Below are 54,636 nucleotides of genomic sequence, written 5' to 3' on the forward strand. Positions count from 1 at the left end.
GGCTAGTTTTTTGTATTTTTTAGTAGAGACGGGGTTTCACCGTGTTAGCCAGGATGGTCTCGATCTCCTGACCTCATGATCCGCCCGTCTCGGCCTCCCAAAGTGCTGGGATTAACAGGCTTGAGCCACCGCGCCCAGCCCTGATACTCCATCTCTCTCTCTCTCTCTTTCTCTGTCTCTGTCTCTCTCTCTGTCTCTCTCTCTCTCTCTCTATACATATATATATACACACACACATATATAAGTATGTTTATGGTCTGTTTCCCACAACTAGAGTATAAGCTCCATGAGGTCAGGACTTTGTTTTGTTTGGTGATGTACCTGCTGCCTGGTAGGCACTCCCAAATATTTGTTAAATTAATGACTGACAGGTGGATAGATAACCACTGACCCATACCAAAAAGGAGCACTTGCTTTTTGTTCGTTTTTGGTTTTGGGGTGGGGAAATATTTTTGGTTTGTTTGTTTGTTTTGACACAAACATAGCGAAACTCTGTCTCTACAAAAAATACAAAATTTAGCCTGGCGTGGTGGCACGCATTTGTAGTCTCAACTACTCGGGAGGCTGAGATGGGACAATCACTTGAGTTCAGGAGGTTGAGGCTGCACTGAACTGTGATTGTAACACTACACTCCAGCCTGGGTGACAGAGCAAGACTCTGTCTCAAAAACAACAATAACAAGCACAAAACAAAACAAAAACGAAAAAAAGAAACGTTTAGTGAACTTAGTTCTGAAACGCACACAATCAACTGATTCGGTGTCAAAGTCATCTTTAAATTCCACAATAATGGCTGCTTCATGAGCTGTATAATTATCTGAACAATGTTTCAAAAGCAGTAGAAACAACAAGGCAAAGGAGAGCAGTGCAAACTATCAACTTTACTACCCCTAGAATAATTCTCATCTTGTTTTCATTTTAACCTTTAATCTAGCCGAGAAGCACTATGCTCCATGGAAGCTGCCTAGCATTCTTTTTCTTTTTTTTTTCTTCCTTTTTTTTCTTTTTTTTAGATAGAGTTTCGCTCTACCGCCCCGGCTGGAGTACAGTGGCCGGATCTCAGCTCACTGCAAGCTCCGCCTCCCGGGTTTAGGCCATTCTCCTGCCTCAGCCTCCCGAGTAGCTGGGACTACAGGCGCCCGCCACCTCGCCCGGGCAGTTTTTTGTATTTTTTAGTAGAGACGGGGTTTCACCGTGTTAGCCAGGATGGTCTTGATCTCCTGACCTTGTGATCCACCTGTCTCAGCCTCCCAAAGTGCTGGGATTACAGGCTTGAGCCACCGCACCAAAAAGATACATTTTTCTGGCCAGGCACGGTGGCTCATGCCTGTAATCCTAGCACTTTAGGAGGCCCAGGCAGGCGGATCATTTGAGGCCAGGAGTCTGAGAACAGACTAGCCAACATGCCAAAAACCCGTCTCTACTAAAAATACAAAAATTGGCCAGGTATGGTGGCGCAAGCCTGATAGCTACTTGGGAGGCTGAGGCACGAGAATTATCGCTTGAACCCAGGAGGTGGAGGTTGCAGTGAGTCAACATCTCGGGAAAGAGATACATTTATCTGACCTCGTTTTTCCAAACAGAAACAAGGCCTTATGTACTTTTCTTTGACAACCCTCTCAGTTTGTCCAGACCTGGTTGGTTGATCGCTGGGGACTAGAATAAGATAAATTCTTTTTTAACTTCCCTTTGGCCAGAAGACCCCTCTTCCTGCAGGATTTCTCAAGTCCGTTCCATTGAGGGTTGCTGGCCCCTTCAACTTTCCTTCATCCAGGCTCCGAAACAGAGAGATTGCATAATTCCCCTGTAAGTTACAACTGTCACCATACAGGGCTGTTCAGGGTCATAACACAGTTCTCCACCTGCTTTCTAGGAGCTTACACTGTGGGTGGGGATACAAACATCTAGAGCCAAAGTCTGTCTGGCTCTTTCTACGTGTCTGTACCCCTTTTTGTAGGGGAGGCAGGAGGAGCAGTGTGTGCAACTTGCTTAGGCTTAGGGGTAAGGAGGGGGTGGAGCAGCCTAGGCTTGCCAGATGTGAATTTTGGGGTTTTTTGTGAGACAGCGTCTTGCTCTGTCACCCAGGCTGGAGCGTGGTGGCACGCTCTCAGCTCACTACAACCTCTGCCCAGTGGGTTCAAGTGATTCTCCTGCCTCAACCTCTCAAGTAGCTGGGATTACAGGCATGCACCACTATGCCTGGCTAATTTTTGTATTTTTAGTAGAGACGGGGTTTCACCACCTCTACTGGTCGAAACCAGGCTGGTCTTAAACTCCTGACTTCAGGTGATTCACCCTCCTTGGCCTCCCAAGATTACAGGCATGAGCCACTGCGCCTGGCCAGGAACTCAGTATTTAAGGGAAGAAAGCATGCAAGAGGAAAATAAAGCAGAAGGAGAGGCAGTGAGGCAAATGTTATTTGCTTTGTTTTGTTTTGTTTTTCTTTTTTTTTTTTGAGACGGAGTCTTGCTCTGCCGCCCAGGCTGGAGTGCAGTGGCCGGATCTCATCTCAGCTCACTGCAAGCTCCGCCTCCCGGGTTCACGCCATTCTCCTGCCTCAGCCTCCCGAGTAGCTGGGACTACAGGCGCCCGCCTCGTCGCCCGGCTAGTTTTCTGTATTTTTTAGTAGAGACGGGATTTCACCGTATTAGCCAGGATGGTCTCGATCTCCTGACCTCGTGATCCACCCATCTCGGCCTCCCAAAGTGCTGGGATTACAGGCTTGAGCCACCGCGCCCGGCCTGTTTTGTTTTTCTTGAGACAGGGTCTCACTCTGTCGCCAGGCTGGAGTGCAGTGGCGTGATCTCAGCTCACTGCAACCTCCACCTCCCAGGTTCAAGCAATTCTCGTGCCTCAGCCTCCCAAGTAGCTGGTACTACAGGTGCGTGCCACCACTCCCAGCTAATATTTTGTATTTTAGGTAGAGACGGAGTTTCACCGTGTTAGCCAGGACAGTCTCGATCTCCTGATCTCATGATCTGCCCACCTCAGCCTCCCAAAGTGCTGGGATTACAGGCGTGAGCCACTGCGCTCAGTCCAGCAAATGGTTATTTTACTTTCTTTTTTGAAATAGAGTCTCACTGTGTTGCCCAGGCTGGAGTCCAATGGGTCCATCTCAGCTCACTGCAATCTCCACCTCCCAGGCTCAAGCGATTCTCCCGCCTCAGTCTCCTGAGTAGCTGGGATTACAGGTGGGCACCACCACACCTGGCTAATTTTCATATTTTTAGTAGAGATGGGGTTTCACCATGTTGGCCAGGCTGGTCTTGAACTCCTGGCCTCAAGTGATGCACTCACCTCCCAAAGTGCTGGGATTACAGGCATGAGCCACCGCACCCTGCTGCAAATGGTTACTTTTTTGTGAGGTTCTCATTAGTGTTTGGTAAATCTACATTTTATGTAAGATACAATAAACATTTGAAAAGAGGGAGTGGAGGAAAAAGTCAATTATGCATCTGTCTCATGATAGGTGGAGGGATGATTCCTGGTCTCTTCCTTGTTCTATAATTGGGAAGATGAGCTTGTAATCAACATTGTCAGTATGAGATTTCACAGAACTCGGATTAGGGCTGGTTTATAGGGGGAGTGTTTATGCTGAAAGATTTAGAGGCTAATGAGGAATTTCCTGGCAAGCAATTTGTGAGGGAGACCATCTAGGGAGGTATATGCCCTTTGCCATTGTAGGAACCTGGCTTATGTATGAGGCTGTGACACAGGGTTGTGGAATTACAGCTATCTGGGAACAAAAAGGAAGGGAGTTTTGACTCAGTTCCCAAGCATAAATTTCTTCAGCATACCCCCACCATACCCAGCTAATTTTGTTTTCATTTTTTGTAGAAACAAGGTCTCACCATGTTGCCAAGGCCAGTCTCAAACTCCTGGGTTCAAGTGATCCTCCCACCTTGGCCTCCTAACGTGCTGGGATTACAGGTGTGAGTCACCATGCCTGGCCTTGTGGAGTTATTTTATTTATTTATTTATTTATTTATTTATTTATTTATTTATTTATTTATTTTATTTATTTTTGAGACGGAGTCTCACTCTATCTCGTCCAGGCTGGAGTGCAATGGTGCGATCTCAGCTCACTGCAGCCTCTCCCTCCCGGGTTCAAGCAATTCTTCTGCCTCAGTCTCCCGAGTAGCTGGGACTACAGGCACGTGCCACCACGTCCGGCTAATTTTTGTATTTTCAGTAGAGACAGGGTTTCACCATGTTGGCCTGGCTGGTCTCAAGCTCCTCACCTCAAGTGATTGGCCAACCTCGGCCTCCCAAAGTGCTGGGATTACAGGTGTGAGCCACTATGCCTGGCCTTGTGGGGTTATTTTCGAAAGTCCCTGAGACAGTCCCTATCTCAGACATGCAAGCATGAGCCCGTCTCCTTGGTGTTCTCATGGCTCCAATTTGTTTGGACTTGACAATGTGATTTTTGTCCTGGTATCTGCAACTTTCACAAGATGGAGCAACTCAACACCAGATTCCATCCCAAATTATTCCTTCATTCACTCAAAAAGTATCTAGGCACCAATTTGTCAGGCACCGTGTTGATCACAGGGGATACCATGATGAATAAGAGAAGGAACCACAGGCTCCTGAATGCGAGAGTGAGGCATGTGAAAAACAGACACGGAGAGCTGGGTGTGGTGGCTCATGCCTGTAATCCCAGTGCTTTGGGAGGCCAAGGATGGAGGATCGCTTCTGTCAGGGAGTTGGAGACCAGCCTGGACAACCTAGTGAGACTCCTGTCTCTATCAAAATAAAAAAATAATAATAAAATTAGCTGGGTGTGGTGGGGTGCACCTGTAGTCCCAGCTACTCGGGAGGCTGAAATGGGAGGATCACTTGAGCCCGAGAGTTTGAGGGTGCAGTGAGCTGATACCAGGCCACTGCACTCCAGCCTGGGCGATAGAGCGAGACCCTGTCTCAAACAAAACAAAACAAACCACCACCACCAGACATGAGGGCCAGTGCAGCTGTGGCCTGAAGATCAAGGGCTAGAAAAGTAGAGGCCAGACCGGGGCCAGATCAGGCAGGGCCTTGCAGGCTGTGGTTAGTTGTCTGGATTTTATTGTGAGGGAAATAACACGACATGTCATTCATTCAGCAACAGCCTGAAGAACTAGGAGTTATCACAATTTTACAGACGAGGACGATCAAATCGTTAATTTGTCAAAGGTCACCCGCAGGCGACAGGCAGGGACAGAGTCTGGGAAAACTCGCAGGCACCGAAGCCCAGAGGGCGTCGGGCTTCCCCGCACCGAGTGCCGCCCGCCGCGACCCGGGAACTGCCTCCTCCCCGGACTCCAAGCCCGCCGCTCGCCGCGGAGAAAGCGAACATGCGCTGCTCGCCTTACGGAAGCCGGGAAGGAAGGGGGCGGGGCCGAGGCTGGCGGGCGCGGGGAAAATGGCGGCGGCGGCGGCTGCAGCTACAAACGGGACCGGAGGGAGCAGCGGGATGGAGGTGGATGCAGCAGGTAACGGACCGTGCGCGGGCGGCTTCCGGAGACCTCCTTCAGGGGTGCGTTGAGGCCTCGCTGTGCTCCCGGGAGAAGGGAGGAGGGCGGAGCAGCAACATCTTTCCCTGGGATAAGTTGCGGGAGGAAAAGTGTGGCCCGGGCTCCGCCGTCCCCCACTGCCATCTCCAGGGAAGAACGTGGGGCCTGGACTCTCACCCTCTCTCTTTCCCTCCACCCTTAGTAGTTCCCAGCGTGATGGCCTCCGGAGTGACTGGGAGTGTTTCTGTCGCTCTCCATCCCCTTGTCATTCTCAACATCTCCGACCACTGGATCCGCATGCGCTCCCAGGAGGGGCGGCCTGTGCAGGGTGAGTGTTGAGCATAGGCTCCACTCTCCTTGCTCACCTCCCCCAGACAGTGGTCTTTTCCCCTTCCTTTACTGGAGCCAATTCCCCTCCCCCAAATCATCGTTTCCCCAATACTTGGTTCCCACTCATCTCAGACCCTTGGGTCATAGAAGTCTCTTTAACGTCACCTTTTCCATGTCATTCTCTTTCCCAGTGATTGGGGCTTTGATTGGCAAGCAGGAGGGCCGAAATATCGAGGTGATGAACTCCTTTGAGCTGCTGTCCCACACCATGGAAGAGAAGATTATCATTGATAAGGAATATTATTACACCAAGGAGGAGCAGTGTGAGAGTGGAATAGATGTGGGGAAGAGGAGTGGGAGTTAAAAAAAATGTACAAGGTGGGGAAGATGGAGAGGGTTGGAAAGAAACCCGAGAGGTGGCCAAGAACAGAGGAGAAAAAGTGAAGAGAGTAGCTGGAGAGATCTCAGAAAAAGAACACGTTCAGAGTTCTTTCTCAAAAAGAAAGTAAAGGATGAGAGAAGACAGGATAGAAGGGAGTAATTATTCTAAACTGAGCTAGGATTTGAGGAGGGAGGAGAACCTGGTGAAAATACACCAGGAGTTTCACATTGAGGAAGGATGGTTTAAAGAGTTACTATGTCAGGCCGGGTGCAGTGAGTCAGGCCTATAATCCCAGCACTTTGGGAGGCCGAGGCGGGCGGATAATGAGGTCAGGAGTTAGAGACCAGCCTGGCAAACATAGTGAAACCCCATCTCTACTAAAAATACAAAAATTAGCCTGGCATGGTGGTGCATGCCTGAAGTCCCAGCTACTTGGAAGGCTGAGGCAGAATTGCTTGAACCTAGGAGGCAGAGGTTGTGGTGAGCCAAGATCGTGCCACTGCACTCCAGCCTGGGCGACAGAACGAGAGTCTGTGTCAAAAAAAAAAAAAAAAAAAAGAATTACTGTGTGTTCTGGCCCCTTCCCCTCCAGTTAAACAGGTGTTCAAGGAGCTGGAGTTTCTGGGTTGGTATACCACAGGGGGGCCACCTGACCCCTCGGACATCCACGTCCATAAGCAGGTATACATGCTCACACCTGTGCATGCTGGGGCAGAGAATGGAGAATGAGGGGAAGGAGAAAGGTGGGGGTCACTGACTTCTGTGCATTGTCCTTCTCTTCCAGGTGTGTGAGATCATCGAGAGCCCCCTCTTTCTGAAGCTGAACCCTATGACCAAGCACACAGATGTGAGTAATACCCCATGCCTACTCTCGTGATTGTCACTGTTGCCTTTTACTGTGTGATACTCCTCTATTGGGGAATGCCAGGTGCCACTTACCGGCTGTGACTCTGGCTTAGTCATTTCATCTGCAAACTGTGAAGGGAGGTAATCCCTACTTCACTGGTTTCTTGGGAAGATGAGATGAGAGGAAATGGGTGAAAGCAGCTAGTCCAAATGTTGGCATATAGTATTCAGGTTTCTCCATCTCCTTCACAGCTTCCTGTCAGCGTTTTTGAGTCTGTCATCGATATAATCAATGGAGAGGTAATACCGTACCCTTCAACCCTCAGATCCTGCTCTTGGCCTCTTTCCTGCTTTTGATTCTCCCTTTGTGGGTTACCTTGCCCTGTAGGCCACAATGCTGTTTGCTGAGCTGACCTACACTCTGGCCACAGAGGAAGCGGAACGCATTGGTGTAGACCATGTAGCCCGAATGACAGCAACAGGCAGTGGAGAGAACTCCACTGGTAATGGAGGGGATTCCTTGGAAGTGGGGTTGGAAGGTGTGGCCACATCCTGTCTCAACCTCCTCCTGCTCTCGTCCCCTTGCAGTGGCCGAACACCTGATAGCACAGCACAGCGCCATCAAGATGCTGCACAGCCGCGTCAAGCTCATCTTGGAGTACGTCAAGGCCTCTGAAGCGGGTAGGACAGGGGCTTCCCTGGGCACTTCCCTGGCATTCTTCCTCTCCCTCCTGGGGAAGTGACAGCATCCAAACTAATGCAGCCTCTTTTTGTGCCTTTAGGAGAGGTCCCCTTTAATCATGAGATCCTGCGGGAGGCCTATGCTCTGTGTCACTGCCTCCCGGTGCTCAGCACAGACAAGTTCAAGACAGATTTTTATGATGTGAGTTTAAAACCTGGATGGGGAAATGGGGCTCATGCTGTCACTTTCACATGGAGGAGAGGGGACTGTTGTTTCCTGGGCATGCCACAAGGGATCCCCTGAGGAACTTGTCCTTTCTGTTCCCTCCCAGCAATGCAACGACGTGGGGCTCATGGCCTACCTCGGCACCATCACCAAAACGTGCAACACCATGAACCAGTTTGTGAACAAGTTCAACGTCCTCTACGATCGACAAGGCATCGGCAGGCGAATGCGCGGGCTCTTCTTCTGATGAGGGTACTTGAAGGGCTGATGGACAGGGGTCAGGCAACTGTCCCAAAGGGGAGGGCACTACACTTCATTGAGAGAAACCGCTGTCATTAATAATAAAGGGGAGCAGCCCCCGAGCACCCCTGCTGGTGGCTCTGTCCTCTCTTGTTAGGCACCACACTGGTTTGTCAACTTGGATGTTCATCAAAGTTCATTGTGAGCCTTGCTCACAAGCCCTTCTGATGCTTTTCAGTGAGGGAGGCACTGCCATTTCAAGTGACCCTGTGTCAGTCACATGGACTGTCATTAGCATCCAAGGCTGCCTGCTTCCACCTAAGCGATCTCTGTTCTACACTTTAATGTCACCCTTGACATCATCTTACATAGCCCAGCCCTATAAACGTGACAATTGACTACTTTCCCGAGCGAAATTAACTTTTCACACACGCAAAACAGAAGGGATAGTAAGCAGATTTTTATTAGAAACAAGTCCAAGCCTTGATCCTGTGGGCATTGTGAATTACCAGGAGGGAGTTTCTCAATGACCATTTACTACATATCTTGGAGAGGCAGCTAGGAAGTGGTCTAAAGGTTGGGACTGCTGTATGTGATCACTTGTGCCGATTTTCATCACCTGCTAACCAGAGCTTTAGAGTGAGAGTTGGGAACTAAGTAGTTAAGTAATGACCTACCTGTCTGCTAGAAAAGGGGAAAAACCAAGAGACACTGCATTTCATACTGGCGCCATATCCCCAGAGCCTGACCGGCACACAGGCAGTTTAAGACTAAATAAGGGAGTCGGGGGGCTCAAAAAGTGGAGCCCCAGCTCAAGTATCCCCAAACAGCAGGGACCACTTAGTCTTTGCCACATCCCCAGCATCTATACTGGGGCCTGGCAGGGAGATGCAGCTTACTCAATTTACTGAGCGGATGAAATAGGAGCATAAAAAGGAACAGGTAGGAATCTAAAAAACACACAATAGCCTGTTTTAATGAAAGGCCCAGGCCAGAAGGTGGCAAGCTACAAACACTTTATTAGCAGAAAGAATTAAGTGCAGCATAGGAGAAAGAGGGGCTCCTCCTTCCCCTCAAGGGCATCACTGCCCCTTCCCAAGGGGCGGGCCAGCAGGGACAAGAGGACCCCAGGCTTGCAAGCACACTGGAATCAGACAAAAGTGATCCGTGTCCGGGAAGCATTGACCTGCCAGACGTTGAGCTCCTCGTATTCATCCAGAGCCGCCTGGAACTGGGCGGGTGTAAAGCCACGAGATACGCAGCGCTGCTCTGCCTCAGAGAACCGGACGCTTCGGCCCCCTGAGACCAGTTCACGGACGGTGGCAAATATCACATCTGCTGGTCTCTGAGTCCTGAAGGAAATGAGTGGGTGTGTAAGGTCAGGGTACAAACAAGAATGCTCGACATCAACAGAGAACAATGATGGTCAGTGTTAGAATTGAGGCCAACCTCAGACACATGGACACAAAAGCCAAAGTGACTTAGCTTTGTCCTTCACTAAACCACTCACCTAGCTGTCTGCCCCTTGTCTCCCAGAAGAGAGTCCTTTGACATCTCCATTAGTCTGATGGCTTCATTCACATCTTCCTTCTCCACTACGTCCACCATTCGCAGACGCGCCTAAGGGGAAGGTAGGGGAGAGATGGGAACGGGAGGAGGGCAGTGGAACAAGGTCAGGGAACACCCTTGTTCTGGCTTTAAGGGTGGGCAGCCCATGGGTCACCTACTCACAAAACAGGAGAGGAGCCCCCACCCCCCCAGCATCCGCAGTGTTGGGCCGGCACTGTCAGACCGAGACAAGTGCAATGCCCAGGGCAGCGTCCAGCAATTGCCCAAGTCTCCGCCTCTCAACACTGGCCAGTCCCGGAGTTCAGCTGTCCTGTGAGGGAGACCAGACCCTTTTGAACTCCACTGGGCTCCCCAGCATGACAGATGGAGCTTGGGGAGCTCAGCCAAGACAACTGGCAGAGAGAACGTGTCCTGGGGGCTCGGGAAGTGCTAGCTCAGCAGTAGGTCGGTTAATCACACTACCTGCACGAACAGCACTTTGGAGCCCCCAGGACTGAGGTCCAAGACGGGAGGACAGAAAGGAAGGTCTGTAGCACAGGATCTAGGACACGGAGTGAAACAGATCCCAACCACCCACTCAGTGAAGGTTAACAAGTGGGGAAAAGGCCTTTCCCTCCACGGACGCTGTGCGTGCCCTGCTGGAGCAGCAAGTACCCACAGTGCGGTAGCACGGAGAGGACCACTATCTGCACTGTCAGCACTTTAGCCCCGGCAGGGCTGGAGCGGGAGGGAGTCGGCGATGAGAGCATGGTAAGGAGCTGCCCCTTTAAGGGTCAAAACAGATGGTCCTCCAGCAGTTCGGGCACTTACCAGAGCAGTGGAAAGGCGCAGGATAGCCAGCAGAGTCCGAGCAGAAGTATAGGTGGCATCCTTACTAGCCCAAGCCTCTCGCCTCATCTCCACATACGCTGCGGTGATGTAGTCAGCCAGAGACTCTGGCACCGTGGGCTGCTTCTCGCGGCACATGGCTATGTAACGCCTGTGGGGGAAGGTTCATGGGGAAGCAGAAGAGGGAGATGGGGAAGGGAGTGAATACGAGTCCATGTTGTTTTCTGCACCAGGGCTCCCCATTTAACATGGTCCCCTCCAGGAACTTTAAGTGGAAAAAACAAATTAGTGGGTTTTGCTTGGCTTGAATATCACTGATGGATTTCACCAAACATATAGCCCCTGAGTACCCTCCCAAGCTATTTCCTTTTTTTTTTTTTCTTTCGGGAAAACGGCCTTTGTAAGGGTAAGACAAATCCATCTGTCATTAAGAGATGATCCAGACCCCTCCTCTGAGTGCATGACATGGCAAAACAGATATATTTAAAAAGAATAGTTTACAGAATATTTAAAAGGGAGTTAAAACCTGAGGGAACACTGGAGGCTCGTGGAAAAATAGCGATAGAGGTTGAGTATCCAGAATGCCTGGGAGCAGGTGTTTTAGACTTCAGATTTTGGAGTATTTGCACGTACATAATGGGATAGCTTGGGGATGGGACTCCAGTCTAAACATGGAATTCACCCATATTTCATATACAACTGACACATATAACCTAAAGGCAATTTTATTAAAAATATTTTTGTGGGCCAGGTATAGTGGCTCATACCTGTAATCCCAGCACTTTGGGAGGCAGAGGCAGGCAGATCACTAGGTCAGGAGATTAAGACCATCCTGGCCAACATGGTGAAACCGCTCTCTACTAAAACACAAAAAATTAGCTAGGCATGATGGCACGCGCCTGTAATCCCGGCTATTCAGGAGGCTGAGGCAGGGGAATTGCTTGAACCTGGGAGGGAGAGGTTGCAGTGAGCTGAGATCACGTCACTACACTCCAGCCTGGCGACACAGCAAGACTTTGTCTCAAAAAAAAAAATTGTGTAGGAAAGTTTCCCATGTCCCTATTGTATGAAGTGTGGAATTTTCCACTTAAAAGCTGATCTCAGGCTCTGGTCATGTCCGAAGCGGGAAGTGGTGGTGTGAAAAACACACCCTAAGATTAAGCACTTCTTCAGGAGGCTCGCATGGCCCACCCAATGTTTGCCAGTCTGCACCCAGCTCTCCTACCTCATGAGCTTCATGTCCAGAGGTTCAAACTGGGAGGGGGGCTGCCGGCTGTGCTGGTGCACATAGGTGATGTGCTGGGCCAACCTGGATAGAGGGGAGGCCAGGAGGAACACCCTTTTTAGGGCTACACACCCATGTCCTCTTGGGTGTCCCTCCCTTAACTCCGCCACTTCCTTACAGTGTAGGAGGGACACGCTTTCCTGAAAATCCTCATCAGCATTTCAGCCCCAACCCACCATTTCCCTGAGAACCATGGACCAGCCCCTGTTGCAAGGGGGAGGCTCTGGGGTTTCCAGGAGCGCAGAATTTGTGATTCACCTCCCCTCCTCCCTATACATCATTACAGGGGACCTCTCTTTGGGTGCTGAGCTCCATTCACCGTAGGTCATTGTCTCGGTCAGGCCGGTCCTGAATCAGCCAGAGGAGGTCAAACCGGGAGAGCAGTGCCGCAGGCAGCTGTATGTTCTGCTCCAGGCTGCGGCGGGGGTTGTAGCGCCCATAGGCAGGGTTGGCGGCAGCCAGGATGGAGCAGCGGGCATTGAGTGTAGTGAGGATGCCGGCCTTGGCAATGGAGATGGTCTGCTGCTCCATGACCTCGTGGATGGCTGTGCGGTCGGCCTCGGCCATTTTGTCGAACTCATCAATGCAGCACACGCCCTGGTCAGCCAGCACCAGAGCCCCACCCTCTAAGGTCAGTTCTCCACTCACGGAGTCTCTCAGCACAGCTGCCGTAAGCCCCACTCCCGAGGAGCCCCGACCTGTTGTGTACTGGCCTGGAAGAGAAGAAATAAGGAACCGTAAGAGAGAAAGAACAAGAAAGGGAACAAAGAACAACAAATGGGCCAGGGAGGCAAGGCCTGCGCTGGGATCATTCCACTCCCTCCCCCAGGCCCTCTTGAGACGCCCGAGGATCTGTGGGGTGCTGGCAACGTGCCCCTTCCCCTCCCACCGTTTCTCTTCAGAGCACAACTGTGGCTCACTGAAACCTTGGCTCCTGGGCTCAAGCCATCCTCTGGCCTTAGCCTCCCAAGTAGCTGAGACTATAGGTACTCACTACCACAGCCAACTAATTTTTAAAACTTTTTAGTGAAGGCCAGGTGCAGTGGCTCACACCTGTAACCCCAGCACTTTGGGAGGTCGAAGCCAAGGCAGGCAGATCATGAGGTCAGGAGTTCGAGACCAGCCTGCCCAACATAGTAAAGCCCCATCTCTACTAAAAGTACAAAAATTAGCCAAGTGTGGTGGCACGCGTCTGTAGTCCCAACTACTCGGGAGACTGAGGAGGGAGGATCGCTTGAACCTGGGAGGCAGAGGTTGCAGTGAGCCGAGACCACGCCATTGCACTCCAGCCTAGATGACTGAGACTCCGTCTCAAAAAAAGAAAAACAAAAAAACACCCAAACAAAAAAACTTTTTAGTAGACCAGCCTGGTCTCAAACAATTCTTCTGCCTTAGCCTCTCAGAGCATTGGGGTTACAAGTGTGAGCCACCTATGCACCCCCACTTTTTGAATAAACACTGTGGCCCTATCTGTCACTATGTTCACCTCTCCCAAGGCCCAACTACTTACTGCGGGGGGCCAGCCGATCAATGTACGAGAGGAGTTGAGACTTGGCCACACCAGGATCCCCCATGAGACAGATGTTGATGTTGCCTGGAGGAAGGGAAGGCAGCCCTGGAATGACTCTTCTCCCAATTCTTGGACAACAACAGAGCAATTTTGAGTTCTGCCTCCCTCTAATACCCAGCATTACTTCTAAGCCCTGCCTGTGTCCACGAAGGCAAGATGTCCACTCTTATACTGTGACCTAAGAGACACTTGTCATCCTTTTTTCCTCCTAAATGACTTCATCCCCCCGAGCCTCTCCCTTCTTCTTTCTTACCCCGGATTTTCATGCCTCGAGGAGACTGGTCCACACCCCCCACTAGCAGGAGCAGCAGTGCCTTCTTCACATCTTCATGCCCATATATTTCTGGGGCGATTGAAGCTGCCAGCTTTTCGTAAAAATCCTCCTCTGTAGAGAAGTTAAGGTTGCATTTTTTGGGGGAAAAGGGGGCTAGGATGTAAGTGGAATTTCCTCTATCTCCCCGACCCTCACCTGCAATCTGCCTTAGTTCCTCCCTGCTGAGCTCTCCAGCCCCAGATTCATCATCCTCACTCTTGTTCATCTTCACAATCCGATGGGCTTCCAGGTAGGTTTCTGAGAGTAAACCCTTGGGCAAGAAAATGTGAGGATACAGATGCAATCCCTTCAACTTGCCCATCACTGGATTCCCTAACGATTTCTTGATAAATCCCTGGGTTCTGTTTGGGGTTTTGCTGCTCATTTTCTCTGTGCGCGTAAAATGAGTAGGTGAGGGAAAAGGGAACGATCCTCATGTCAAACTCTTTCTTACCTGTACCACCTGTCGGAACCCAGTGCGCAGGATTGGCAAGAAGATACCAGTGACACTGACGTGGTCTCCAGGCTGGGCAATCCTTGTGTTCTCTCCTTCTACCAGCACCGTGATACTACGAGGAATATTTCCCACGGGCACTTGATCACTCTAGGGGGAGGGAAAGGAACATAAGGCCAGGAGAAATGGACGAGGACCCAACCTTCTCTCCCTAGGCATCCCACTCAAAAGCTCCCAGGCTGCCTAGTCACAGACAAGCCCATAGGAGGGGTACTGAGTTTCCCCTTCTCAAGGCTCTCAGAAATTCTAGTTCCACCTCCCTCCTGCACTTCCCTCTTTTGTTCTTCTTTCTTCCTGCCACTCCACAAGTGATTACAGGATTCAAGTGGACTCCCAATCCACCTACCCAGGGCCACGTACCCCAAACTCACATGTTCTTGCATCTTCATCTCCTGGAATTTGATGAATTTGGAGCCCCGTGTCTGCAGATACAGCCGCCCTCCTGAGCGGTTGGTTTGGCACTCCTGGCTTGGGCACATGATCAGAGGCATGAAAGTTGGAGACTGGATCTAGGATGTGAGAACAGAAGCACCAAAAGGAAATCAGAAGGAAAAGAGCCCCATTGGGTTGGTCGGTTCCTTGAATCACGTTTTCTTTTCATGGCAGACATCTTGGAAGTGTCAAGAACCTTTTGAACTTAACTCTGGGTCAACAACAAACACCCAAGAAATAGGTAGAAAGACCATTACATACCCAAGAATAAAAGGCAAACACACAGGCAACTTTTACAACCAAAGAAAACGATAGGCATCACAGGATGAAATTAATCTCTACAAAACAACTAATGGTAAGTGCTTTCCCGCTCCTTGCTCCACACGTACCGGCTGGTAGGTCTCTGCCCCACACTGGTCACAAGTGTAAGTGGCCACCACCATCTTGGGTTTGACTTCAGAGACACGAGTGACGATTCCACGCACAGTCACCAATTTCCCCACAGAGTCAGCCCGCACTTCCCGGATCACACGAGGCTTGTTGCTGCTTGGGCCTTGAAAATACAGCTCACTAAGGGGAGAAAACAATCACAAACAAGATCCTGGAGAACCAATCCCTACATCCTTCCCAACAGAGACCACTCACAATCTGCGCATGAGTTCAGCAGGGTACTGGTTCTGGGGGCTTCGGGCTGTTCCAGGGTCCCGACTCCGCTGCTCCATCATCAGCCGATGCTCAATGTAAACGTCCAGAACATCTTTATTTACCACCTAAAGGAAAACAAAATAAACAAATAAATAAATGAGCAACAGCATAGGGAAAAGAGAGCGCAGAGAACACCAGACAGAAGTGCCCCTTCTTTCTGCCTGCTCAGAAAACATCAGTATCTGAGCGGCCTCACTACAGAAGCTTAAATGCCTTGCCCTTTGTTTGCCATTGTTCTCTGGCCACTCACTTCCCTCTCCTTGTACTGAGGCAGCAGCTCTTGTACGGAATCGGCAAAGAGCTTTGCGTAGCGCCTGGCATTCTCACAAATTGAGTCCACCAACTCTGGGTCATCCTCCGCTACGTCGTCCAGGTCCACATACAGAGCCACTTGTTCCCGATGAGCCAGCCGAACCTCAGGTGAGGAAGAGACAGAAACACCTCAGAGCCACATTCACCTTGTGCACCAGTGTTCATATGTGAAAATACATCACTGAGAACTCAGCACAGGCTCTGGGCATCCACAGGGGAGAACACAGCGCCACTTAGAGCGATATTCGCTTCTCAGCCCCCCAAACCCTCTAATTGTTATATCTTTAATAAAACAAGCCAAACTACTTCTTATGGCTCCTTAAGCACCCCACTTCCCCATTCCCTTTACCCAATCTTATACTTACCAACTGGTTCCCATACTTGAACTGCTTCTTCCCAAGTTCATTATCCTGGTAGAACTCTTGTAAGAACTTCTTCACCTTTTCTGTAAGGTGAAACGTAAAATCATACCACATAAACTTTAAGACACATCACTGCCCATCCCTCTGATAGAAATCTAAGATACCCATTTTCGCCTAAAACACAGCCTATGAACTAATAATATGAACATTTAAATAAACCTACCGAATTCTCCCCAAAGTGGGCATAATTCTTTTGCACAGTCTGTTTTAACCAGCGAAGAATAAAGAGCCCGTGGCAGTGCACAGTGCGAGCCAACATCTATTCCCCAGGGGAATTCCTGTCCCTACTTTAGTTTAAAATCCTAGCGCCGTTCCCCATTGACCTCCCACACTCCGGCCTCAAGGTTCTCTGCTTTCTTTCTACCCCCATGATCCCCTGCCTTCTTTGGGTCCCCCGAGTCCCTTATCTCGCCGAGACCTCCGCCACCAGGGAAGTCCCGCACGCCACCACCGCTCCCGCCAGCGCTTCCGCTCTTAGTAAACAAAGAAGCACATGGGCCCGGATTCCAAACCGCTTCACAGCCCGGGATTCCTCCGCCCGAGGCGGGAGCCAGTCCAGCCATTGGCTAGCACGCCCAGGGCCACCGCGATCCCAGCCCACTGCCGCCTTTCCCGGGCCCGAGCGAAGCTCCCGGAACCCAGGCACGCCCCCCCGGGTCGCAGCTCTCTCCGAGGCCGCCGCGCGGAAGGACACTGTTTACACGACACTCCCTCTACCGCGTCGCGCCACTTCCGCCCGGCTCCACTTCCGCTCGGAGGGCGGCCTCAAACGGCCAATCCCGGCACGCAGCGGCCCCGGCCTGCCCGCCTCCGGGGCCTCCGCGCGCCTCGGGGAGGCGGCGGGAACCTGGGAATGCCCAAAAGCGCGCAGGGAAGCGGGTCCGGGGTCTAGAGCCCTTAGAGTCTCCTGAGGTCCTGGGCGCGATTTTTTCCTGTGCAGCCCCCAGCCGGGTAGCGTCCCCCAAGCCCCACAACCCCACGACTGTAACACCTTTCCCAAGTGGGATTACTACCTTTTCTTCAACGTCGATGCCCCCCGCGCGCCTCCCAGACCCCGTGGGCCTTTGCCAGGCCGCAACCCGACCCTGCCTCTGGCGTCGCGCACCCCAGAACCCGCCGACCCCGGTCCTCGAAGACCTCAGCTCACATCAACAGGTGTTCCCCGGGAGGGTCCCAGCGCAGGACGCCCTCCCAGGCTTGTAGACCCGTACCTTTCTCTAGCGCGTAGTCCTTCAGTGCCATCGCTGCCAAGGCCCGTGCGGCAGCTCTTGGCGGGCTCAGAGGTCTTGCTCCTGGGGAAGCTGAGAATGTCCGCGCGGTGGACTGTGGCTGGCCAACCGAAATTGGCGCGAAACGTCGCCCCCCACGTGACCAGCGCCACTGCGTGCGGGCCAATCGAAAAAGCCGGCCCTTTCTCCCTCCCGCTAGTCGCTAGGGCGGGCCTCGAATGAGTGACGGGGAGGCGGTGCGGGAGTCGGAAGGGAATCTCCGGGCGGGGTGGGGCGGGCGCCGGGTTTCCCGCGGTCCAAGCTGGCGCGGGCGGAGAGAATCGCTCTTAAAGGGCCAGCGCACGCGCGTTCTTTTGTTCCGGGGCCTCAGGGCGGGGCAGGCCCAACTTTCGCCGTCTTCTTGTCTGCTCTCCAGGACGGCCATGATTTCCCAGTTCTTCATTCTGTCCTCCAAGGGGGACCCCCTCATCTACAAAGACTGTATCCTAGACCCTCGGGGCTGGGAAGGGGCGGAGGGACCGGGCGGGAGGGGCGCCCAGGGCCAGCCCGTGTCGCAGGATCCTTCACTGAGTCCTTCCACCCGCCAGTCCGCGGGGACAGTGGCGGCAGGGATGTGGCCGAGCTCTTCTACCGGAAGCTGACGGGACTGCCAGGAGACGAGTCCCCGGTTGTCATGGTAACCACTGGCGGGAGGCGCGTGAGGAGCGGGGTCCGGGTGGGCCGGGTGGGCGCCGGCTCCCTCCCAGGACTGGTTCCATGGTAGCTTCCACTTGGGGGGTGTATTTCTCCAAATAAAACTAACGAGAGGCCCGGCGCAGTGGCTCACGCCTGTAATCCCAATACTTTGGGAGGCCGAGGAGGGCGGATCACCTGAGGTCAGGAGTTCGAAACCAGCCTGACCAACATGGTGAAACTCCGCATCTACTAAAAATGCGAAAAAAAATTTAGCTGGGCGTGGTGGCGGGCGCCTGTAATCCCATCTACTCGGGAAGCTGAGGCAGGAGAGTCGCTTGAACCGAGGAGGCGGAGGTTGCAGTGAGCCGAGATCCGGACACCGCACCCAGCCTGGGAAATGGGGGTGGGGAAAAAAAAAAAACGTCCAGCAACACACCAGGCCCAGCTCCTTGCGTGACTCCATTATCAGCGACTCGAGGTAGTTACTGTTATTAACCCCGTTTCCACATTGGGAAGCTGGGCTCAGGGATCTGTCATGTATCTCCCAAAGTCACTGCTGACTAGTAAGAGGCATTGGGATCCAAGCTCAGGTTTCCTGGGTTCTGATCACTCCACCTCCCTTTTCCTAACGCCTCTTTTCCCTGCCTGTATTTCAGCATCATGATGGCCGTCATTTCATTCACATCAGACACAGTGGCCTGTATTTGGTGGTCACGACTTCAGAAAACATTTCTCCCTTCAGCCTCCTAGAACTGCTCTCCAGGTGAGGAGGGTTGGGCTGGGCACCTGCTAGCTGGCAGGGGTCTGAGAAGAGGAGGAAATACACGCTTCAAGTGTTTCCTCAGGTTGGCCACTCTTCTGGGCGATTACTGTGGCTCCCTGGGCGAGGGGACCATCTCCCGCAATGTGGCTCTGGTCTACGAACTCCTGGATGAAGTGCTGGTGAGAATCAATGATCCCCTTCTGTGGCCCCCGCCTAATTTCCCTGGAGATACATCTGCTCTTCTACTGTGGGATACTGTGGTTAGGAGGCCAAGTCTATTTTTTTTTCCTTTTAGAGATCATCTTGTTCTGTTGCCCAGGCTGGAGTGCAGTGGTGCAATTATAGCTCACTGCAGCCTGGAACTCCTGGCCTCAAGCTATCCTCCTGCCCCAGCCTCCTCCCCTGTGTTCAGCTAATTGTTTATTTTTTGTAGAGACGCGAGTCTCGCTGTGTTGCCCAGGCTGGTCTTGAACTCATGGTCTCAAACCATTCTCCTATGTCTCAGCCTTCCAAAGACCTGGGAGTACAAGAGTGAGCCACTATGCCTGGCCCCACGCCCCCTTTTTACGCCTTCCCTCCACTGACCACTCAGACTGTCCTTCCTTTACCACTAGGATTATGGCTATGTACAGACCACATCCACAGAGATGCTGAGGAATTTCATCCAGACGGAAGCTGTGGTCAGCAAGCCCTTCAGCCTCTTTGACCTCAGCAGCGTTGGCTTGGTCAGTAGAGGGAAAGAGGAGGGTGAGGAAGGAGAAGAGGGGTTGGCTGTGGTTGTCAGACCTGATGATTGATTGCTTTGGATGCTTTACAGTTTGGGGCTGAGACACAACAGAGCAAAGTGGCCCCCAGCAGTGCAGCCAGCCGCCCTGTCCTGTCCAGTCGCTCTGACCAGGTAAGGGAGGAATCCATGGGGTCAGACCCTCTGGTTTTGCTCTGGGACCCTGGAGTCCAAGATCTTAGGTTGGGCGCAGTGGCTCATGCCTGTAATCCTAGCACTTTGGGAGGCCGAGGTGGGTGGATCACCTGATGCCAGGAGTTCGAGAGCAGCCTGGCCAACATGGTAAAACCCCGTCTCTACTAAAAATGCAAAAAAAAAGAAAAAAAAAAGATCGGCCAGGCGCCGTAGCTCAAGCCTGTAATCCCAGTACTTTGGGAGGCCAATATGGGCAGATCATGAGGTCAGGAGATCGAGACCATCCTGGCTAACATGGTGAAACCCCATCTCTACTAAAAAATACAAAAAGCTAGCCGGGCGAGGTGGCGGGCGCCTGTAGTCCCAGCTACTCGGGAGGCTGAGGCAGGAGAATGGCGTAAACCCGGGAGGCAGAGCTTGCAGTGAGCTAGATCCGGCCACTGCACTCCAGCCCGGGCGACAGAGCGAGACTCTGTCTCAAAAAAAAAAAAAAAAAGATCTTGGCACATCTCCCACCTCCCCTAGATGTGGGTATCCCTTCCATCACCCATGTCCCCACCCTAGAGCTGTAGCTTTGACTGTCCTTTCCTTTCTCCCTGTCTGTCCATTTCAGAACATAGGCTATTCTGCTTCCAACCATCCAAATCCTCTCTCTTACTATTCTGCTTCCAACCATCCAAATCCTTTCTCTTTCTCAGAGCCAAAAGAATGAAGTTTTTTTGGATGTGGTCGAGAGATTGTCTGTACTGATAGCATCTAATGTAAGTTTGAGCTCCCAAACCTGGAGCTGAGGACAAATGGGACTTGAGAAACATGGTGGGGTGGTTAAGACTCCCAGCAACGGCCACACAGCGGCTCATGCTTGTAATCCCAGTACTTTGGGAGGCCAAGATGGAAGAATTACTTGGGGCCAGGAGTTTGAAACCAGCCTGGGCAACATAGCCAGACCCCGTCTCTACAAAAAATACAAATAAACAAGTTACCCAGGCATGGTGGTGTACACCTGCTGTCCCAGCTACTTTGGAAGCTAATGCAGGAAGATCACTTAAGCCTAGAAGGTTCAGGCTGCAGTGAGCCGAGATTGAGCCACTGCACTCTAGCCTGGGTGACAGAGCAAGACCCTATCTCTTTAAAAAAACAAAACAAAAAAAAAGGCAGGGCACGGTGGCTCATGCCTGTAATCCTAGTACTTTGGCAGGCCGAGGTGGGTGGATCACTTAAGGTTAGGAGTTTGAGACTAGCCTGGCCAACATGGTGAAACTCCATCTCTACTAAAAATACAAAAATTAGCCACGCATGGTGGCAGACATCTGTAATCCCAGCTACTTGTGAGGCTGAGGCAGGAGACTCTCTTGACCCTGGGAGGTGGAGGTTGCAGTGAGCCGAGATCACACCGCTGCCAGCCTGGGCGACAGAGCGAGACTCTGTCTTCAAAAAAAAAAAAAAAAAAACTCTAACCTTGATCCCCCTGCCTCTCAGGGCTCCCTGCTGAAGGTGGATGTGCAGGGAGAGATTCGGCTCAAGAGTTTCCTTCCCAGCGGCTCTGGTAAGGCCTCTGCAGGCGAGACCCAGGGTTGGGGTTAGGGCAGGTTCCTTGGTGTCTTAAACCGTGGAATTTGCTGAGCTCCCCTGATGTTGTCTTCTCCAACAGAGATGCGCATTGGCTTGACGGAAGAGTTTTGTGTGGGGAAGTCAGAGCTGAGAGGTGAGGAGAAAGTGGGTCTTTCTCCCCTTGGAGTAGGTCATTGCTGGAGAGTTCATGGAGAGAAGTCAGAGATGGAGCCTCCCCCCTTCTTGCTTCTTCCCCAAAACATGGGTCAGGAGAGAAGTCTCTTTTTTTCCAGGTTATGGGCCAGGAATCCGGGTCGATGAAGTCTCGTTTCACAGCTCTGTGAATCTGGACGAGTTTGAGTCTCATCGAATCCTCCGCTTGCAACCACCTCAGGGCGAGGTCAGGGTTGGGGTGGCCTCATAAATTCCATCCACCATGGGGAAGGGGGCAGTGGGGGCATGAGACCAAACTAACCTTGTTGCTCTCTGGTCTCTCAGCTGACTGTGATGCGGTACCAACTCTCCGATGACCTCCCCTCACCGCTCCCCTTCCGGCTCTTCCCCTCTGTGCAGTGGGACCGAGGCTCAGGCCGGTGAGACCATTTCCTGGGTTCTAGAACTACCTTGGAACCCAAGCCAAGACCTGTATGTTCCCAAGACTCCCTGCAGAGTGGGGGTGGTGGTAGTGGTGATGGAGTGCAAATTGGAAAAAGGCTTGGGCTGGGCGTGGTGGCTCACACCTGTAATCCTAGCACTTTGGGAGGCTGAGGCGGGAGGATCACTTGAGCCCAGGAGCTCCAGACCAGCTTGGGCAACATAGCGAGACCCTGTCACTCTGAGAAAAAAAGGGAAAAAGCTTTGGCTAATGGAGTTGGGCTGGACTTCAGCCCTTTTCTCTCTTGGGGGTACAGCCCATACCCACACAGCCCCGCATGGAGGCCCCTAGTGAGGAATGGTGAGATGCCAGTAGGCGATGGCCTGAGTCATGGTGTTTTACCCTCTCATCCAGGCTCCAGGTTTATCTGAAGTTGCGATGCGACCTGCCCTCAAAGAGGTAAGAGTGAGGCTGGTGCCTGGCCGAGTTCAGCTCTGTGGGACAGGAAACAGGGCCAGGGCATCTGCTACTTCTCCCTTCAGATGCAGCTGCCAGCCTCAGAATCCAGTTAAGGTAGAGGCTGTAGCATTTGGGAAGGTGGGGGACACCTGTGCTGAAATCCTGTTGTGACATTGAAGAGGAACAGGACAAGGGACCATGCCTTCCTGGGGCTGACTTTGTTCCTGTCTCCTCTGTAGCCAAGCCCTCAATGTCAGGCTGCACCTCCCCCTGCCTCGAGGGGTGGTCAGGTGAGTGTGTGCACCCACCACGGGGAGATTCCTGGGGAGAGACTGAGCTCAGCACGACGGGCCTGCCCCAAGAAGGCTCCAAGCCCAGCACCTTCCCTCTCCAAACTCCAGCCTGTCTCAGGAGCTGAGCAGCCCAGAGCAGAAGGCTGAGCTGGCGGAGGGAGCCCTTCGCTGGGACCTGCCTCGGGTGCAAGGAGGCTCTCAACTCTCGGGCCTTTTCCAGGTATTCGCCGTGGACCCCCAGCCCCTCTCCTCCCACCGTCATTTAACGGCCACCCCACCCTCCCGAAGCAGTGCTGCCTCGTCCACCCAGCGTGCTCAGCTTTCTGCCCTCTTTCCTCCCCCTGCCTCTGCCCCTCACAGATGGACGTCCCAGGGCCCCCAGGACCTCCCAGCCATGGGCTCTCTACCTCGGCCCCTCCTCTGGGTCTGGGCCCCGCCAGTCTCTCCTTTGAGCTTCCCCGGCACACGTGCTCCGGCCTCCAGGTTCGATTCCTCAGGCTGGCCTTCAGGCCATGTGGTAATGCCAACCCCCACAAGTGGGTGCGACACCTAAGCCACAGCGATGCCTACGTCATTCGGATCTGAGGCTCCCCAAATGAGGACATGGCAGCCAAGGCGGCAGTTTGTCCCACAGAAGGACAGTCTTTTTCTTTTCCAGCCTCCTGGTCTTGGGACTCTCAATCTGGGCAGGAAGAGTCCTCAGTCCCAAGAGACCAGGAGCGGGCAGTGGGCCCAGCCTTTCTGTGGTATCTGATGCAGGAAGGACTGCAGTGGATCGGAACTTACAAACCAAACTTTTATTCTGAGGAACTGACTGTACAATATCTAAAAAGAAAGTGACATGAAGGAAGCAATCTACAACCTCCTTCCGTTTAGTATGCATGCACGTGTGTACATGTCTGCATGTGTGGGAATCCGGGGGCTGGCAGGTGGAGCATCACGGAGCAGGCTGAGGGGAGCCAGAGTTGGGGGGCTGGGAGCCATTCGCTTTTGGAGTCCCTGGAGCTGGAGGGGGACTGTCCCCAGCTTCCTGCTTCCCCCCGCAGAGGGCACTGCTGCTGAGTGGGGAGGGGGACGATGCTGGTGGAGGAACTGGAGAAGGATGGGAAACGGGGCCTCCTTTGCCCTCCCCTGTTGGGGGAAGTGAGACCACGATATACTTCTGGACACTCCCGGGACCAGAGGGAGCAGTGCTGGGGGGTGCGGTGGTGGCGGTGGAGACCAGCTTGACGATGGGCTGCACACTGGGGACGGTGGTGGTGACAGGCGAGGTGGTGGTAGAACCTGAGCCAGGGGCCGAGGTGCTGAGGGACAGGACCTGGATAGAAAGGAAAAGCGGGTCCGCTTGCCCTGTGCCCTCCCTGCCCCTCAGAGGCCTGGCAGGGAGCACTTCACTTGCTCCCTGCCTGAACAAGTTGTTCCTGTAGTTGACCCCGTAGACAGCTATGGCTGGAGACCTTGCTCATGCAGGGCAGCTACTGCCCTGCAGGACCATGGTGGGTGCCTCTTTCAGCTCCTGACTTTGGGCCCAGAGAGGACTGTGCTCTACTCCTGGGCCTCCCCAGGGTGCTCTGAGGCAACCTGGGCCGTCCGGATGCTCCCTGTCCCACACAGCTCTGCATACCTGCTGGGTGGATGGGGCGCTGGAGGACGACGACATTACAATAAACTTGGTTGGAGGAGGGGAAGGCTGTGGTGGGGCAGCTGCTCGTGCAGACACCAGTGTCTGGACAGGAAGTGCGATGGAGCCAGGAACCTTCAGCAAGCCAGGGGTGCGAGGGCCAGGCTGCGGGGCCTGCGAGAGGGTCAGCGTGGGCCGGGGCTGTGGGGAGAAGAGGAAAGGGGACGTGGCAGCATCTACTAAGAAGAGTCTGAAGGGAGAGGCCTGGGCTCCCCTTGCTCTTCCTCAGTGGCTCTCACTGGGGCTGGGGCATCCTCACTCAGGGCCTGGTTGCCCTGAGACTGCTGACTCGGGGCCCACGTGGCTGTGTGAATGCCCATCCCACACTGGGGTCCTCCTCTGCTTCCTATTCCTCCTCCCCACGCGGCCACAGACCTGTGTGATGGTCAGAGTGGTCCTGTTGACCTGCTGAGCCTGCAGAGCAGCCTGGGCCCGAGCCTTGACCACATGGGAGCAGAGGAGAGGCCCAAGGGACCCGAATTCTGCCCGGTAGGCATCCTGATTGTCAGGCGGTGGGCGCAGCTTTGCCAGAACAGGGGCACAGTGTTTCTGCGGACAGAAAAACCAGGTAGAGGGAGGGCTGGTGACACTCTGAGAAGAGCCTTGGGAATGCAATAAAAAAGGACATTCCTTATCATCTCAGTGCCTCTGATGGAGGCTAAACTATGCTGAGCTGTTAGTGTGTATACAGAACACTGTGGGCTTTCTCAAAACAAAAGATGGGCATGGGGCCAGGTGTGGCATCTCACGCCTGTATCCCAGCACTTGGGAGGCTGAGGCGGGCGGATCACTTGTGCTCAAGAGTGTGAGACTAGCCTGGCTCGAATGGAGAAACCTTGTCTCCACTAAAAATACAAAAACTAGCCAGGCATGGTGGCACGCACCTATAGTCCCAGCTACCAGGGAGGCTGAGGTACTAGAATGCTTGAACCCAGGTGGTGGAGGTTGAAGTGAGCAGAGGTTGCATCACTGCACTCCAGCTTGGGTGACAGAGTGAGACTCAGAAGAAAAAAAAAGAATGGCTGGGCGTGGTGGTTCATGCCTGTAATCCCAGCACTTTGGGAGACTGAGGCTGGCAGACCACCTGAAGTCAGGAGTTCGAGACCAGCCTGGCCAACATGATGAAACCCTGTCTCTACTAAAAATACAAAAAATTAGCCAGGCATGGTGGCACATGCCTGTGGTCCCAGCTACTCGGGAGGCTGAGGCACAAGAATCGCTTGAACCTGAGAGGCAGAGGTTGCAGTGAGCCTGAGATCGTGCCACTGCACTCCAGCCTGGGTTACAGGGTGAGACTCCCATCTCAAAAAAGAGAAAAAAAAAATGAAAACATGGGCACTAACATGTGAATGAACTTGCTAAATACTGTGGCAGAACAGTTAATCAAGAGGGCATTTGCCTTGTACAGAGAAGACCACACAGTAACACAGGAGCATTGGGGAAGGATGGTCCAAATGCCAAAGGCTGAGCATGTGAGCCCTTCTTTCTTTTTGGGGGAGTGGTGGTCTCCCTCTGTAACCCGGGCTGGAGTGCAGTGGCACGATCATAGCTCACTGCAGCCTTGAACTCCTGGGTTCAAGCAATGCTCCCACCTTGGCCTCTCTAGTAGTTGGGACCACAGGCACACGTCGCCACTCCCAGCTTTTTGTTTTTTGTAGGCGGGGTCTCGCTACATTGCCCAGGCTGGCCTCACTCCTAGGCTCCCAGAGTCCTGGGATTACAGGCAGAAGCTGTCACGCCCAGCCCCCTTATTTCTTTTTTTTCTTTTTTTTGGAGATGCAGTCTTGCGCTGTCGCCCAGGCTAAAGTGTAGTGGCGCGATCTCCGCTCCGCCCCCCAGGTTCATGCCATTCTCCTGTCTCAGCCTCCTGAGTAGCTAGGAAAAGAGGCACCCACCACCTCGCCCAGCTAATTTTTTGTATTTTTAGTAGAGACGGGGTTTCACCGTGTTAGCCAGGATGGTCTCGAACTCCTGACCTCGTGATCCGCCCGCCTCTGCCTCCCAAAGTGCTGGGATTATAGGCATGAGCCACCATGCCCAGCCAGACCCCTTATTTTTTACTCAGCCTGAGTCTCAGTCTTTCCATCTGAAAAATAGTATCAGACTCTGCAGTATGTTCTGAAAACAGGAGGCAAAGAAGGGAGTAGGTGAATACAATACACCATATGCTTGCTAAACGCCACCTGTCTCTCGGGGGGGTCGGGGGCGCAGATGCAAGGACGGGCTTCGGTTACCAGCAGAAGGCTCTGCACGTGGTCTGCTCCAATCCGGTCAATGTTGCTCAACACAGGGCCATCCAGAACACTGCGGATCCGCTCCCCTTCCTGCTGCAGCCGGGGCAGAATCAGAGTCTTGATAACCTGTTGGAAGGGAAAGGGAGAAGCCAAAGCCAGAGGGTCACCAGGGTCTCCCAGATGGGGGCACAGTGCCCTCTATAACCTCATGACTGCGTCCCCTCCCCCATTTCTTCCTCCCAGAGGCCTAACATCGTGTCCCAGCTCAGCCAAGCCTGCGATGGAGCCATAACGAGTCGTCCAGGGCGTCTTCTCGTCCACCCAGCTCTGTAAGGGGAAGGAAATAAACTAAGATGAAGGGGTCTAAAAGGATGATTGATAGGGACCCATGTCTTTCATAGACACTTTCCTTGTAAATCATTAAGACATGACAGTGAGGCCAGGCGCCGGTGGCTCACACCTGTAATCCCAGTACTTTGGGAGGCTGAGGCAGGCGGATCACCTGAGGTCAGGAGTTCGACACCAGCCTAGTCAACATGGTGAAACCCTGTCCCTACTAAAAACACAAAAATTAGCCAGTTGTGGCCAGGCGCAGTGGCTCACACCTGTAATCCTGGCACTTTGGGAGGCCGAGGCAGGCAGATCACCTGAGGTCGGGAGTTCTAGACCAGCCTGACCAACATGGAGAAACCCCGTCTCTACTAAAAATACAAAATTAGCTGGGTGTGGTGGCACATGCCTGTAATCCCAGCTACTCAGGAGGCTGAGGCAAGAGAATCGTTGGAACCCAGGAGGTGGAGGTTGCAGTGAGCCGAGATCAGATCATTGCACTCCAGCCTGGACAACAAGAGCAAAACTCCGTCTCAAAAAATAAATAAATAAATTAGCCAGTTATGGCTGCAGGCACCTGTAATCCCAAGTACTCAGGAGGCTGAGGCAGGAGAATTGCTTGAACCCAGGAGGCAGAGGGTGCCGTGAGCAGAGATCGCACCACTGCACTCCAGCCTGGGCAAGAGTGAGACTCCATCTCAAAAAAAAAAAAGGCATTACAGACAAGCCTGAAGACCCTTAGACCCCCACAAGTTCCAGTCCCTCTTCTCTCTGCCCTTGTTTCCAGTGTGACTTCCCCCAACCAGAGGTGGCCAGTGATGAAACAAATGGTGCTCAAGTTTCCCTGGCTCACCTTGGTGAAGGTCTTGGTGATCCGGGACTGGATGTTGTTAGTGGTTGTGCTAAAATGCTTGCAGATCTGGGCCACCAGGCGGGCAGCAAAGTCTCGGAGTGCCCAGTGATTGTCCACATCTGGTCGCAGGCACAGCTGTCTGCTCACGATGCAGGTCATCACAGCCGGAATCAGCTCATGGACCTGAGGGAGAAGGGCGGGGCAGCTCATTCTGGTTTTGTTTGTTTGAGACAGTCTCACTGTGTCACCCAGGCTGGTGTGCAGGGGCACAATCATGGCTCACTGCAGCTTCAATCATCCAGGCTCAAGCAATCCTCCCATCTCAGCTTCCCAGGTAGCTGGGACCACAGGCATGCACCACCATGCCTGGCTAATTTTGTTTTTGTTATTTTTTTTTGTAGAAACAGTAGTCCTACTACTATCCTCAGGCTGTCCTCAAACTCCTGAGCTCAAGCGATCCTCCCACCTCGGCCTCCAAAGTTGCTGGGATTCCAAGTGTGAGCCACCGCTGACCACTGACTTCCTGTTGGTGGCAGCAGGGTCCCTAGTCCCTGGAAGGGAAGGTGGGTGGGACCACTCACGTATTTTTCTAGATAGAGCGTGGGGTTGTCCATCAGCGCCTTCACCATACGCATCAGGTAGATGAGTAGGGCCAGGTTGTTCTGAACCACATTCACACGGACCTGCGGGAGGGAGGAGTGCTGGGCATGGGGCAGGGAGACCCTCACAGGAGCTTCCGCTGCCGTCCCTGCACGGTGGAACCTCATGCTCTCACCCCCTCCGAGATGAAGGTACTGAACCGTGGCAGCATCTGATACAGCCCGGGGTCCGTGGCAATGCTTTGCAGTGCTTCCTGTGGGAGGAGGGAAGCCAGTCAGGTGGGGGTAGGATGTGGGGAACAATTCATAGGACCCCCAGGACGAGGAGTCTCAGGGCCAGGGCAGGCTGGTGGGGCCCTCACCGCCCTCTTGGCCTCGCAGGAGCCCACACAGGCCTCGGTGATCTCCTTGTAGTAGAGCTGCTGCTCCACAGACAACTCATGGATGCTCCGCGGCTTCAGTCGCAAGGGGGCCCCCTCCAGCAAGGGCGGTGCCTTCTTCTCTTTCCCTGTGTGATTGGAGAGGTGGGTCTGACAAAGAAAGCTCCAGAAAAAAGACTCAGGAGACCTGGCTTCTTCTTAGGCTTCCCCATCCTTTCTGGGGCTCTCTGGCCCTGACCTCAGCCACTTCACACATGGCCACATGGAGGCTTGGCATGGTGGTTCACACCTGTAATCCCAGCACTTTGGGAGGCCAAGGCGGGTGGATCACATGAGGGTGAGTTTGAGACCAGCCTGGCCTACATAGCAAAAATCTCTACTAAAAAAAACTACAAAAATTAGTTGGGCGTGGTGGTGGGCACCTGTAATCCCAGCTACTCAGGAGGCTGAGGCAGGAGAATCGCTTGAACCCAGGAGGTAGAGGCTGCAGTGAGCTGAGATTGTGCCACTACACTCCGGCCTGGGTGACAGAGTGAAACTCTGTCTCAAAAACAAAAAAGGAGCCGGGCGTGGTAGCTCAAGCCTGTAATCCCAGCACTTTGGGAGGCCGAGACAGGTGGATCACGAGGTCAGGAGATTGAGACCATCCTGGCTAACACGGTGAAACCCCGTCTCTACTAAAAAATACAAAAAAACTAGCTGGGCAAGGTGGCGGGTGCCTGTAGTCCCAGCTACTCAGGAGGCTGAGGCAGGAGAATGGCCTAAACATGGGAGGCGGAGCTTGCAGTGAGCTGAGATCCAGCCATTGTACCCCTGCCCGGGCGCCAGGGCGAGCCTCCCTCACTCCGTCACAAAAAAAAAAAAGAGGAAACAAAACAAATGGCCACGTGGCTTTGGGCAAGAGTCCAGAGAGGCCTGGCCTAGGACTGACCTTTGCCGTCGGCTGCGGTGGCCCCTTGACCTTTGCCCTTCAGGGGTCCGTCTTCCTCTTGGCCTGGCTTGGCTGACTTCAGGGGTTCTGTGGCTTCGGCCTTCTGTTGCTCTTTGGGAGCTGGTGGGAAAGCAGGCACAGCAGGAGGCGTGACGAGAGTAGCAGGAAAAGTAAAGAGAGGAGGCTGGATGTGGTGGCTCACGCCTGTAATCCCAGCACTTTGGGAGGCCAGGGCGGGTGGATCACCTCAGGTGAGAAGTTCGAGACCAGCCTGGCCAACATGGTGAAACCTCATCTCTTCTAAAATTACAAAAAAATAGCTGGGCGTGGTGGTGTGTGCCCGTAGCCCCAGCTACTCAGGAGGCTGAGACACAACAATCGCGTGAACCCAGGAGGCAGAGGTTGCAGTGAGCCGAGATTGTGCCACTGTACTCCAGCACTCCTGCACTCCAGCACTCCTGCACTCCAGCACAGGCAACAGAGTGAGACTCCATCTCAAAAAAAAAAGGAAAGGAGGGTGAAAGGGACCCAGAGACCCAGAGGGTGGGGCATGGAGGTTACCTGGGGGCGGGTTCTCGGGGATAGCTGGCTGGCAGCCCTCGATGCTCAGCCAATGAGCTGCAAGGAAGGCAGGTGTCAAGGTGAATTGCCGCGCATGGACACTGGGGAGTTGTTCCATGCTATCGAAGCATGTTTCCACTCCTGCTCCCCTGGCAACTCCCCAGGGATCTCACACTGAGCTTTTCTTCTATTGTGAGGCTACTCACACCCACACGCATCTGTCCTCTCCCTCCTCCCTGCCACCCTGCTTTCCCCTCCCCCAACCTTTGAGGCAGACGTCCAGGGGCACCCGGGGCAGAGGGGTATTGATGATGTCGCTCAGATCAACCTCCTTCTCCTCGTAGAAGTAAAGCTCCCGGCCCCCACCAGAGGCGAAGCGGAAAGGAATGAACTCCTGGGCGTGGAAGCCATAGAGTGGCTGTGGCAGAAGAGAGGGGCACGGGTGAGAAGGGAGCCGGAGGAGACCTGGCTGAAGGATGGCGCCTCACCCTGACCCCATCGCCCTGTCCCCATCACCCGCCCCCTGCCTGTCTCCCCAAATCACCTCGACATTCTTTAGCTTCAAGGCGTAGTCAATGTCACTGGTGGTAAGCTTCTGCCGCTTCCCCATGTGCATGAACTTCAAGGCATCCTGGGGTGGGTGACAGAATAGACATCAGCCCAAAATCCTAAGGACGGGGCCCCGGGCGACATCCTGGACCCAATGTGGAGCTGGACAGAAGGGCTGGGTCACCTGTGCGATTTCTTTGATGCGGTAGCTGACCTCATCCGTCAGCAGCTGGCAGGTCTCCTCCTGAATCTGGGCGATGCCCATGGATTCAGCCACCACCTTCATGGATTCCGAGGGCAGCACAGTGTTGCTAAGCTTCAGCTTCTTCTCCTCAGCCATTCTGGAGTCCCTCTTCTCCCTGGAAGGATGAAACCCCCGGTGGAGAGACGGAGACCCTGGTAGAGGAATGGGGCAGGCAGAAGAAAAAGAAATGTGAGGCCAGGTGCGGTGGCTCAAGCCTGTAATCCCAGCACTTTGGGAGGCCGAGACAGGCGGATCACAAGGTCAGGAGATCGAGACCATCCTGGCTAACATGGTAAAACCCCGTCTCTACTAAAAATAACAAAAAATTAGCCAAGTGTGGTGGCGGGCGCCTACAGTCCCAGCTACTCGGAAGGCTGAGGCAGGAGAATGGCATGAACCCGGGAGGCGGAGTTTGCAGTAAGCTGAGATCCGGCCACTGCACTCCAGCCTGGGCGACAGAGCGATACTCCGTCTCAAAAAAAAAAAAAAAGAAATGTGAGACACGGGGAGGGGGCCAATAAAGGGAGGACAGTGGGGAGGGGGGAGGAACTCAGGGTGTCTTCTGTCCATCCCCACATGAGTCAGCCCTGAGGTATAACAGAGAAAGATAGAAATCTGGGCTGGTGCCAGGTGCCGTGGCCCACACCTGTAATCCCACCAGCACTTTGGGAGGCCAAGGCGGGCGGATCACTTGAGGTCAGGAATTCAAGACCAGCCTGGCCGACATGGAGAAACCCCATCACTACTAAAAATACAAAAATTACCAGGGCGTGGTAGTGCACACCTGTAATCCTAGCTACTAGAGAGGCTAAGGCAGGAGAATCACTTGAACCCAGAGGGCAGAGATTGCAGTGAACCAAGATCATGCCACTGCACTCCAGCCAGGGTGACTCCGTCTCAAAAAAAAAAAAAAACTCTGGACTGGGCCTAGTGGCTCATGCCTGTAATTCCAACACTTTGGGAGCCCGAGGTAGAAGGATCACTTGAGCCCAGTAGTTCACAACCAGCCTGGACAACACAGCAAGACCCCATCTGTACAAAAAATACAAAAATTAGTTGGGTATGCAGGCACACGGCTATAGTTCTAGCTACTTAGGAGGCAGACATAGGAAGACTGATAGAGCCCAGGAACTCCCAGGCTCAAGCAATCCTCACACCTCAGCCTCCCAAGTAGCTGTGACTATAGGTGTGTACCACTGTGCACAGCCAATTTTTTGCGGGGGCAGAGACAGAGTCTCACTATGTTGCCCAGTCTGGTCTTGAATTGCTGGGTTCACACAATCCTCCTGCTTCGGCCTCCCAAAGTGTTGGAATTACAGCCCTGAGCCAGCAGGCCCAGCCCAGATTTCTGTCTTTTTCTGTTACACCTCAGGGCTTCAATCCCAGCATTTTGAAGTCTTGGGCTCAAGCAATCCTCCAGCGTTGGCCTCCCAGACTGTTGGAATTAAAGGCGTGAGTCGAACTACCTGGCCCAGGCTCAGCTTTCCTTATCTTCACAGTAATGCCATCCATCCAGACACTTGTTCTTTATCTGAGCCTTCACAACAAATCCACCAGGTAGGCCAGGTGTGGTGGCTCACGCCTGTAATCCCAGCACTTTGGGAGGCCAAAGTGGGTGGATCACTTGAGGTCAAGAGTTTGAGACCAGCCTGAGCAACATGGTAAACCCGTCTCTACTAAAAATAGAAAAATTAGCTGGGCATAGTGGCGTGTGCCTGTAATCCCAGCTACTTGGGAGGCTAAGGCAGGAGAATCACTTGAACCTGGAGGGTAGATGTTGCAGTGAGTTGAGATTGTCCAGCCTTGGCGACAGAGAGACTCCATCTCAAAAAAAAAAGATTAAAAAAAAATCCAACTGGGCACGGTGGCTCACGCCTGTAATCCCAGCACTTTGGGAGGCCGAGAAGGGTGGATCATGAGGTCAAGAGATCGAGACCATCCTGGCCAACATGGTGAAATCCTATTTCTACTAAAAATACAAAAAATTAGCTGGGCATGGTGGCACACGCCTGTAGTACCAGCTACTCAGGAGGCTGAGGCAGGAGAATCGCTTGAACCTGGGAAGCGGAGGTTGCAGTGAGCCAAGATGGTGCCACTGCACTCCAGCCTGGCAACAGAGCGAGACTGTCTCAAAAATCAATCAATCAATGAATCCACCAGGTAGTCCAACCTGACTCCCCTGCTCCTACTGCTTGGCCCAGGTCACCATCATCTATCCACTGGGTAACTCCAAAAGCCTAACAATGTCTCCAGGTGTCTACCCTTGCCTCTCTCTACATCTATTCCTAATGTTGCAGCCAAAATGCTTCCGTCAAACTGTAAAGCAGATTGTCATTTCTTTGCTCAAACCCTCATAATGGCGCTCCACTTGCCATAGAGTAAAATCCAAAATCCTTATCATGGCCAGGTGCAGTGGTTCAGCTCATGCCTGTAATCTCTGCACTTTGGGAGGGTGAGGTGGGAAGACTGCTTAGGCTTAGAAATTCCTGACCAGCCTAGGCAACATAACAAAACCCTGTCTCAGGCCAGGCACAGTGGCTCACGCCTGTAATCCTAGCATTTTGGGAGACCAAGGCAGGCGGATCACTTGAGGTCAGGAGTTCAAGACCAGCCTGGCCAACCTGGTGAAACCCTATCTCTACTAAAAATACAAAAATTAGATGGGCGGGCACCTGTAATTGCAGCTAGTCGGGAGGCTGAGGCAGGAGAATCACTCGAACCAGGAGGCGGAGGTTGCAGTGAGCAAAGATCTGTGTCACTGCACTTCAGCCTGGGCGACAAAGCAAGACTCCTTCTCAAAAAAAAAAAAAGACAAAATCCTTATAATGTCCTACAAAGCCCTTCAAAATTTGCCTTCTCCCCATTATATCTCTGATTGTTCTTCCTTCCTTCTTCCACTTTGATCCAGACACATATTCCTTCTGGCTGCTCCTTAAACTTGCCAAGCATGCACTTGCTTAATAGCTTTTGCTCCATTCCCTCTGCCTGGAATGTTCTTCCCAAATGTCTAATTGGCTGCCTACCCTGACCACCCTATTTAACTCTGCACTCTGCCCTCAGAGTGGGGGCAGCCCCCTTCTTCTTTTCCGTAGCATTTAACATCTTCTGGGCCTGGCGCAGTGGCTCACGCCTGTAATCCCAACACTTTGGGAGGCTGAGGCAGGCAGATCATGAAGTCAAGAGATCGAGACCATCCTGGCCAACATGGTTAAACCCTGTATCTACTGAAAATACAAAAATTAGCCAGGCATGGTGGCGTGCGCCTGTAGTCCCAGACACTCGGGAGGCTGAGGCAGGAGAATCACTTGAACCTGGGAGGCAGAGGTTGCAGTGAGCAGAGGTTGTACCACTGCACTCCAGCCTGGCAACAGAGCGAGATTCTGTCTCTGTCCACCATGTAAACAGGGCTCTTCTTTATTTATTTATTTTTTTTGAGATAGAATATCACTCTTGTTGTCCAGGCTGGAGTGCAATGGTGCGATCTTCGCTTGCTGCAACCTCCACCTCCCAGGTTCAAGCAATTCTCCTCCTGTCTCAGCCTCCCGAGTAGCTGGGATTACAGGCATGCACCACCACACCTGGCTAATTTTTGTATTTTTAGTAGAGCCGGGGTTTCACCATGTTGCTCAGGCTGGTCTTGAACTCCTGACCTCAGGTGATCCGCCCACCTTGGCCTCCCAAAGTGCTGGGATTACAGGCGTGAGTCACTGTGCCTGGCCGACAGAGCTCTTTATGATGTTCACTGATGTATTCTAGGAGCCCTGGGACATCATAAATATTTGTGAAGTAAATGAATTAGTTGTAAGGCTTAGAGATGTTGGTGCTCAGTAAATACTTGGTATCACTGTTATTAATAGGTCATAGGCCCAAGCTTTGAGCCTACACTGTAGCTAAAAGCAAAGTGGAGCCAGGTGCAGTGGCTCACGCCTGTAATTTGGGAGGCCAAGGCGGAAAGATCACCTGGGGTCAGGAGTTCGAGACCACCCTGGCCAACATGGTGAAACTTTGTTTGTCTTTTTGTAAAAACACAAAAATTAACCAGACATAGTGGTGGGCGCCTGTAGTCCCAGCTACTTGAGAGGCTGCGGTGGGAGAATCACTTGAACCCAGGAGGTGGAGGTTGCAGTGAACCGAGATCGTGCCACTGCACTCCAGCCTGGGCGACAGAGGGAGACTCCGTCTAAAAAAAAAAAAAAAAAAGCAAATTGGAGCCAAGAGAGGTAGCTCACCCCAGTAATCCCAGCACTTTGGGAGGCAGAGGTGGGGGGATCGTTTGAGGCCAGAAGTTTGAAACAGACTGGTCAACATGTGAGACCCCCATTTCTGCAAAAATTAAAAAATGAGACGGGCGTGGTGGGGTGAACCGGTCATCCCAGCTACTTAGGCGGCTGAGGCAGGAGGATCGCTTGAACTACTGAGGAGTTGGAGGCTGCAGTGAGCCAAGATGGTGCCACTGCACAACAGCCTGGACAACAGACGGGTACCCTGTCTCAAAAAAAAAAAAAAATAAGTGGCACACTTGGAGCTGGACATTAGGAAGATTAACATCAATACTGTTCAGGAGTAGCACAAGTAGGGTGGGGCCGTGCTGGAAGGATGGGAAGAGGGAGGCCGAAAAAGAAATTGGTTCTTTTCAAACCATCCCTGAGCTCTTTCCCCACTTTTATAAGTCTTATCTATAGGGAACACAATTATTCGAGACATACTCTGTGCCTGGCGCCGGGTTTACAAGAGGCGGTCTTGTCCCACTTCCCTGGCGAACTCCTACGAATCCTTCAATACCCGGCGGTACCCTCTGCCAGTAAAGGCTCATAAAACACGCTACAGTCACAGGATCTCCTCAGATCAGTGGAGGCTGCAGGAAGGCGTCCCAGGGGAGGGTTAACTTGAGCGAGATCCCAGTAGAGAAGCAGGTCGAAGATCCCCGGGCAGCGCGAAATGAGGCTCAGAGAGCCCACCCCATCTCCTGCAACATCTCTCCAATGCAGGCACACACACGGGGTCCCCACGAGCACAGACACACAACCAACCGTCCTCTTTCCAGTCCCCACAAGGGACCTTCAAAGGGTCTCCTCCCGGGTACCACTCAGACCCGCCCCCGCCAGCCGAGAGCGGGCAGCAGGAAAACTCTAGCCGCCGCCGAGACGCCGCTCACCCGGCGCTCGGCGCCATCTTGGCCCCGCCCCCTCCTGGAAGCAGGTCCTGGCAGAACCGAAGAGCAAGTCACTGCCCCTTCCACGTGCCAGAATAAGTCCTCTAGGCTTACAGAATGAAATTATATTTTAAAAATTTGTTTCTACATCTACATATAAGGACCACTCCCTCTTGGTGTAATTAGTGTAATGTATTCCTTCACTACCCGGCTGCCAGGACCTTCAAGAGGCGCCACAAAACGGAGGCAGGGAAACCCGGAGCAACCAGGCCGCACCCCTGTTGGGCTGATCTTGCGCATGCGCCGACCTTGCCAGGCTGGATTTAAGGTTGCCGCCAGCCGCTGGGAATTTAAAGGACCCACACTGCCTCTCCGAAGTTGGTTTGAAGGCAAGCGGTGGTTGTTTGTGGACGGCGCTTTGTCATGGGACCTGTGCGACTGGGAATATTGCTTTTCCTTTTGGCCGTGCACGGGGCTTGGGCTGGGATGCCGAAGGAGGAGGACGATGACACAGAACGCTTGCCCAGCAAATGCGAAGGTATTTGAAGGGGGTAGCCCCTGTGGGCATCGCCCGGCCACACCTCCTTCTTCTAGGCCGGACATCCTGGACTGTATTGGGTGGGTCACCCGACCTCCTTGAAGGCTTGAGGGAGGTTCTGGTGGAGCTTGGCCGAATTTGGATGGGGTCAAGGAAGCGAACGTGTAGTGCCACCTCAAAGCTGCATCCAGAGAGCGCCTGCATTTTTTTGGCTGGCTTGGACACCCCCGCCAATGGATTGTGGGAATTGTAGTTCAGGGACCATCGGCCCTGGACTGCCAACTTGTAGAGCATCTTCAGTGCGTGTTTCCCTCATGCCACCAGACCTTAATCTGCAGAGACTGCAGGAGCCGGGTGTGAGGCTCAGGCCTTGTGGACATCCGCTGCCCTACCCTAGCATAGACGCTCCCAAATTACAGGCCCCACGCCCCCCTGAGGGGGTTTGAGGGTGAGTAACTCAGCCTTTGAAGCTCATAAACAAAAGGAGGCCGCACAAGTAGGAGAGGTTCCCCATCCGGTGAGACTTTGCAGACGGTGCGCACTATATGGATTTTTCAGCAAGCAGCACCTTCCACAGCTGCACTAGTTTGGGGCCCATTTGAGAAAGGGGACTGGCCCTGATGCCCTAGTTTGCTGCCCTCCTGGCTTTACGTTTCTTCCCTGGATTCTTTTTCTCTTCGCTTCATCCCCCCAAAACTGTATTTCAGTATCATGAAAGGCAGTCATGATAGTCTTATGACTTGGTCCTCATCTCTGTCTCCTTTCACCTCCGTGTCCCGCTCTTCTCCCCTGACTTGTCAATCTTTTAAAACAGACTTAATCACCTAATTGTATCAGTCCTTGTTTTAACACCTCTGCAGGCCTTCTATTGGAATACAGCCCACAGGCCTGGGCACAGTGGCTCACATCTGTAAACCCAGCACTTTGGAAGGCCAAGGTGGGAGGATCACTTGAGCCCATGAGTTCAGGCCCAGCTTCACCATATCTTGTCATCCTTGGTTTATCTGTCCCAACTACACTGACAGAGACCTGTAGATAGAGATAATAGGTTTTATTGCTGTCTATTATATTGTTAGTATGCATACAGAAGGAGCTCAATAAATAACTGCAGGATAACAGTGAATACTTATACAGTACTCACTATGTGCCAGCCTTTATATGTTGATTTATTTAATCCTCATCACACTCCTGTCAGGGTCATACTATTATCCCATTGTATTTATTATATATATGTATTTTTTTTTCTTTTGAGACAGAGTCTCATGCTGTTGCCCAGGCTGGAGTGCAGTGGTGCAATCTCAGCTCACTGCAACCTCCGCCTCCCAGGTTTAAGCGATTCTCCTGCCTCAGCCTCCCAAGTAGCTGGGATTACAGGCGCCCACCACCATGCCCAGCTAATTTTTGTAGTTTTAGTAGAGACAAGGTATCACCATGTTGGCCAGGATGGTCTCAATCTCTTGGCCTCATGATCCACCTGCCTCGGCCTCCCAAAGTGTTGGAATTACAGGCATGAGTCACCACACCGGCCTATTTATTTTTAATATATTTTACTTTTTTTGAGATGGAGTCTTCCTTTGTTGCCTGGGCTGGAGTGCAGTGGTGGGATCTCAGCTCACTGCAACCTCCACCTCCTGGGTTCAAGTGATTCTCCTGCCTCAACCTCCTGACTAGCTATTACAGGTGTGCACCACCACACCTGGCTAGTTTTTGTATTTTTAGTAGAGATGGAGTTTCACCATGTTGGCCAGGCTGGTCTCGAACTCCTCAAGTGATCCGCCCATCTCAGCCTCCCAAAGTGCTGGGATTACAGGCGTGAGCCACTGCTCCTGGCCTATTATCCCATTTTAAAGATGAAGAAACCAAGGCACAGCAAGCAGGAAGATTGCCATACAGCTGCTAAATGGCTGAGCCAGGATTCCAATCCAGCCAGTCTGGCTCCAGAGTCTGCACTTGTATGCTCTGCTGCCTCAGGTCATCTGCAGAATGAATGGCTGGTGTGTTTGTCTGTCTTTCACCTCCCCTGGACATTTCTCCTCCCCACCAGTGTGTAAGCTGCTGAGCACAGAGCTACAGGGGGAGCTGAGTCGCACTGGTCGATCTCGAGAGGTGCTGGAGCTGGGGCAGGTGCTGGACACAGGCAAGAGGAAGAGACATGTGCCTTACAGCGTTTCGTGAGTCCTTCGTGCTCCTCCCCTTTCCAACCCCCAAGGGAGCTCTGGGAGTTCCTACAGCATCCAGGGAATCTTTGTTTCCTCTCTTTCCACAGAGAGACAAGGCTGGAAGAGGCCCTAGAGAATTTATGTGAGCGGATCCTGGACTACAGTGTTCACGCTGAGCGCAAGGGCTCACTGAGATATGCCAAGGTCAGACCCTTCCCCAGGGCAGGACCCCACGTCTCAGAAACAAAGATCTGTATTCCCTGAGGTCCTCCAGAGGTTATCTGCCCATCATTTCACCATCATGGGACTCATCTGTGAATCTCCAGCAGTTGACAAAACTGAAATGGCAGAAAGGGGAAGGCAGGGGAGGGGTGGGGTGGTGGGCTGGGCTGATGCCAAATTCTTAATCTCTCAGGGTCAGAGTCAGACCATGGCAACACTGAAAGGCCTAGTGCAGAAGGGGGTGAAGGTGGATCTGGGGATCCCTCTGGAGCTGTGGGATGAGCCCAGCGTGGAGGTCACATACCTCAAGAAGCAGGTAGGATCAGATACTGCACCATCCAGGGAGGCGAGAAGGGAACCTGAGAGGGGAGCTAGGTTCTAGGGTTCGACTGTAGGGGGCATCTACCCCAAGCATGGGGAATGGGGCAGAGTGAGGACTGTGCCATTGATTAAAGTGGGGCCCGGACCGGTGGGGCATGGTGGCTCGGCTCACACCTGTAATCCCAGCAATTTAGGAGGCTGAGGCAGGTGGATCACCTGAGGTCAGAAGTTCGAGACCAGCCTGGCCAATGTGGTGAAACCCCATCTTTAATAAAAACACAAAAAGTAGCCGGGCGTGGTGGTGCACGCCTGTGATCCCAGCTGCTCGGGAGGCTGAGGCAGGAGAATTACTTGAACCCAGGAGGTGGAGGTTGCAGTGAGCCGAGATCACACCATTGCACTCCAGTCTGGGCGATGGAGCAACACTCCATCTCAAAACAAACAAACAAAAGAAGAAATCATAATGAGCCGGGTGAAATGGCTCATAACTGTAATGTTAGCACTTTGCAAGTCCGAGGGAGAAGGAGTGCTTCAGGCCAGAGTTCAAGACCAGCTTGTGCAACATAACAGACCCATCTCTACAAATAATAATAATTTTAAAGAATTTTTTTTTTTTTCCGAGACAGAGTTTCGCTCTTATTGCCCAGGCTGGAGTGCAATGGCACCATCTAAGCTCACCGCAACCTCCGCCTCCCGGGTTCAAGCAATTCTCCTGCTTCAGCCTCCTGAGTAGCTGGGATTACAGGCGCCTGCCACCACACCCGGCTAACTTTTTGTAATTTTAGTAGAGACAGGGTTTCATCATGTTGGCCAGGCTGGTCTTGAGCTCCTGATCTCTGGCGATTCGCCTGCCTTGGCCTCCCAAAGTGCTGGGATTACAGGCGTGAGCCATTGGGCCCTGCCTTAAGGAAAATTTTTAAAAAGTAATAATGGGCCGCGTGCAATGGCTGACATACGTAATTCCAGCACTTTGGGAAGCAAAGGCAGGCGGATCACAACATCAGGCATTGAAGACCATCCAGGCCAACATAGTGAAACCCCGTCTCTACTAAAAATACAAAAATCAGCCGGGCGTGGTGGCGTGCATCTGTAGTGCCAGCTACTCGGGAGGCTGAGGCAGGAGAATTGCTTGAACCTGGGAGATGGAGGTTGCAGTGAGCTGAGATCCCACCACTGCAGTCCAGCCTGGGTGACAGAGCGAGACTTCATCTCAAAAAAAAAAAAAAAAAAAAAGGTTGCTAATGATATCCACCATCACTTATCAAGCACCTACTGTGTCCCAGACTCTGGATCACATACTTTGCATCTGCAGCCTCATTTTACCCTCAACAACCTGATGTGGTAGGTGCAATTACTGTACATATTTTACAGCCAAGGAGCTAAAACTCAAGAGTTTAATAACCTACTTGGCAGAGTAGGTGCTGGTAAATGTTTGTTGAATGAATGAGGATCGCACATCTAGTAGGCCAAGCTTAGCTTCCTGGCTACCTGCCTCTCCAAAATCAGTCAGGTTGAGGAGGGAGAGAAGACAGGAGGGATCCCAAATTCCTCCAGAGCAGATACTCTTCTGGCCCTTCTACTTAACCAGTGTGAGACCATGCTGGAGGAGTTTGAAGACGTTGTGGGAGACTGGTACTTCCACCATCAGGAGCAGCCCCTACAAAATTTTCTCTGTGAAGGTCATGTGCTCCCAGCTGCTGAAACTGGTAAGCGTGGGGATTGAACTCCTTGCCAAGCCATAGCCTCCCCTGCTTCCAGGACTAATATCTAAATTGTTTTCTGTCATCCAATCTAGCATGTCTACAGGAAACTTGGACTGGAAAGGAGATCACAGATGGGGAAGAGAAAACAGAAGGGGAGGAAGAGCAGGAGGAGGAGGAGGAAGAGGAAGAAGAGGAAGGGGGAGACAAGATGACCAAGACAGGGGGCCACCCCAAACTTGACCGAGAAGATCTTTGACCCTTGCCTTTGAGCCCCCAAGAGGGCAAGGGATCATGGAGAGCCCTCTGAAGTCTGCCCTCTCCCTGCTCCACAGCTTTCAGGGTGTGTTTGTGAGTGACTCCACCCAAGCTTGTAGCTGCTCTCTCCCATCTAACCTCAAGCAAGATCCTGGTGAAACAGCATGGCATCGCTTGCAGGGTGGAGAGTGGGGGTGGAGGTCCTGCTCCTACAGATGAACTCCATCCAGCTCCTTAATTGGCAGGTGTATGTGCTGACAGTACTGAAAGCTTTCCTCTTTAACTGATCCCCACCCCCACCCAGAGGTCAGCAGTGGCACTGGAGCTGTGTGTGGGCTTTGGGAAAGTCACTTAGCTCCTTAAGGTCTGTTTTTAGACCCTTCCAAGGAAGAGGCCAGAACGGACATTCTCTGCGATCTATATACACTGCCTGCATCCAGAAGGCTACACACCAGCAAACCGTGAAGGAGAATGGGACACTGGGTCATGGCCTAGAGTTGCTGGTAAGGTCGGTGGGGTAGATACTTGGTCTACTTCAGATCAATGTCACCGAGAGCTCACCATATAGTTTCATAGGTGCTAAATTTTCTATATTGCTATTAAACTTTTTTCTTTTTTTCTAAAAACTAGCTGGGCCCAAAGTTTCAAACAACAGCAGGGCACACATAGCTAGCTGGTGGATGAGGCGGCATCCAGAATGGCCACTGTCTTGTTAAGCTGAAGCTGCAGCTTCAGCAACATAGTGAAACCCCACCTCTATACACACACACACACAAATTAAGAAGACTGCAGGGCTGGTGGTGCAGCACCTGTAGTCCCAGTTACTACAGAGGTGGAGATGGGAGGATCACTTGAGTCCAAAAGATCAAGACCAGCCTGAAGGCTGGTCGAGGTGACTCACACCTGTTATCCCAGCACTTTGGGAGGCCGAAGCAGGCGATTCACCTGAGGTTAGGAGTTCGAGAGCAGCCTGGCCAACAATAGAGAAATCTCGTCTCTACTAAAAATACAAAAATTGGCCAGGCATGGTGGTGGGCGCCTGTAATCCCAGTTACTCGGGAGGCTGAGACAGGAGAATCGCTTGAACCCAGGAGGCGGAGGTTGCAGTGAGCTGAGATCGCACCACTGCACTCCAGCCTGGGTGACAGGGTAAGACTCCATCTCAAAAAAAAAAAAATTAGAGGGGCGTGCACGCCTGTATTCCCAGCACTTCGGGAGGCCGAAGCAGGAGGATCGCTAGAACCCAGGGGTTCAAGGCTAGGGAGAGCTATGATGGTGTCCCTACACTCTAGCCTGGGCGACAGGGAGAGACTTTGTCTCAAAAGAAAAAAAGACCAGGCGCAGTGGCTCACACCCGTAATCCTAGCACTTTAGGAGACCAAGGCTGGAGGATCGCTGGAGCCCAGGAGCTCCAGACCAGTCCCGGCAACAGAACTAGACCCTGTCTCTACAAAAAAAAAAGAAAAAATGGAAACCTTAGCTGGGCTTGGTGGTGCGCGCCTGTGGTCCAAATACTCGTGGGGGGGAGCTGAGGCGGCAGGATCACATGAGCCTAGAAGGTCGAGGCTGCAGTGAGGTCTGATCGCGCCACTGCACTCCAGCCTGGACAACTGAGCATGACCCTTCCTCAGAGCTAATGGCGCTTCATAATTCTGCAGTCCATGTAAGCTTCTGGGATCGCGGGGCGGAGAACCGCCAGGAGGCTGGAGTTCAAATGGCCTCCTGTGGCAGACGGTAAAGGCGCCGGAACTACAGCTACCTCCGCGGCGCCGTTTCGGCCGCCATATCTGGGTGCAGGGGAACTCGCAGAGGACAAACTCCCACGCGCGTTTTCGATTTCTGCGCTTTCCTCGAGTGAGGCAAGACTTAGCAGAGGCCCAAGGTAGAGCGCGGCTAGGATTCGATAGAGGGGAATACAAAGGATAACCTTAGAGGGTGACGGGCGAGGACGTACGTACCGCTAGAGTAACTGGGCAGGGGCCGAGGACACCGAGGGAGGGGCGGGCCCAAGTGTGAGGGGAGGCTGGGCGATACCATCTTGGGCAGGGGTCGAGGGTGATACCAACTTAATGGGAGGCGGGGTAGCAGAGAACCGAGGCTTAGTGGCAGTGGCGGGGCCGGGCTCGGGTCGGGGATCGCAGAGGGATAGGACGGTCGCCCACTGCTCCACTTCCTTTCTCCCCAACCCGTCCCTCCCTGCCAGGAGCAGCCTCATGCGGACCGAGCCATTGCGCGGGGCGTCCCCTCTGCTGGTGCCCGGCAACCCCTACTCCGTGGTGGTTCTGCTGCAGGGCTACGCGGAGCCCGAGAGGGTGGGTGACACCGTGCGCGCCGACGGCTCCGTAACCCTGGTCCTACCCCAGACCCGGGGTCCGGCCTCCAGCCACCGAAAGTCCCCGCGCGGTAGTGGCGGCGCAGAGGCCGCCCTGGAGGAGGCGGCCCGTGGCCCCATCCTGGTGGACACCGGGGGCCCCTGGGCTCGGGAGGCGCTGCTGAGGGCGCTGGCGGGGCAGGGCGTGGCCCCGGGAGACGTGACGCTGGTGGTGGGGACCCATGGGCACTCGGATCACATCGGGAACTTGGGGCTGTTCCCAGGCGCGGCTCTGCTGGTCTCCCACGACTTCTGCCTCCCCGGAGGCCGCTACCTGCCCCACGGGCTGGGTGAGGGGCAGCCCCTGCGCCTGGGCCCGGGGCTCGAGGTGTGGGCCACGCCGGGCCACGGGGGCCAGCGCGACGTGAGCGTGGTGGTGGCCGGCACGGCTCTGGGCACCGTAGTGGTGGCGGGGGATGTGTTTGAGCGAGATGGGGACGAGGATTCGTGGCAGGCGCTGAGTGAAGACCCCGCAGCCCAGGAGCGGAGCCGAAAGAGAGTCCTGGTCGTTGCCGACGTGGTCGTACCTGGTCACGGGCCCCCCTTTCGAGTGCTCAGGGAAGCCTCGCAGACCGAGACGGAGGGTGGAGGGAACAGCCAGCAGGAGCTGGTGGCTGGAGACGAGGAGCCCGCCCTGCACTGATCAGCCTGGAGAGGAACTGGACTCTTGTAAGCCCTAACAGCGAAGAGTTGCTGGAGACAAAGTCAGAGCAGTCAAGGGTGGGAGCTTCCAGCCCTTCCAGGAGGCTAGTTTTCCAGTGAGGACAGAGTGCACCTGACACTGCCATCACATCGTCAGTATCACTGCCTATCTCTGCCACCAAACTAAGATCAAAGGACGGGCTCAGCTCCCTGTGCATTCTCCCTGGGCCTCAGTAAAATGGGAGAAGGTTCCTGGGAGGTGTCTCCAAAATAAAAATGGAAACTGCATTGAAAATCATAGTGCCCTAATGTAAATGTGAAGCATTGATGGTGATAATCGTGCAAACATGGTAATCTGCAACTGCAGCAGGGGCATACTTTGGCCAGTTGCCCCTTTCTTATAGGATGGAGGTTGCTGAGAGAAGGTGCAGGGCATAGAGATGATCCCTTAGTCACCTGACTTACATATATGTTCATATTTTTTTGTCACACAGGCTGGAGTGCAGTGGTACAATCATAGCTCACTGCAGCCTCCAGCTCAAGCCATCCTTCTGCCTCAGACTCCCAAGTAGCTGGGACTACAGGCAAGTGCCACTACGCCCTGCTACTTTTTTTTTTTTTTTTTTTCTTTTTTTCTTTTTTTTTTGAGGCAGAGTCTTGCTTTATCGCCCAGGCTGGAGTGCAGTGGCGCGATCTTGGCTCACTGCAAGCTCCGCCTCCCAGGTTCATGCCATTCTCCTGCCTCAGCCTCCCGACTAGCTGGGACTACAGGTGCCTGCCACCATACCCAGCTAATTTTTTGTATTTTTAGTAGAGATGGGGTTTCACCTTGTTAGCCAGGATGGTCTTGATCTCCTGACCTCGTGATCCACCTACCTCAGCCTCCCAAAGTGCTGGGATTACAGGCTTGAGCCACCGCACCCGGCCATTTTTTTGTATTTTTAATAGGGACGAGGTTTCACCGTGTTAGCCAGGATGGATTTTTTTATTTTTATTTTTTTTGAGACACAGTTTTCCTCTGTCCCCACAGGCTGCAGTGCAATAGTGCAATATTGCACTGCAGAGTGCACTGCAACCTCCACCTCCTGGGTTCAAGTGATTCTTATGCCTTAGCCTTCCTAGCAGCTGGGATTACAGGCTCACACTACCATGTCCAGCTAATTTTTATACGTTTAATAGAGAAAGGGTCTTACCATGTTGGCCAGGCTGGTCTCAAACTCCTGGCCTCAGGTGATCTGCCCACCTCAGCCTCCCAAAGTGCTGGGGTTATAGGTATGAACCACCATGCCTGGCCATCAGCTAATTTTTTTTTCATTTTTTTTCAGAAATGGTCTCACTGTGTTGCCCAGGCTGGTCTTGAACTCCTGATCTCAAGAGATCCCACCTTCTCGGGCCCTCTGCATTTTTTTTGAGACAGAGTTTTGCTCTTGTTGCCCAGGCTGGAGTGCAATGGTAAAATCTCGGCTCACTGCAACCTCCGCCTCCCCGGTTCAAGGGATTCTCCTGCCTCAGCGTCCCAAGTAGCTGGGATTAGAGGCACCCACCACCAGGCCCGGCTAATTTTTTGTATTTTTAGTAGAGATGGAGTTTCACTATGTTGGCCAGGCTGGTCTCAAATTGCTGACCTCAGGCAATCCACCCTCCTCAGCCTCCCAAAGTGCTGGGATTACAGGCGTGAGCCACAGAGCCCAGCCCTTCCCCTGCCTTTATTCACTGATTCTTCATTCAGTGGATACTTAACCCCTGCAGTGTCTCAGGCACTGCCTAGGTTATGGGATACAACCAAGAGCCAGCTGGACAAACTCCCTGTCCCTCGTGGAGATCACATTCTATATAGGAGATAGACAAATAACAGCAATAATAGTAGCAAATCAAATCATTACAGGTGGTTGTTAGTGATGTGAAAAAAAAAAGCAGAGTAAGGAGGGAATGAGAGAGTGGGCTCTTTTATTTAGGGTATCAGGAAAAGTCTTCGTGAGGAGATGATGTTTGTTCAGAAAACCAAATGAGAAGAAAGCCACCCATATGTGGATCTGGGAGAAGGTCATTCCAGGCTCAGGAACAGCAGGTATAAAAGCCCTGAGACAAGACACCTTGACTCACTGGAGCAGCAAGAAGACCCATGGTAGGGCTGAGTGTGGTTGTTCACGCCCATAATCCCAGCATATTGGGTGGCTGAGGAGGGAGGATCACTTAAGCCCAGGAGTTCAAGACCGGCCTAGGCAGCATAGTGAGACCTCATCTCTATAGAAAATATAAAAATTAGCCAGGTGTGGTGGTGCCTGCCTGTAGTCTCAGCTACTCAGGAAGCTGAGGTGGAGGCTCACTTATCAGGCTACAGTGAGTTGTGATCTTACCGCTCCACTTCAGTCTGGACAACACAGCAAGACCCTATTTCTAAAATTTAAAAAAAAAAAAGGCTGGCACAGGGACTCATGCCTGCAATCCCAGCACTTTGGGAGGCTGAGGTGAGCAGATCACTTGAGGTCAGGAGTTCCAGACCAGCCTGGCCAACATGGTGAAACCATGTCTCTACTAAAAATACACACACACACACTAGCTGGGCGTGGTGGTGGGTGCCTGTAATCCCAGCTACTTGGGAGGTTGAGACAGGAGAATCATTTGAACCCAGGAGGCAGAGGTTGCAGTGAGCCGAGATCACACCACTGCACTCCAGCCTGTGCAACAGAGCAAGACCCCACTTTCTCAAAATAAATAAATAAATACATAGCTGGGCTTGGTGGCACGTGCCTGTAGTCCCAGCTATAGGCTGGGACATCCATGTACTCCCATGCTCCAGCAGGCTGAGGTCCTTGTCCACAGACTGACTTCAGATTTGGGTATCCTCATGCAATATATGGTTCTACAATCCTCAGCATGTTTTTGTTGTTGTTGTTTGTTTGTTTGTTTTTTGAGACACAGTCTTGCTCTGTCACCCAGGATGGTGTGCAGTGGCATGATCTCGGCTCACTGCAACCTCTGCCTCCCGGGCTCAAGCGATTCTCCTGCCTCAGCCTCCCAAGTAGCTGGGATTACAGGCACATGCCACCACACCCAGCTAATTTTCTGTAGTTTTAGTAGAGATGGGGTTTTACCATGTTGGCCAGGCTGGTCTTGAACACCTGACCTCAAGTGATTCACCTGCCTCGGCCTCCCAAAATGCTGGGAATACAGGCTTGAGCCACCACATCCAGCCAGGTGATTTTTATTTTGTTAAATTTTTTTGTATCCTTTCAAATTTTCTACAAGAAGCATATATTACTTTTGACAATTAGGAGAAATATTTCATTTTACATATCAGCACCTAAGAGTCTATATATATATATACACACACACACATATAGTCATCCTTTCCAAGAGGGTGGTTCTGATAAACTGAAATGTCATGTATCTCATATCTTTGCAAGGCTTGTTGATACCCTAAATGGAGACTCGAACATAAAATGACAGTTGTCACATGTGCTGGTGTAGAGCTGTGGGCTCTGTCCCCCACCCTCATCTCAGCACTGCTTTTCATGTGGGAACTAAACCTCTATCAGGCTTCCCCCTCCCTTCACCTTTCCTGCCACCATCCATATCCCAATTCTTTTTTTTTTTTTTTTGAGAGTTCACCCACACTGAAGTGCAGCAGTGCAATCATAGCTCACTGCAGCCTCAACCTCCTGGGCTCAAACAATCCTCTCGCCTCAGCTTCCCAAGTAGCTGGGACTAGAGGCACATGCTACCATGCTGGGCTAATTTTATTTTTTGTAGAAAAGGGGTCCCGCTGTGTTGCCCAGGCTGGTCTCAAACTCCCAGACTCAAGTAGTCCTCCCACCTCGGCCTCCCAAAGTGCTGGGATTACAGGTGTGAGCCACGGCGCCCAGCCCCACATCCCAATTCATGCTGGGAGATCTTATGGCCTTCATGAGGCAGAGGTAGGAAAAGAGGTCCCAATAGCTGAGCGAAAAGGCTTCCAGGCTTAATGGTCACACTGGCTTCCCCATCAGCACAGCCCTGGGACCCCCAGAAGCACTCAGGTAGGGCAGATGAAGGAAAGGAGCAAGTCCACCTCGCGGACAATGAGCAGGCCTGGGTGGATGCTGTCTGGCAGGGCCAGGCTGGAGGTCATTTCCCAGTCATCTGTAAAGGCCACAGGGAGACGAGCAAAGGCGGCTCGGAGGAGCTGGTTCACCAGGAGGGTGAACCGGTCACTGCCATACACAGACTTATAGCCGGTGTTGGCCAGTGTGATGACCATAAGTGTGCCGGCTTCCCGGGCCAGCAGGGCTGCCATGGCCACCTGAATCCCTGCCAGTCATCGCACAAAGATGGATGGAGGGAATGCGGTAAAATGGATACCCAAGCCCAGCACCACCACCACGTGGGGTCCCCCGGCCAGGCCCCTCAGCTCCCGGGCCACAGACTGCAGGGAGGCCACTGGTTTACGGGCCAAGCATAGGGGCCAGTTGTGGGACCGCCAGTGCAGCATGATGTCCTGAGCGATCTCCGCTGCCATCAGGGGCCCCTTCTGGTATGTGGCATGTAGATTCACTGGCTTCAGGGCTGTCGGGAGGACAAGGAGTGGAGATCTGGGGTTAACATAGAGCTGTACTTCCTGTTTTAAAAATACATTGGCCAGGCCAGGCACGGTGGCTCATGCCTGTAATCCCAGCACTTCAGGAGGCCGAGGTGCGCGGATCACGAGGTCAGGAGATTGAGACCATCCTGGCTAACACGGTGAAACCCCATCTCTACTAAAAAAAAAAAAAAAAAAAAAATTAGCCCGGCGAGGTGGCGGGCACCTGTAGTCCCAGCTACTCGGGAGGCTGAGGCAGGAGAATGGCGTGAACCTGGGAGGTGGAGCTTGCAGTAAGCCGAGAGTGCACCACTGCACCTCCAGCCTGGGTGGCAGAGTGAGACTTCATCTCAAAAAATAAAAATAAAAATAAAAATACATTGGCCAGGTGAGGTGGCTCACACCTGTAATCCCAGCACTTTAGGAGGCCAAGGTGAGTGGATCACCTGAGGTCAGGAGTTTGAGACCAGCCTGGCCAACATGGCAAAACCCCATCTCTAGTAAAAGTACAAAAAATTAGCTGGGCATGGTGGTAGGCGCCTATAATCTCAGCTACTTGGGAGGGTGAGGGAGGAAAATTGCTTGAACCGGGGAGGTGGAAGTTGCAGTAAGCCAAGATGGCACCATTGCACTCCAGCCTGGGCAACAGAGCAAGACTGTCTCAAAAAAAAAAAAAAAAAAAAAAAAATCAAAGGATGGTTAGGCACAGTGGCTCACGCCTGTAATACAACACTTTGGGAGTCCAAGGTGGGAGGATCGCTTAAGGCCAAGAAATTTGTGTGTCTTTTTTGAGACAGAGTCTGTTGCCCAGGCTAAAGTGCAGTGGTGTGATCATGGTTCACGGCAGCCTTGGGCTCAAGTGATCCTCCTGCCTCAACCTCCCAAGCAGCTGGTACTACAGTTATGTACCACCATGCCCAGCTAATCTTTGTATTTTTTGTATAGACAGGATTTAACTATGTTGCCCAGGCTGGTCTCAAACTCCTGGATGCAAGCGATCCTCCCACTTCGGCCTCCCAAAGTGCTGGGATTACAGGCATGAGCCACCATGCCTGGCCTTCCCAAAGTTCTTATTTTTTATTTTTGTAGAAACTGAGTCTTTCTGTGCTGCCCAGGCTGGTCTTAAACTCCTGGGCTCAAACAATCCTCCTGCCTTGGCCTCCCAAAATACTGGGATTACAGGTGTGAGCCACCGCATCCAGTCACTCTTACCACTTTTATCTCCTAAGAATAAATACCAGAACGCTGTCTGAAGCTCTGACATCCCATTTCAAATCCAATCACACATCTTCAAATGCCCCATCCACATGTTCCGCTAGAAGCCCCCTCCCATCTCTTTAACCCATTTAGAAGAAGTATGAAATAAATCCTGGGGCCGGGCGCGGTGGCTCACACCTGTAATCCCAGCACTTTGGGAGGTTGAGGTGGGTGGAGCACAAGGTCAGGAGTTTGAGACCAGCCTGGCCAATATGGTGAAACCCCCGTGTCTACTAAAAATACAAAAAAAAAAAAAAGTTAGCCGGGCTTGGTGGTGCATGCCTGTAATCCCAGCTAATCGGGAGGCTGAGGCAGGAGAATTGCTTGAACCCGGGAGGTGGAGGTTGCAGTAAGACGAGATCACGCCACTGTACTCCAGCCTGGGTGACAGAGCAAGACTCCATCTCCAAAAAAAAAAAAAAAAAGGAAATAAATCCACATCTTTTTCCACTTTGCTGCCTCATTCCCAGTTCAGACACCCCTGTGATTTTCAGTTTGAATCACTCTGTGGTTGTCCAGAGTTGTCTGGTCATCTCCAGTTATTCCAGAACCAATCTGCAATCTGTAAACAAGTATTGTCAATCTCCAGCAAACTTCCTTTACTGCCAGCTCCCTGTTTCCTTACCAGTTTAGCCTCTCCTCACCTCACATGTTGACTCCGCTGTTATAACTGGGCTTTGTTCTTTTTTGTTGTTGTTGTTATTTATTGTCATTTTTTGAGATGGGGACTCACTCTGTCACCCAAGCTGGAGTGCAGTGGCCCAGGCTGGAGTGCAGTGGCATGATCTCGGCTCACTGTAACCTCCGCCTCTCGAGCTCAAGCCATCCTCCCACCTCAGCCTCCCGAGTAGCTGGGACTATAGGCGCAAGCCACCACACCCAGCTCACTTTTTGTATATTTGGTAGAGATGGAGTTTTGCCATGTTGCCCAGGCTGATCTCTGTGGTTATCTTATAACTGGGCTTTGGTCTTTTTTATTTTGTATTTGTATTGTTTATTATTATCATTTTTCTGAAACGGGGACTCACTCTGTCACCTAAGCTGGAGTGCAGTGGCCCAGGCTGGAGTCCCGTGACTTGATCTCAGCTCACTGCAACTTCTGCCTCTCAGGCTCAAGCCATCCTCCAACCTCAGCCTCCTGCGTAGCTGGGACTACAGACGCGAACCACCACGCCCAGTTCATTTTTTGTATTTTTAGTAGAGACAGGTTTTGCCACATTGCCCAGGCTGGTCTCAAACTCCTGGGCCCACGTTATCTGCCCACCTCAGCCTCCCAAAGTGTTGGGATTACAGGCATGAGCCACCGAGCCCGGGCAAAGCAGGCTTTGCTCTTTTTAAAAATTGAATCTGTCCAACAAACTGAAAACTCGACTTAAAAACATGGTGTCTCCTACTTGTCACAACATAACCCCCTAAATCCTAGTTTCTCTACAACTCATTTTAAAATTTTTATTTATTTTTTAGAGAGCAAGTCTTGTTCTGTCACCCAGGTTGGAATGCAGTGGCACAATCATGACTTACTGCAGGCTCAAACTCCCGGACTCAAGTGAGCCTCCCACCTTAGCCTCCCCAGTAGCTGGAACTACAGGCGCGCACCACCACACCAGTGCACCATGACATCGGGCTAATTTTTTATTTTTTTGTAGAGATGGGGTTTTGCTATGTTTTGCCCAGGTTGGTCTTGAACTCCTGGCCTCAAGGGATCCTCCCACTTCGGCCTCCCAAAGTGCTGGGATTACTGGTGTGAGCCACTGCGCCCGGCCTACAATTTTTTTTTTTTTTTTTTTTGAGTCTTTTGTTGCCCAGGCTATAATGCAATGGCATAATCTCGGCTCACTGCAACCTCTGCCTCCCAGGTTTAAGCCATTCTCCTGCCTCAGCCTCCCCAGTAGCTGGGATTACAGGTGTCCGCCACCAGCCCGGCTAATTTTTGTATTTTTCATAGAGACAGGGTTTTAGTAGAGACGGGGCTTTGGATTTTTAGTAGAGACGGGCACCTCTGTTGCCCAGGCTGGAGTGAGCACAGTGGTGTGATCTTGGCTCACCGCAACCTCTGGCCTCCGGCCTCAGCCTCTCAAGTAGCTGGGACTACAGGCATGTGTCACCATACCCGGTGGACTTGGATCTTTAGTAGAGATGGGGTTTCACTCATCATGTTGGCCGGACTGGTTTTGAACTCCTGACCTCAGGTGATCTGCCCACCTCAGCCTCCCAAAGTGCTGGGATTACAGGCATGAGCCCCTGTACCTGGCCAATAAATGAATCACTTTCATCACCTCGACTACTACAGCCTGAGTCCAAGACACTGTCATCTCTTGCCTTGAGGGAAGAGAGAGACCCTCTCATATTGTTTTATATTGTTTTATACTCAGTACCTGTTTTAAGAAAAAACAAGGAAGTGAAACCAAAGACAGGCAGCCCGGCGTCAGGCCCAAAACTGGGCCTGGGCCTGCCTGCCCTAAACCTAGTAGTTAAAAATCAACTCATGACTTAGAAACCGATGTTATCGGCCGGGCGCAGTGGCTCAAGCCTGTAATCCCAGCACTTTGGGAGGCCGAGACGGGCGGATCACGAGGTCAGGAGATCGAGACCATCCTGGCTAACCCGGTGAAACCCCGTCTCTACTAAAAAATACAAAAAACTAGCCGGGCGAGGTGGCAGGCGCCTGTAGTCCCAGCTACTCGGGAGGCTGAGGCAGGATAATGGTGTAAACCCGGGAGGCGGAGCTTGCAGTGAGCTGAGATCCGGCCACTGCACTCCAGCCTGGGCGACAGAGCTAGACTCCGTCTCAAAAAAAAAAAAAAAAAAAAGAAACCAATGTTATCCATAGATTCCCGGCATTGTATAAAAGAACATTGTGAAACTCCCTGCTCTGTTCTGTTTCACTCTGACCACCGGTGCATACAGCCCCTGTCACATACCCACTGCTTGCTCAAATCAATCATGACTCTTTCATATGAAATCTTCAGTGTTATGAGCCCTTAAAAAGGACAGAAATTGTGCACTCAGGGAGCTCGGATTTTAAGGCAGTAGCTTGCCAATGCTCCCAGCTGAATAAAGTCCTTCCTTCTGCAACTCAGTGTCTGAAAAGTTTTGTCTGCAGCTTGTCCTGCTACAGCCTGGTTACTGAAGAGCTTCCTACTTCTCATTCTCCCTGCTTTTCCCTTCTCCAATTCATTCTCATTTCTCCCCAATTAAAAAAATTGGGATTAAAATACATATACATATAATTAACCATCTTGACCATTTTATAATTAACCGTCTTGGCCTTCTTTTTTTTTTTTTTTTTTTTTTTTGAGATGGAGTCTTGCACTGTCACCCAGGCTGGAGTGCAGTGGTACAATCTCGGCTCACCATAACCTCCGCTTCTCAGGTTCAAGTGATTCTCCTGCTTCAGCCTCCCAAGTAGCTGGGACTACAGGTACGTGCCACCATACCTGGCTAATTTTTGTATTTTCAGTAGACATGGGGTTTTACTATATTGGCCAGGCTGGTCTTGAATTCCCAACCTCATGATTCGCCTGCCTCGGCCACCCAAAGTGCTAGGATTACAGGCATGAGCCACCACGCCCGGCCTGATTTACTTACTGTTAATGTTTATGGTTAGTCATCCCTTCCTCTTGTCCTATAGAGACTTTACCAGATCAGAGACCTTTGTTCACTCTGTATTCCCAGTGCCTAGAGCAGGACCATGTAACAGGTGCTCAGGATGCATTTGTTGAACGAAGGAATGGACTGATTGGAGAGGTTATGTCCTAGGAGGAGGAGGGGGAAATTTGCTATTGGTGTGTATGAGGGGATGTATTAAGGAATATTCCTGCAATCTGGAAAGATGACCAGGCATGGCCTGCCCTGAGAGTATCAGGGTCCCAATGCCCTGTAGAGGTGACAGGAAGTATGTGCAGGATAAACCCAGGGATGCTGGACCCAGGTGGAGATGCCTGCCCACCCAGCAGATGCCAAGACCACACAGGTTTGCACAGTGGGCACTTTGGGGTGACCACCATGGACAGAGGACTAAGGAAGGATTCCTGATGGTCAAGTTGGGTTTCTTTGCAGGGTCCAAGGTGAGGAGCATCCTCCCCACCTGCCTAGCAGCAGAGGTCCTCAGAATTGGATTAAAGTTGATGTAAAGAAAACCACGGGCCGGGCAAAGTGGCTCACACCTGTAATCCCAGCACTTTGGGAGGCCAAGGTGGGTGGATCACCTGAGGTCACGAGTTCAAGACCAGCCTGGCCAACATGGTGAAACCCCATCTCTACTAAAAATACAAAAATTAGCTGGGCATGGTGGCGTGCGCCTGTAATCCCAGCTACTTAGGGGGCTGAGGCAGGAGAACTGCTTGAACCTGGGAGGCGGAGGTTGTAGTGCGCTGAGAACACACCACTGCACTCCAGCCTGGCTGACAAAGGGAGACTCCCTCTCAAAATAAAAAATATAAATAAATAAATAAAGTTGATGTAA

General features: G+C 52.4%; 6 protein-coding genes across 13 annotated transcripts; 4 read left to right on the forward strand and 2 right to left on the reverse strand.

The window, feature by feature from the left end:
• The first annotated feature begins 5,372 nt into the window (after positions 1 to 5,372).
• Positions 5,373 to 8,600, forward strand: COPS6 (COP9 signalosome subunit 6). 3 transcript variants are annotated; one of them, XM_023197303.2, is made up of 10 exons: positions 5,373 to 5,471; positions 5,695 to 5,820; positions 6,014 to 6,145; positions 6,797 to 6,885; positions 6,989 to 7,051; positions 7,303 to 7,350; positions 7,439 to 7,553; positions 7,639 to 7,731; positions 7,833 to 7,933; positions 8,064 to 8,600. In XM_023197303.2, the coding sequence occupies exons 1-10, from the start codon at positions 5,402 to 5,404 to the stop codon at positions 8,202 to 8,204; spliced, it is 978 nt and encodes a 325-aa protein (XP_023053071.1). In that variant the 5' UTR covers positions 5,373 to 5,401; the 3' UTR covers positions 8,205 to 8,600. The 3 variants fall into 3 exon arrangements, with proteins under 3 accessions (XP_023053071.1, XP_023053072.1, XP_023053073.1); XM_023197304.2 differs by having other exon boundaries at positions 5,388 to 5,471; positions 5,698 to 5,820; XM_023197305.2 differs by having other exon boundaries at positions 5,389 to 5,515.
• Positions 8,601 to 9,198: 598 nt separating this feature from the next.
• Positions 9,199 to 17,525, reverse strand: MCM7 (minichromosome maintenance complex component 7). Of its 5 annotated transcripts, none has more exons than XM_023197296.2 (15): positions 16,566 to 16,884; positions 16,091 to 16,170; positions 15,664 to 15,828; positions 15,354 to 15,478; positions 15,098 to 15,278; positions 14,648 to 14,785; positions 14,217 to 14,366; positions 13,919 to 14,033; positions 13,703 to 13,834; positions 13,390 to 13,473; positions 12,199 to 12,592; positions 11,820 to 11,903; positions 10,577 to 10,745; positions 9,708 to 9,817; positions 9,199 to 9,549 (listed from the first exon to the last, which is right to left on the reverse strand). In XM_023197296.2, the coding sequence occupies exons 1-15, from the start codon at positions 16,708 to 16,710 to the stop codon at positions 9,348 to 9,350; spliced, it is 2,274 nt and encodes a 757-aa protein (XP_023053064.1). In that variant the 5' UTR covers positions 16,711 to 16,884; the 3' UTR covers positions 9,199 to 9,347. The 5 variants fall into 5 exon arrangements, 4 of the variants coding, with proteins under 4 accessions (XP_023053064.1, XP_023053065.1, XP_023053066.1 ...); XM_023197297.3 differs by lacking the exon at positions 16,566 to 16,884 and adding an exon at positions 17,359 to 17,525 and having other exon boundaries at positions 9,200 to 9,549; XM_023197298.1 differs by having other exon boundaries at positions 9,348 to 9,549; positions 16,311 to 16,873.
• A 64-nt stretch (positions 17,526 to 17,589) lies between these two features.
• AP4M1 (adaptor related protein complex 4 subunit mu 1) lies at positions 17,590 to 23,513 on the forward strand. The gene is made up of 15 exons (XM_023197302.2): positions 17,590 to 17,856; positions 17,964 to 18,052; positions 18,708 to 18,814; positions 18,897 to 18,993; positions 19,429 to 19,539; positions 19,632 to 19,712; positions 20,432 to 20,494; positions 21,213 to 21,279; positions 21,385 to 21,438; positions 21,578 to 21,684; positions 21,783 to 21,877; positions 22,294 to 22,338; positions 22,578 to 22,628; positions 22,740 to 22,851; positions 22,992 to 23,513. The coding sequence occupies exons 1-15, from the start codon at positions 17,595 to 17,597 to the stop codon at positions 23,214 to 23,216; spliced, it is 1,566 nt and encodes a 521-aa protein (XP_023053070.1). The 5' UTR covers positions 17,590 to 17,594; the 3' UTR covers positions 23,217 to 23,513.
• On the reverse strand, positions 23,410 to 36,192 carry TAF6 (TATA-box binding protein associated factor 6). The gene is made up of 15 exons (XM_023197301.1): positions 35,700 to 36,192; positions 30,934 to 31,145; positions 30,745 to 30,831; positions 30,465 to 30,618; positions 30,201 to 30,257; positions 29,640 to 29,759; positions 28,691 to 28,836; positions 28,505 to 28,582; positions 28,311 to 28,412; positions 27,730 to 27,912; positions 26,799 to 26,873; positions 26,547 to 26,672; positions 24,688 to 24,861; positions 24,256 to 24,453; positions 23,410 to 23,949 (listed from the first exon to the last, which is right to left on the reverse strand). The coding sequence occupies exons 2-15, from the start codon at positions 31,087 to 31,089 to the stop codon at positions 23,569 to 23,571; spliced, it is 2,037 nt and encodes a 678-aa protein (XP_023053069.1). The 5' UTR covers positions 31,090 to 31,145; positions 35,700 to 36,192; the 3' UTR covers positions 23,410 to 23,568.
• A 233-nt stretch (positions 36,193 to 36,425) lies between these two features.
• On the forward strand, positions 36,426 to 41,972 carry CNPY4 (canopy FGF signaling regulator 4). Its single transcript, XM_023197308.2, has 6 exons — positions 36,426 to 36,683; positions 38,728 to 38,854; positions 38,950 to 39,046; positions 39,258 to 39,380; positions 40,974 to 41,091; positions 41,181 to 41,972. The coding sequence occupies exons 1-6, from the start codon at positions 36,569 to 36,571 to the stop codon at positions 41,342 to 41,344; spliced, it is 744 nt and encodes a 247-aa protein (XP_023053076.1). The 5' UTR covers positions 36,426 to 36,568; the 3' UTR covers positions 41,345 to 41,972.
• An 878-nt stretch (positions 41,973 to 42,850) lies between these two features.
• On the forward strand, positions 42,851 to 44,654 carry MBLAC1 (metallo-beta-lactamase domain containing 1). 2 transcript variants are annotated; one of them, XM_023197307.3, is made up of 2 exons: positions 42,851 to 43,225; positions 43,547 to 44,654. In XM_023197307.3, exon 2 carries the CDS (start codon positions 43,557 to 43,559, stop codon positions 44,355 to 44,357), a length of 801 nt encoding a protein of 266 aa, XP_023053075.1. In that variant the 5' UTR covers positions 42,851 to 43,225; positions 43,547 to 43,556; the 3' UTR covers positions 44,358 to 44,654. The 2 variants fall into 2 exon arrangements, with proteins under 2 accessions (XP_023053075.1, XP_023053074.1); XM_023197306.3 differs by having other exon boundaries at positions 42,854 to 43,006.
• Positions 44,655 to 54,636: the final 9,982 nt, after the last annotated feature.

The sequence above is a fragment of the Piliocolobus tephrosceles genome, chromosome 8 (genome assembly GCF_002776525.5).
Source record: "Piliocolobus tephrosceles isolate RC106 chromosome 8, ASM277652v3, whole genome shotgun sequence".
In the NCBI taxonomy this organism is placed as follows: Eukaryota; Metazoa; Chordata; class Mammalia; order Primates; family Cercopithecidae; genus Piliocolobus; species Piliocolobus tephrosceles.

Bases quoted from the DNA above. Each gene is read 5' to 3' on its own strand.
- COPS6 (XM_023197303.2), top strand. From the start codon at position 5,402: ATGGCGGCGGCGGCGGCTGCAGCTACAAACGGGACCGGAGGGAGCAGC. The intron at 5,472-5,694 runs GTAACGGACCGT...CTCCACCCTTAG, and splicing joins GATGGAGGTGGATGCAGCAG to TAGTTCCCAGCGTGATGGCC. The intron at 5,821-6,013 runs GTGAGTGTTGAG...TCTCTTTCCCAG, and splicing joins GGAGGGGCGGCCTGTGCAGG to TGATTGGGGCTTTGATTGGC.
- MCM7 (XM_023197296.2), bottom strand. From the start codon at position 16,710: ATGGCTGGACTGGCTCCCGCCTCGGGCGGAGGAATCCCGGGCTGTGAA. The intron at 14,786-15,097 runs GTACGTGTGGAG...CTCACATCCTAG, and splicing joins GGGCAGAGACCTACCAGCCG to ATCCAGTCTCCAACTTTCAT. The intron at 9,550-9,707 runs GTGAGTGGTTTA...CATTTCCTTCAG, and splicing joins GACAAGGGGCAGACAGCTAG to GACTCAGAGACCAGCAGATG.
- AP4M1 (XM_023197302.2), top strand. From the start codon at position 17,595: ATGAGTGACGGGGAGGCGGTGCGGGAGTCGGAAGGGAATCTCCGGGCG. The intron at 21,280-21,384 runs GTAAGGCCTCTG...CTTCTCCAACAG, and splicing joins TTTCCTTCCCAGCGGCTCTG to AGATGCGCATTGGCTTGACG. The intron at 22,339-22,577 runs GTAAGAGTGAGG...TCTCCTCTGTAG, and splicing joins TGCGACCTGCCCTCAAAGAG to CCAAGCCCTCAATGTCAGGC.
- TAF6 (XM_023197301.1), bottom strand. From the start codon at position 31,089: ATGGCTGAGGAGAAGAAGCTGAAGCTTAGCAACACTGTGCTGCCCTCG. The intron at 26,874-27,729 runs GTGAGCCAGGGA...TTCCCCTTACAG, and splicing joins TCACCAAGACCTTCACCAAG to AGCTGGGTGGACGAGAAGAC. The intron at 26,673-26,798 runs GTTAGGCCTCTG...CCCTTCCAACAG, and splicing joins TGGCTGAGCTGGGACACGAT to GTTATCAAGACTCTGATTCT.
- CNPY4 (XM_023197308.2), top strand. From the start codon at position 36,569: ATGGGACCTGTGCGACTGGGAATATTGCTTTTCCTTTTGGCCGTGCAC. The intron at 38,855-38,949 runs GTGAGTCCTTCG...CTCTTTCCACAG, and splicing joins CATGTGCCTTACAGCGTTTC to AGAGACAAGGCTGGAAGAGG. The intron at 39,381-40,973 runs GTAGGATCAGAT...CTACTTAACCAG, and splicing joins TCACATACCTCAAGAAGCAG to TGTGAGACCATGCTGGAGGA.